Source organism: Meriones unguiculatus, chromosome 6 (genome assembly GCF_030254825.1).
Source record: "Meriones unguiculatus strain TT.TT164.6M chromosome 6, Bangor_MerUng_6.1, whole genome shotgun sequence".
NCBI classification, from domain to species: Eukaryota; Metazoa; Chordata; class Mammalia; order Rodentia; family Muridae; genus Meriones; species Meriones unguiculatus.
Window position 1 is genome coordinate 31,307,412 of NC_083354.1, and position 69,253 is coordinate 31,376,664.

General features: G+C 54.7%; 3 protein-coding genes across 6 annotated transcripts; 1 reads left to right on the forward strand and 2 right to left on the reverse strand.

Annotated features, from left to right (window-relative positions):
* Positions 1 to 330: 330 nt before the first annotated feature.
* On the reverse strand, positions 331 to 44,901 carry Gask1a (golgi associated kinase 1A). 4 transcript variants are annotated; one of them, XM_060385020.1, is made up of 8 exons: positions 36,363 to 38,392; positions 32,296 to 34,258; positions 27,542 to 27,624; positions 25,590 to 25,716; positions 11,121 to 12,335; positions 2,361 to 2,483; positions 1,367 to 1,470; positions 331 to 787 (listed from the first exon to the last, which is right to left on the reverse strand). In XM_060385020.1, the coding sequence occupies exons 4-8, from the start codon at positions 25,647 to 25,649 to the stop codon at positions 577 to 579; spliced, it is 1,713 nt and encodes a 570-aa protein (XP_060241003.1). In that variant the 5' UTR covers positions 25,650 to 25,716; positions 27,542 to 27,624; positions 32,296 to 34,258; positions 36,363 to 38,392; the 3' UTR covers positions 331 to 576. The 4 variants fall into 4 exon arrangements, with proteins under 4 accessions (XP_060241003.1, XP_060241004.1, XP_060241002.1 ...); XM_060385021.1 differs by lacking the exons at positions 32,296 to 34,258; positions 36,363 to 38,392 and adding an exon at positions 43,082 to 44,901; XM_060385019.1 differs by having other exon boundaries at positions 32,296 to 38,392.
* Positions 44,902 to 45,119: 218 nt separating this feature from the next.
* On the forward strand, positions 45,120 to 47,206 carry LOC110554660 (7-alpha-hydroxycholest-4-en-3-one 12-alpha-hydroxylase). Its single transcript, XM_021647417.2, has one exon. It carries the CDS (start codon positions 45,265 to 45,267, stop codon positions 46,768 to 46,770), a length of 1,506 nt encoding a protein of 501 aa, XP_021503092.1. The 5' UTR covers positions 45,120 to 45,264; the 3' UTR covers positions 46,771 to 47,206.
* Positions 47,207 to 51,246: 4,040 nt separating this feature from the next.
* On the reverse strand, positions 51,247 to 53,665 carry Ackr2 (atypical chemokine receptor 2). The gene has a single exon (XM_021647424.2). It carries the CDS (start codon positions 53,663 to 53,665, stop codon positions 52,526 to 52,528), a length of 1,140 nt encoding a protein of 379 aa, XP_021503099.1. The 3' UTR covers positions 51,247 to 52,525.
* Between the last annotated feature and the right edge of the window lie 15,588 nt (positions 53,666 to 69,253).

Sequence of the window (69,253 nt, forward strand, 5' to 3'; positions counted from 1 at the left end):
CTCTGGCTGCTCTTCCAGATTCAAATCTAGCCACACGGCAGAGCACAACTGTCTGTAACTCAAGCCCCATCTTGACACATCTTCCAGATTCTGGAAACACTAGGTGTGCACATGTGCACAGATACACAGCCAGGCAAAGCACCCCTGCACATAAAAATAAAAGCTTTTTAAAGTAAGCAATGAATCTTAAAAAAGCAGATTTCACTGGTTGGGCAAGTTCAGTCGGTAGAGTGCTTGCCTAGCATGCATGAAGTTCCAGGTTCATGCATGTGCCTACGTGTCTGCACACATGCACACACAGCATGTACATGTTCAGGGAGGTTCATAGGACATTCTTGAACATATTTATTGATGCGTGAGAGTAATAACCAGAGCTGAGAACATGGACAGGGAGTGAGACTGCAGGCCCTCCGCCGTGCCCAGCAGGCGAGCCCTCCCATGGCAGTGTAAGCTCTGGCTCCTCCCACTTGTCATTGGGTGGCGGGTGGCAGCTGCTGTCAAGGCCTGGGAGCACTCACCAGCTTAGGTTTACAGGAAGTCCTCCAGCAGGCGTGCTCTGCCCAGACAGCAGTGGGCTCACGGGCCCTGCTCTCTGAACAGCGTGAGGTTGTGCGTCTGGATGTGTGTCAGCAGGACCTGTGCTCTCCTCTCCAGTGTCACAAGGATACGCTTCAGGCCCCCAGCTCCACCTTGGCTCTCCCAGAACACTGGATCCACCCGAAGCGACTTGAGCAGCAGGTTTGGAAGACACCCGGATGCAAGAACCTTCACAGCGGACTCGGGAAACCTGGATCCAAAACCCCAGAGCCCGAGTGAGAAAGGAAAGGCCCGAGTGAACTCAGGGAGCCCCCACAAAGCGTGAACCCAGACCTCGCCCAGCTGGGAACCCAGCACAGTCAGACAAGGCAGTCTCGGGCCTGTGCCCGCCAGCTCCTCATCGGAGAATTCTGTGAGCAGCTGTGTTCTGAAAGCGGAGGGCAGCGCTTGCAGCCAGCCCCCATCCCGCAGTGAAGCCTGGAGACCCAAGTCTACCTCTCTGGGCTCAGCCAGGCACACTGAGGCCTCAAAGGGCTCTGGGGAGTCTGAGCTGCCACTGGGAGTGAAAAGGGAAGGGCAGGCTAGCCCTCCCACCTGCCGGCTGAGCCAGCCTTCGGGCTGAAGCAGGGCAGCTGGTCTCTGCAGGAGCTCCGGGTAGGGGAGGCACCCACTGACTGTGGCCCATCTCAGCCTCCCCAGCTCTCTGCGGCCTCAGGCCCAGCTCTGGTCTGATAGACATTAGCCATCCCAGGGAATGAAGGCTCCACAGTGTACAGCAGGGCCAGCAGGCCTCACCCTCGAACCTCGGCCCAGCACCCCAGATGCTCACCCGTTTATGCCTTCCAGCAGCCGAAAGTCCAGCTTGTCCTCCGGATGCTGAAGCCGGGCGGCATTGTCTATGTACACCAGGTGAGAGGGATCGGTGCTCCGGACCTCAGGGAAGAAGAAGGGCAGGGCAGCTCAGGGTAAGGGCAGCGCATGACTGGTGCCACACTGCCATTTCAGGGGACCCCGTGAGCATCCTCGGCTGTCTGTGCCATGTCCCCTACTTCTCCCCACGGTCCATGGCTGGGGCCTCACCATCTCTTCGGATCCTCCCAGCAGCCTTAGGAGGCCCAAAACTGTCGAGCAATTTATACAAATCACATCAGTAATCACCAGCTGGCATCAAACGCAAACCTGGACACGCAGCCGTGAGCCATAGTCACGTGCCCAACTTCAAGCAAGGGGACTGGTTCCTGGGTCAGCAGCCTGAGTGGGGTCTGAACTGGTTCCTGGGTCAGCAGCCTGGGTGGGGTCTGAGCTAGAGGTCAAAAGGGAAAGGAGCCTGCTCCAGAGGCTCAAGGGCTGCACGCCTCCTCACACATGCTTGCCGCACACACACTTCTAATACCCGGGGTGTTTGGGAATAAGAGGCACCTCTTGCGGCCCACACTCCCAAGCACACACTCTGGGCCCTCTGTCTCCAGAGCTCCGCACTGCTTTCCACAGCCCTTCCCAGCAACCTCGGCTTGAACTATGACCTCAGGGCCTCAGGACCCAAGTGTGCCCTCTCTACCTCTTCTCCCTTCCACTGACAGCCCAGTTATCAAAGTCCACCTCTGAAAGACCTCACGGTCCCCTGCAGTCTTGGGGACACACCCACTCCACCTCAGCCCCATTCTAAATGTTGTCTGTTTTACATACTTGGCTTCTCAGCAGCATTATCTAAGACACGGTTTGCTGCCAAAGAAAAGAAAGATTGGGGAGCCCCTGGGTGTAGTCATTGAGAGTGGCCGGCCAGCGCGCACATGACAGGGGCTGCGCATGCGCAGGACACCTACCAGGATGTGGACAAGCCGCAGCTCCTCCGGGTTCCGGCACTTCTCCCGGAGGCCCTCTTCCACGCAGGGGTCTGAGGGCTCAGGCTCAAAGCCACAGCAGTAGCGGTCCAGGCGGTCGTGGACCTGCGGAGAAGAGCCGGTGTCAAGTCCGCTTGGCTGCTGGGCCCGCACCAGCCCGGGGCCTCTCTGGGACAGCCCTCGGGGCTGTGTGCCGGTCAGCTTTGTAGTGGCCCCAGCTAGGAAGGGGCCACCTGCCCTGACTCTCCGTTTAAGCCTGAAGCTCATGGCAGTATCCTGAAGATGAACCTGGGGTCACAAGACCCCTCTCTCCGCCCCTCTGCTTTCCCAGCAGTACTCCTTTAAATTGGCGTTAGGAAGGGTGGCCAAGTGTAGTCCTTTAAGGCTGCCATAGTCAGGACCCAACACTGCCCCGTTAGTGCCGGGCGGAGTGGATGGACCCAGGTTGGATCGTAGCGTGTGAAGGAGCATTACTCCTTGGCCAGCGTTGCGATCACCGCCCTTACATCACTCCTCCGCACTGCGGACGATGCTGACGCGCAGGCATAAAGGACAATCCACACACAGCTGGATTTGAAGTAATGAAGCAGAGGGCCCCGCTTGTGGACAAGGCGTGCTCTGACGGTGGTGCCCACAAAGCTGGCTCGGGTCTAATCCCCGCTGGCTGAGTAGCAACAGAGGGTAGTCCCGGTCACCACCTGAAGGCACCCTGCTTCCTGCACGGGGGCTCCTGCCCTGCTGAGGTGGCCCAGAGTCTCAGTCACACCGTGCAGAGGGACCCAGGCTGCCCAGCCACACGCTCCCCAGGTCCCTGGAGCTTCACCCTCTGTTCTCTCCCTCCCTTGCTGGATCAAGCAGAGCCTCTGTTCCCTGCAATCCCTGACTCTAAGCCTCTCCCTTACAGGTCCAAGGCGCTCAGGTGCAGAGGCCGAGTGGATCTCTTGATGCCCAGCCCGGCCTCACCTGGAAAGACCTTCACCCCACCCCCAAGTTCAGAGAGGCCTCTGGCCCCTGAGCAGACATTGCCCGCCCATGTGGCAGGCTGGAAGTGACAGAATTACTGCTCCTTTCACCAGAGGCACTGCCCAAGCACTGGCCTGTCAGGTGCCAGGCAGACACTGCCTCCTTGGCGGGCTGATGTTCCATCCCACTCAGCTCGTTAGGGCCAGCTCTCAGCTGCCCACGGCATAGCCTCCTCACAGCCACATCTTCCTGCTCTGCCTCTCTTCCCCGTTATGCAGCCACCTCTGGACCAACCACCTCCCCAAAGAACTGCTGGTTCTCAGGTCCTACTGTTTGAAGAGAAATCACAGCTGCAGTGGGGACCCCGGCCATCTCTGTTGCTGCCTAGGTGCTGTCCTGCCTCACCTCAGAACACTGACCTCCATGTGCCTCACCCAGAATAAAGAATAAGTATGATTTAAAATGTGTAAATGGGGTAGCCATCCTCCACATGGTCATGTGGAGAATCACACAGGCAGGGGATGGGTCTACAGTGGGGTGTGTGCTTTGGGCACATGATTGCAAGAGCTCCCGGGAGGGTCTGGCCAGAGGGTCCCCTCAGGAAGGATGAGCTTCCCTAGTGCAGCAGCTCAAGGCCCAGAGTACAGTATGGAGGAAGGATTTGGGTGACATCACATGCAGGCCCAGATCAGGACAGCAATGGTGCTTGTGACAGTTAGGGGTTGTTGTGGTGGTTGTTTTGCCAACACAAACTGGGGTCATTTTGGAAGAGGGAACTTCCATTGAGAAAATGCATCTGTCAGTTCAGGTAAGTCTGTGAGGCATTTTCTCCACTGATGACTGATGTAGGTGGGGCCCAGCCCACTGTGGGTGGTGCCACCCCAGGCTGAGGAAGCCACGGGGAGCAAGCCGGTGAGGAAGCCACGGGGAGCAAGCAAGCCGGTGAGGAAGCCACGGGAGCAAGCAAGCCGGTGAGGAAGCCACGGGGAGCAAGCAAGCCGGTGAGGAAGCCACGGGAAGCAAGCCGGTGAGGAAGCCACGGGAAGCAAGCCGGTGAGGAAGCCATGGGGAGCAAGCAAGCCAGTGAGGAAGCCACGGGAAGCAAGCCGGTGAGGAAGCCACGGGGAGCAAGCAAGCCGGTGAGGAAGCCACGGGGAGCAGCGCTCCTCCGTGGCCTCTGCTTCAGTTCCCGCGTCCAGGTTCCTGCCTGAGTTCCTGCCCTGGCTTCCCTTCACGATGAACTGTGAGCTGTAAGAGCAAATAAACCCTTTTCCTCCCGAGCCTTAGGTCACCCTGCTTACCACAGCGACAGAAAGCAAATTAGGACAGCAGGGCAGAAGCCCGCTGCACTGCTTTAGGCTGCGGCTCAGTGCAGACTGTGGCTCAGTGCTGAGACCATAGCACTGGGCCTTGGGGACTGCTCTGGCCATGCTCTGCCCTCTGCACACAGTCAGGCAGAGCCAGCAGAGGACCCCTGCTCCTGCCAAGCCCCCTGACCACGTTTCCAGGCTGCTCCATCCAGACTTCCAGCCACTTCCAGCAGACTTCTGCTGAGCAGGCTTCAGGGTGTGTCAGCCAGCATAACGTACCCAGCCCTGGTCTTCTGAAATCTGTGCCCTGGATGCCTGGCAGGAAGAGCGTGCCTGCTGAGGTGCCAGCTTGATTATTTTGCCACACTGTCTGCTTTGTTTTCCCATCAGGTCAAGCCACAGCCACAGCCCACATTCCTTCAGGACTTCGCCTTCCTCCACTCTGAAAAAATGAGGAGTTTCACAAAGAAATAATTCCACACAGCTCCAGTGCACTGAGCCAGCACAGTGGTGCTGCAAACTGGACCTCAGCCTTTCATTAGGGAGGCCTTGCGAAGCACAGGCTGTTTGCCCCCCCCCCCCCATGGGAGCTTTACCCAGCACTGTGCACTGGGTTCCTCCAGGCAGCCCACAGGGACACTCTTCCGACTGTGGAGAGGACAGTGAGCCATGGAGGGGGCTGACCACTGGGCTGAAGGCCACATAGTAGGAGTGGTGGTCCCTGGATCCGAAGCCAGGAAGTCTGGCTCTGACCGTGAAGACAGACATACAATTTCTGGCATTTGGATGGGAAGATAAGTTGTCGAAATAAAACAAATAGGTAAAATGAACGGTCTAACCACAGGACCCAGAATGCATTCAGCACAAGCTGACACCTAGTGAGTCTTCGGGACGCAGGAGTGGATGGAGCAGGAAGAACACCATGGGGCCCCAAGGACACGTGTGGTCGATGGAAACCTGCCCACCACCTGTGACAGGGGAGGCTGGGCTCTGTCACCTCCCAAACAGAGTATCTGGGTAGGACGTGGGACCATCTGAAGGGCTGGAAGGCCAGGGAGGGGCCAGCAGGTGCTGTAAGTGGCCGTAGGCCATGGACCAGGCTCCTAGGCCGAGCCTGGATTCCAGAAGTGATGTCTGGCATTCCTGTGGCCACACCCTTCAGCTGAGACCTCCTCACTTGGCAGCCCAAGGGTCCCGGGGCCTTCGCTGAGGGTGGGGCTCATTCTCTCCTTCATAGAAATATTACCTTTCCCAGACAGCAAATTCCTCATAGCTCAGGGCCACACACACACATGCTCATTACATATGCACATACATGTACATGTTGGACTTTGACATACACATGCACACATACACAGATTAAAGGTAAATAAGCCAACAAACCAGGCATGGTGGCACGTGCTTCTCTAGGTAGCGCTGGGGAAGTAGAGACGGGATCCCCAGGCTCAACCACCTGCCAGTTCCAGGCACCTGAGGAATGGAATGCAACTCTGACCCCAACGTGTATACACACTGTCCACCCACACTCACACACAGGAGAGGGGAGTGGGGAATAAAATGGAGTTAGCAGCTGGGAGCACCAAGATGGCCACAGGGAAATCACAACCCCTCCACAGCCAGTGAACAGCGCCCCAGACCTCTGCGGGGAGGAAGGATCCTGTCTGGTCACAGGAGATGAAACGTCACAAAATGAAGAATGACCCGGTCTTAGGTTGCTATCACTATGATGAACCACCATGACTAAAGCAAACTGGGAGGAAAGAGGAAAGGGTTTATTCGGCTTACACTTCCAGCTAACAGTCTGTCGCTGAGGGGAGTCCGGCCGCATCCTGAAGGTGGGAGCTGAAGCAGAGGCCTTGAGGGTGCTGCTCACTGGCTGCTCAGCCTTCTTATAGGACCCAGGAGCACCAGCCCGGGGGCAGCACCACCCAGAATGGGCTGGGCCCTCCTGCATCAAGGACTAATGGAGAAAATGACTGACAAGCGGTTCCCATGGAGGCATTTTCACAACTGAGGTTCTCTCCTTTCACATGACTCTAGCTTGTGTCAGGTCGACATAAACTGTCCAGGACACTGGGGCAAAGGCACAATATGCCTCCCAGAAGCATGGGCCCATGGAGAACGAGGACCCATCCCTGCCAAGTATGAAATATGTCTGTTTGGTGGTTTGGTTTGGGTTGGTTTTGAGACAGGGTTTCTCTGTGCAGCCCTGGCCATCTGGAACTTACAGTGTAGCCCAGGCTGGCCTTGACCTCAGAGACCCGCCTGCCTCTGCCTCTGCCTCCCGAGGGCTGGGATTAACTGTGTGCACCACCGTGCCCAGTGGATGGTACGTTTTAGGATGCAGCTTTGCTCTCAGTCCACCAAAATTAATTCCAGTAAAGCTCCAGAAGGATTTGGGAACAAAACAGAAGTAACTCACTGACTGTAAAATCACACAGAAACACTATTCCAGCAAATTTTGAAAATGAGCCCTGAGAAAGAGGGCGTGTGCGTGCGCACACATACACACCACACACACACACACACACACACACACACACACACTCACACACATACTTTGTAACTGAAACACTGTGACTCTGGCATCGGGAACAGAAGAGTCTAGAAACAGCCTCACAAACAAAGAAACTGGCTGTTCAGGGAAGGAATGAGTCTCCAAGAAATGACACTGAGACATTTAGGCTTAAAATATTTCCAGATGGATCCAAGATGGATAAGAAATCAGAAGAGAACTTTTAAAATAGCCGAAGTAATCACAGACTCATAAATCAGACAGCTAAGTCTGACCGCGTTACAGAGCAAGGAGAGATCACTGCACAGCACGAAGTTTACACGAAGTGCTGACAATTGCGGCTGGTGGGGCAGGGTCGCACAAGCACCCCTCTGCTCATGGTCCCGGACCAGCCCCGAGCTGTGTTCTCTTGTGAGTTTCACTGTGGGATTGGGCCCCATGCACGAATGGGTGGCCACCTTCTCTCTCACAGGGGGATCGGCTCAGTGGGCCCGTGGCACCAGACTCTGCTGCTGAGGACTGAGACAAAAGCACCAGGTTCAGCGAGGGGACGGGGCGGTACAGGCTGTGACAGAGACAAGAGACAACGGGAGCCATGGTGTTGGCACCAAGAAGAGGCAGCACCCAGGCCAGGACCCTGGAAGCTTGGGCCTCGGGGGCCATGAGCCACCTTCAAACACCAACACTGAGAACCTACGTCACAGCTCACCTGACGGACACAGTTCAGCCGTGGCTCACCAGAAGGCAGGCTCAAGTTGGAACTATCTCCAGATGTGGTGTGGCCATTACCAGGCGTGCCATCACAGGAGCCTCATAGGTGACCCTGACAGCCCTCTGCAGGGCGGGGAGCACACACCTCACAGAGCCTATGAGCCCACCCCAGGACTACAAGCAGTTAACAGTGATGGGAGCAGGGAACTGGCCACTCAAGGTGACCTCTCACCCATGTCCCCGTGAGCAGCCCCAGTGACCTCAGGTGCCTGGGACTTCGGTGCAACCTTTCCCTCCTGTCTGTCTGTCTCTCTCCTTCTCTCCCCCTCTCCCTCTCTAGTTCTCTTTTTTCCTCCTTTCCTCCCTCCATCCCTCCTCTTCCTTTTCTCCCACCCTTCCTCTTTCCCTCCTCTCTCTCTGGAGTGAATAGAAACAGACCCCCCCAAAAAAAAAAAAAAACACATGGGAAAAGAGCTCTTTGCACACAGAACCGTGGGAAGGTGCCAGAGCCCAGCACTTTCTTCCTGGCCTCTGAGGAGGAGGCCTCTGGGTCCCCCAGGTTGTGAGGGGCCGCCAGCAGGAGTGCGATGAAGGCTGCTAGCAGGCCATCCTCAGGGAGCTGCATCTGGCCGGTGGCCAGCTGCGCACCCGGTTCCTGCGCAAAGGTGCACACTCTGAGGCCCCTCCCCAGGCTTCCGGGAGGTGCTGTGAGCCAGAGAGCTGTTTTCGTGAGTGCTGTCCAGCAATGGAGGGGAAGGTGGTCTGACCACACAGCTGGCCTGGGTGTGCCCTGGCTGCAGCTGAGGGTCCGTGCTACAGCCCCAGACACGAACACAGGGCTCTGTGCAGAGCAGAAAGCAGTGAGCATGCCGCTGGTGCCGGGCTTTGCACGCGGCTGCTCTCTGGGTGTCACGGCTCCATGGCCTCCCTGCAAATGTGGCATCTGTCCCCTTCCTGGCCAGCCCAGTGGTGACTCTGTGAGAACAAGTGCACTCTGGGGCCAGGCCAGCCGGACTCTCAGTGAGCTCTCTGAGAGCCCGGCTGTGACCTTGAACTAGCAACCTCTCAGACCTCAACGGCTCAGCTTTATTTTTCACTAATGACTACTGTCTCTGTGTGTATGTTCACATGTAAGCTTGTACATACCTATGCTTATGCATACAGAAGCCAGAGGCACGCACGCGCACACACACACACACACGTTTACATGTGTGCTTGTACGTATCTGTGCAACACCTCAGGTGTGCTCCTATGCACCTTCCCCAGCTCCACAGACTGGCCCCTGTCTGACGCTCCTCCTCCCAGCACGGGGACTCCAGGCGCACACAGCCTCACTTTTCACATGGGAGCCAGGGATGGACGCAGGTCCTCACGCTTGCACAGCTGTCTCCCCAGTCAGCTCAGGCTTAGGACACGGGTAAACATGGCATCTCACCAGTAAGGTGCCACGGGGCTGTCTGGGGCTGCCCCCGAGGAGAGTTGGGTGAGGGTCCTGTTTGCCCAGCATGCTGGTATTGAGTCTATTCTAAAGGGCCCCGCACTCAGGAGCCACTGAGGCCGGGGACCTGACACAGGCAGGGCCCAGGACACTAGGACACGAATCCAACGAGGCAGTTTATTGTTTATCTAACCCAAGGCACACCAGCCCCCAAGACGGGGGCCCGAGCTGGCCTGTGATGCCGGGGCTGCCTCCACGAGGGAGGCATGTCATTGTGGGCAGAGCTCATCCCATGAGAGGGAGCCAGTCGCTACCAAATGTTCCTTTCTCTCTCTGCTCCATGTGTGGGTGTGAATGGCCGGCCCATGGCCACAGCTTAGGTTAGACCTTCCCCTTGCTGCCCACCTCTGCCTTGGCACCTTTGGGCTTTTCTTTTGCCGGCAGAGAAGCAAGAAGCTCAGTTTGCCAGTGAGTGCTCAGTGCCCAAGCCTTTACACTTTCCTTCCTCTCCCCCCTTTCTTTCTCTCCCCCTCCCCTTTAAATTGCACGGCCCTGAGGACTCTGTGCTGGTGCAGGGTTAACACCACTGGTTGCTCTTGCAGCGGGCCTGATTGGATTCCCAGCGCCTACGTGGCTGCTCACAATCATGTTCCAGGGACCTGATGCCCTCCCTCTTCTGGCCTCTGTGGCCACAGGCGCACAAGTGCTACACACCATAAACATAAAATAAAATACGGGATTCTGGGGAGGGTCCTGCTTTTGTAACTCAGGGTTAAAACAGAATTTTCGGTAATTTCGGACATAGCCCTAAACATACTCCTGCCGCTTCTGTAACAGTGTGTGTGTTCACGTGTGTGTAGGAGTGTGTTCGTGCATGTGTGGATGTGTGTGTGTGTACATGCTCATGTGGGAGCACCATGAAAGTGGGCACATGTGTGAATGTATGTCTGTCTCACTTTCTGAGCCTGGAGGCACTGAGCCCTGGCTGCCTGGCCCCTCCCCAGTCTGGGACTCCGGCCTGCACTGCTCGGCCAGGTCCTTCAGTGTCTGGGCCCCTTACACGCGGACGGCAAACGTGCTCGTGCCGGAGCCCTCTCTCCCCAGCCCCAGCACGCCTTCTTGTGCTGCTCATTTATCATCGCTGAGTTCTTGACACTGATGACTACAAAATCAATGTATCAATCAACTATGAAAAACGAGTGTTGAGGTGCCCTACATCCAGCTGTATCATGTTCTCAGCCAACACCTAACTCTTCATTCAAAAACAAATGTGCGTGTGCTGCCATTTATATACAGATCTGCATTCATCTCTGGTAAGTGGCAGGATTTTATAGATGCCTGAAATATTTCAAAAATACATTTGTTTATAATTTATTATCGGTAAATGTTTTATTTATATACCTATTTTACATTCCTATATACCCAGGGTAACATAAACATTTCTTGGGTAAAACAGGGTCCAAATGTAATTCTTTTGTTGGTAGTGGTTGGGTTTCTGTTGTTGTTTGGGTGTTTTGCCTGCTTGTTTGTCTGTGTGTGAGGCCAAAAGAGGGCGCAGATCCCCTGGGGCTACAGTTTCAGATGGCTGTGAGCCCCACGGGAATCAAGCCATTGACCTATCCAGCCCGAGTGCAAAATGTTTAAGAAGCCCTGCTCCAGGGCACTCTGGACAACAGGCAGGGAGATTACAGTTGATGGTCAAAAGTCCAGCCCTGGGGAGTAGGCATTCCTGCTGGGCAAAGCTGGCCTTCCCCTGGGACCCCTTAACTCCTCAGCCCTGCGCCCCACTGCCTAGGCACACCTACCTGCAGCAGGAAGTCAAAGAGTGCCAAACGTGCCCACTCGGCGTGCTGGACGCCCAGGCACGAGGAGCCGCAGCCCCGGGCCAGCAGGGCCTGGTACTGCAGCCAGCCCAAGGCCAGGGAGTTCTGGTCCTCCTCCGGGTCTCCCAGGTGCCGCACGTCGGGCGCCCACCAGATGACGGGCCTCGGGCTGCCATCCGTGAAGCGGTAGGGCAGCAGGGGGCTGTGGAAGCTGCGGGCTACGGCCGGCAGGCTCCGCCCGAGTCCCAGCACCCGGTCCACGTGGAAGGACAAGACCTCGTGCAGGTCCCCGGGCCTCTTGATCAGGCCGCAGAGGCCCTGGGCGCAGAGCTGGCTGAGCCGGAGAGGCGGCGTGCCCCGCCGGGCAGACAGTCCGACCTGCAGCACCTGCCCGTGCGCAGGGACCCTGGCGCTGCCCACCACCTCCCCGCGGGCCAGCAGCCCGAGAGTCCGCACGTCACGCTCGGTGAACCACGGTGGGGCCCGCCCCGAGGGCGCAGCGCTGGCCGGCCCCGCGCTCTCCGTGCGGCACCACGCGGACGTCCGCAGCTCCCCCGCGGAGCCAGGCCACCAATGAGCCACAGACTCTGAGGCGCCCCCAGCCTTCCCACCGCTCAAGGCTCTGTCCTTGGCTCCTGGCACCCGCGGCTGGGGCCTGACGCTCGGTGCAGCCGTCCCTCTCCGCGCCCGGACAGCTGCCTGGCTGCTCCCCGAGAGCCGGGCAACCTGGGGGTCGGCCTTACTCTGTGTCTCGTGGACGGGACCGTCCTGCCCAGGTGGGTCCAGGGCTGCCCCTCCTGCCTCTTTGGCCCCATCCTCCATAAGAAGCGCAGGATGCTGGGCGCTGAGCGTCCTCTCTCCCGCCACAGTGACATCTCTCCGGACCCCCAGCGGGTGTCTGTTTCTGTCCACTCGCCTTCCGTGGACTTGCTCCTCGGCACAGACCACGGTGGAATTTCTGGGCCACGCCCGGCCCCCCCAGAGCTTCCCCAGCCGCTGCCTCCAGGTCAGAGTCTGCCGAGCACCAGCGTTAGGCACGCCAGTTTCCGCCCGAGGCTCCCTGGGACCACGTCCTGGGGTGGAAGCTGGATGCTCTGGGGGAAAGTGGGTGACAGCCACTGCAGACAGGACCAGCAAGAGGCAGGACGCCAGCACCGGCCGCTTCCGGCCCCGCAGCCTTCTCCGCAGCCAAGCCGCCTGCGGACAGGGTAAAAGAGATGGCGTGAGACCTGGGCAAGTCTTCAGCTCCAAGACACAGAACAGTGGCGGCGGACAGCGCAGGAGGGACAGGCCAGCGGGCCGCCTCACCTAGCGGGCTCCCCCCGCCCCCCGCAGAGCTTGGCACGCTTCTTAGCCTTCACCGAAGCCCATCCCGGCCTCTCTGGAGACGCCACCACAGAACGCTGATGGCCGCACCTCACAACAGACCCCTCCATACACGTTCCTTTCCATTCCGTGGTCTCTACTTCCGTTTCAAACACAAACACAAATAAAGCGTCCACAGGAAGTCCAAGTCATGCTAAGAAGATCGGAGCAGAAGCCTGGCCAATGAAGCACACACTGCTCTCCCGGCGGACCAGGCTCAGTTCCCAGCACCCACCCTAGGCAGCGCACAGCTGCGCACAACCCAGCTTGCATAGCATCTGCTCTCCTCTTCCGGCCTCCATGGGTAACCCACACTCACATCGAAACATACACACACACAGAGAGACTAAAGGGGATCCTTAGAAAATAAAAAGTAAAGAGAATTTGAAAGGAAAACCTGCCGCTCCTTCCCACCGGAAGCTGTGGCCCCCATCTGAGGGTGTGCCGCCCATTCTGCTGAACAGGCAGGGTGCACATTTCTGCAGAAACCCCTGAGGTTTCTGCATCAGCTTCTCACTGCCCCTTTCCATGGTAGGGACCACACAATCCTTATTTTAAGCTGAGAGCAGGAAGATCAGGGCCAATGAGCTGGCGGGGACAGACTTCCCAACATCAGAGATGAGAGAAAAGGGTCCATGGGAACATTTGTTTGTGTTTTTCTTCTTCTAAAATGAGAGAGAGAGAGAAAGAGAGAAAGGAAGGGAGAGGGGTGTTTTCAAGTTGAATTTATGATCTGTGTTTTCAAGGGCTGGACATCCTCAGGAAAAATAAATCGCCTTCTGAGCCAGGCCAGGAGGGCGGGTGTGTGTCCTGCTGTCGGGGTTCTTTGGCTGCAGGAAACCTGGGGGAGTTGGCAGATGTGCAGAGAGAGGGGCTGAGCAGGGCCACAGTGTCCCCTGAAGGGCCACACACATGAAGATCTGGGAAAAGAAAGGCTCTGATCAAAGTGGAAAAAAAAAATCCTCTGAAGATAATACACAGCTAAGTGACGAAGCGCGTGTGGAAAGGCAGGATGGTGACGTGGCCTGGTCTGGAGAGTCTTCGGTGGAGCTTCAGCTGACCGTCGCTGCGTGCCAAGGCCTCGCTGCTGCCAGCTCTGCCTATCCAAGCACATGCAGTGTGTCTGAGCGGACGGCAGGGAGGACAGCCGCTCTGCCCTAATGCCAACCACTGCCTTCACCAGGATGCCCTCAGTCCTGGGGGAAGATGCCACGGCCACCAGCCACCTCCTCCCAGAGCTGCAGAGGAGCCAGTGAACTCCAGTCCAGGCCTGGCCCACGGCTGAGAGCCATGTGGAAGCCGCCCGCCTCTGTGTCCAATAGAACAGGACTGCTGCTCACAGAGGGCCATAGAGGACCGAGTGAATCACATTATGTAACGGGCCTGCACGCCCTTCCCATGAGTGTGGGGTCACCTCTGCGCCCTTCCCGTGAGTGTGGGACCTTTAGCAAGCCTTGACAGAGGGTCACAGGGGTAGACGGGCCTTGAGGTTTGATAGCTCATCCCCCTTCCTGTCCTTTCTCAGCCTCCTGACTGTGGGTGCCATGTGACAAGCTGCCAAGTGCTCCCTGTGGCCCAGTGCTCCCTAAGGACCTATGTTCCCTCAACCTCGTGCTCCCTGAGGCTCCATGCTCCCTAAGGATCTATGTTCCCTCAACCTCGTGCTCTCTGAGGCTCCGTGCTCCCTGAGGCCCCTTCCTGTGACTTCCCAGGGCCCCCTTCCCTATCATCCGTACAACCTCAGTGCCCCCAGGTGCTGCCGGCACTGTTACTTTGGCCATGACCATGATTCTTCAGCCACTGCAGAAACACCTCCATGGCGGCAGCTGGGCCCTCCCGCGGTGACGTGTGGCGCCTCTGCCTGCTCAGGAGAGGAGGGTGCCTGCCAGATGCCCGGCTCCAGTCTCAGCCTGCGGACAGTGCGGTTCAGTGACCGGCTGGCCCTGGGGGCCTCCTCCCCCCAGCCTCGGCTCTAGCATCATAGTGTCCCAGCTCACAAGAGCACCTGTGCGGCAACACCACGGCTGATGGAATACGGCAGACCTGTCATTAGTTAGAAATTTCCTCTGCCACATGTTTTGCTCTGCAATGCTGGGGTGGAGCTAGGGGGAAGCAGAGTCAGAACCCTCTGAACAGTAACGTGGCTGCTGCCCCAGCCTCCCAGACATTTGTCCTCTCTGGCTGCTCGGAGGCCCAGATACAGCAGTGGGGCGCGGCTGGGCTCTGTCACAGACCCCTCCTCCTCTGAGAGCATGCCCAGCAGCAGATGACCTGTTCCCAAGCCACCCTGGCCTCCGGCAGGTGGCAAGGATTTCCCCAGGCCTGCACCAGGCCTGTGAACCAGGCCCAGGCTCTGTCCTGGCCTGCAGGCCTGTTCTATTTGGCATAAAGCATTTTAAATAAATCTGAGCTGCTGTTGAGAATTCCATTAAAAAAGCATATTTTCAGCTTTCCTAGGAGGGGCAGGGGTTAGCTACTGACACACTAGAGCCCGTGTCCTCATAGCTGCAGCTCACAGGAGCTCCTCCTGACCATGACCCCATGGCCTGCCTCAGCACACACATGAGAACACGCATCATCTCCCAACACTAAGCTGCCTTTTCTGCCTTTGACATCTCATTTTCTCTACGTGTCTTCATCAGAAGGGGTCATCTAACCTTGAGAAGACAAAAGCACACAGATCTGTCCTCTCTTCAGGGCCCTCTCCCTTTCTGAGCCTGGTCCCCTGACCATCAGTGCACAACTATCAGTCCAGAGCTAATGTGAGTGCAAGAACCACTGGCCCTGCGGGGCCATCTGCACTTGAGGTCAGCAACACCAGCATTTTGGTTCCGGGTGCACTGGCCACGCGGTAAGAGCTCATTTGCCACTTCTGAGTGGTAGCTAGTGTCAGACCACAGAGGCAAGAGCGTGCATATCTCACAAAGTCCTGCCAGGCAACTCTGGGAGACACGAATATAGGATGTGAGCATCCTAACCACTTAGACAAAGCTCCAGCTGCCCCATCACTCAGGAGGCGGGGTCAGGGGGAGAGTCCAGGGCCGGCCTCAAAAAAAAAAAAAAAAAAAAAAAAAAATGAGAGAGGGGGGAGGAGGGGAGAGGAGGAATGTGTGATGGAGAGGGGTAAAGAGGAGAGGGAAGAGGAGGGGAAAAGAGGGAAAGGAGAGGAGGAGAGAAAGTTTTTGCACAAGTCCAGACCAAAAGAAAAAAGAGAGAGAGACATTTACATAGTCTGGTAGTCATCAACAGCATTTCACCAATCAAGGAGAGGATTAAATTAGGGAAATATATAATCTGAGCTTAAGCCATGTCTGACTGTAAAGAATGGCAGTTTTTCTGGAACAAGGTCTGAGGAGCTTGGTATGGGAAAAGCTGAATCTAACTGATTACGCGGGAAGAGATGGCTTGTGTATCTGATGGTTGACGATGTTGGAAAAGGTGACACTGGCTGTGGTTCCCCTTGGATCAGCAGAACTTGGCTGGTCATCAGGCTTTGTGAGTCTCTATCTACTGAGCTTTAAAATGAGCACAATCACCATAGCCTAAGCACCTAAAGGATTAAGGATTCGGTAAGATGATGAGTAGGGAATCTTGACATCTCAGTGTTTCAGCAGAATTATACATTCTGTGATGATGCAACACAGTAAAGCCCCGCACGTCTGCCCTTGCAGCGGAGGGAGTGGCCCTCCACGGCCAGCGGGTGCCTACTGCACAGGAGGAGCTTGAAGACTCTTGCTTTTGCTGTTTGTTTGGTTTTTAGGTGCACTTGTGTTTTGTGTTTTGCTTGCTTGAGACAGGCTCTTGCTATGTAACCAAGGCTGGCCTTGAACTCAGAGCAGTAGTTACTCCTCAGTCTCTGTGCTGTCTAGTTTCACGTCAACGTGACGCAGCGTAGCTCACTTGGGAGGAAGGGGGCCCGAGTGAGAGAGTGCCCTGGTGCTCTGAATTTGAATGGCCCCAGAGGCTCGTGTAGCTAGGTGCTTAGTCAGTGGGGACACAGCTATGGATAGGTTAGATAGTTGATAGGGTTAGAAAATCCAGGAAGTATGTCGCTGGGGGTGGGCTGTGAGGTTTCAAAAGCCCATGCCCAGTCTCTCTCTGTTTCTCTTTCTGTCTGTCTCCCTCTCACTGAGATAAGGATGGAGGACTCTCAGGTCCTTCTCCAGCACTGTGCCTACCTGTGTGCTGCCATGCTCCCCACCACGGTGACCATGGACTAATGTCTGAACTGTTAAATGCTTTCCTTTCTAAGAGGCGCCATGGTCATGGCGTCTCCTCACAGCAACAGGACAATGACTAGGACACTCCCCACCACACTGGCCTGTAGATAAGCCTGGGGCGCTTTTCATAATTAGTGATTGAGGAGGGCCAGGGAGAGGGCCTAGCCCACTGTGGGTGGAGCCGCCCCTGGCCGGTGCCCCTGAGAGGGATAAAAAGTGGCTGAGCCAGCCAGTGAGCAGCACCCTCCATGGCCTCTGCAGCAGCACCCTCCATGGCCTCTGCAGCAGCTCCCTCCGTGGCCTCTGCAGCAGCTCCCTCCGTGGCCTCTGCAGCAGCTCCCTCCGTGGCCTCTGCAGCAGCCCCCTCCGTGGCCTCTGCACCAGCTCCCTCCATGGCCTCTGCAGCAGCTCCCTCCGTGGCCTCTGCAGCAGCTCCCTCCGTGGCCTCTGCAGCAGCTCCCTCCGTGGCCTCTGCAGCAGCTCCCTCCGTGGCCTCTGCAGCAGCCCCCGCTCCAGGTGCTGCCCTGTTTGGAGTCACTGCCCTCACTTGCCTCACCCATGGGCGGCGGCATGGAGCTTGTAGCTAAAATCAATCCTTTCCTCCTCAAGTTGTTTACGGTCACTTGTCTCACCACAATGACGGAAACTGTGGCTGAGACCTCTCAGAAGTTGGAGTTCCAGCCATCCTGGCAGAATGTTTATCACTGATGTCCAGTGGCCCAGGGGTGGAGGGCAGTATAAGAACTCTTTTAGGCTAAGTGGCTTTTGATTCTCCCAATGACCAGATCCGACTGACAGATACAACACAGACACAGTCTAAATCTTCCTAATGCTAGAGATGATTTGGTCTGTGAAGCCATGATGAGGGATTCTTAGACAAACCAAAGATGCAGGGGTTACAAAGGCAATCAGTGACAATCAACTGTGCTGATTAAATGTGCTAATAAAACAAATGTGTCCACCGTCCCCTGTGGACATAGTACGGACAGCGAGCCAGTGGGTGTTCAGAGCTGTGCTCAGTCCCTCACAGTTTGTTTCCACTCTCCCGACAGAAAATGTCAGTGTATTCTCTTGGTGACAAAGCAACAGGTAACCACATTCATTATCAAATAAATGCTAGAGCTAGTCAGAGTTCTGTAGAAATAAAGGTGTTAACGTTTCAGCCAATCTCAGGGCTCCTGACCTCTGTGCCTGGGCCCCCATGGGCCAGCAGCCCTGAACTAAGTGTTCCTCCTAACCCTTTGGGCCTGTTCTCCCTAGTTTACCGTTATGAGGAAAGACTGCAGGGCTGATATCAAGGCAGTCCTCTCTAGTCCAAGCCCTTCTTCCTGGGAGCTTCAAGCGAAGGATTTCGATGCTTACTCCACCTGGTGCCTGGAAGAACCCATGGCAAGCCAGCCCCAGAGGCCAAATTCAGGCCTCCTTTGCTGTTAAGGACAACTTCCCTGCCCCCAACCCCTGGGTGTGGCTGTGTGCTCACAGGCAGTGAGAGGAGCGTCCCACTGTCTACGGCGCAGTGTGCTCAACCCTACCAGCAGACACTGTGACCCGAAAGGAAAACTGAGGCTAAGGGTTACTCGTTCACAGACTAGCCTCAGGCGGTGGGCAGAGTTTGAATGTAGTCTCAGTCAGAACCCACCTTCTGAGCCCTTCGTGATTTCAAACTACAGCAAGGCCGGGATTGCGAGAGTCTAAACCCATCACCACAAAGGGCAGCAAGTATGACAGAGTAGCCAGGAACTCTCCTGAGTCCCAGGGAGGTGACAGACAGGGTCTAATGCCCTCAGCCAGCCATGCCTGCGCCCAGGGGAGAGGGGGAAATTTAACCGGTGTTTCTGAAAGAAAGGACACAATAGCACCTTTGTCTAAAGTACGGTCTGGGGAGAAGTGCGCTGGCTGACCCGTGGGGCCAACTGGACCAATGCCTGCAGAAAGTCTGCTGTGCAGAGGCCAAGGGAAGCTCCGGAGATGCCCACGGAGCGGCTCTGTGGTGGCCACAGGGCCCAGGCAGCACACACTGTGGAAACAGAGCCACCCTGTCCTGGAAGCTGACTGTGCCCCACGTGGCCCCTGAGCAGTCACTGCAGCCTCCAGCCCTCAGATGGCTCACAGACTCGGCTCCCACTGGGCCCAGAATTCAGGAAGCTCCAACCACTGCCTCCCTCAGCCTGAACCCCACTCTGGCCCTCTTGCACCTTGGCATCAGGACAGCTGGCTGTGAGCTGGGCTGCCAGCCCTTCTGCGGCTGCTTTCCCGCCAATCACTGCCAGAGAGTTAGAGACCCAGAAACAGGCAGGATTCCACACAAGGGGGAATTGCTTAAAGAAGAGAAAGGTGGCAAGAGCTTTTCAAACACAGGTGGGCCTACTGCTTCATCTTCATTGTCAAGGTGACTGGGCTGGGACACAGTCACTAACAGGCACATCTCTTGGGGGTGTCTGTGGAGTTTTCAGAAATGTCTCACTGAGGAGGGAGACCCACCTGAATATGGGCAGCACTGTCCCAGGGCCCGGGGCTCTTGGATGAGGAAAAAGCAAGCAAGCAAGCTGGCCACCAGCATCGTCTCAGCAATTCTTGGCTGTGTGTGGCCTGAAGCTCCTGCCATGCTTTCCCTGCCTCGCTGGTCTGTACCCTCAAACCGTCTGTCACATAAACCTTCCTTCCTCACCTGCCTTGTTGTCAGGCATTCTATCACAGCAGCGAGAAAAGAGCTACTGCAAAGGGAAATGCCTGAAAACCAAGTCAGCAAGATTTAAAGGAGCAAGTCTGTCAGAATCGCGCCTCAACCCTACATTAAAAATGTCAACGGCGTTCTGAATCTTACAGGGAAAGCACAGACAGACAGAAGGAGAACTCCAGAAACGGCAGCCCAGGAGACAGCTGGCCCGAGGCTGTGGCCCACTCCATGCAGACCATCACAGACACGGACACGTCTCTAACAAGGACTGCCACGGAGCACACGTGTTCTGGGCTTCACGGAAACCATGCCCCTGGCTCTTGACACCGTCCCCCCCCACACACACACACTGTCTCCTGCTCCTCTCTTTCCTTTTGGCTGCTAGTTTTCCTGTGAGCTCCAGGCCAGAGTCCTTCCTCTCCTTCGGGGAGGGGAGGAGGAGGGTCCTGTGTGTCTTGGGATTCTCACTCCGGTACTGCAGCACGCAGCCTGCAGAGGCTTCTTACGCTAGTTCAGATGTCACCAAGCATGCCTAGCAACCAGGCCAACCTTTATTTCCTGCCAGAAACTTCCCCGCACGGTGTGGTGGGACAGAGTCAATCAGGTTTCTCCTGTTGACAGTCTCCTCAGCCAGGCCACAAGACTCAACCTGTACCTGTGAGGAACCCATGAACAGGACCAACCACCATTCAGCCGTCACACCAGCAGGAAGCAGCATGCTCTGGCAAGGGGCAGCGCCACTGAGAAAAGCCATCTCAGAGCTCCTGTGCCACAGCCAGAACCCCGCTCACAGCACCCTCTCAAGCAGCCAGGACACACTCCCAGGCCAGCTCACAAGGAAAGGCTCTCCTCAGAGCTAGTGTAACACATCTCCATCTCTCCCTCTCCTTGTTGCTCCCTAGCCCCAGCCCGTCCACAGTTGTTAGCCAGTTCTTGGCTGATGGCATTTCTGGAAAAATCACTCCCCAACTTGGCTCCTAAGCACAAAGCCACAAGCCTGCTGTCCCAGCCAAGACTGGAAGATTTGAATTCTCTGGATGGTACTGGAAGACGATATTTGCTCATTGCAAGCAAACACCTTCCAAAGCCAAACAAAAACTGCCCACAAGTCAACAGCGTGTGACACAGCCCCTTCCAGTGCCACTTAAGAGAAACCCAAGTCCATGGCCAGCAGCAGGGCAGTGGGCTGAAGGCTGCCATGGCTGCAGGTATCGCCCGCTCCACAGCAGGGTGGCTAGCTAGGCCTGAAGCCAGGAGCGGGGAGCCAGGTGGCTGAGCTGGCATCAGAAACCCGAGCAAGACAGCAGCAGGGACGAGTGGGTGAAGGCATTTGCCACCACACAGAGGAAGAACAAATACACTCCTAAAAGTGGCCCGCAACAGGGTGTGCCGTGACACCCTCGGACCGCACGGCCGTGGTCCAGACTTTCTGGACAGCAGGCTTGCTCCTAAACCAGAACCCCGCAGAACCTCGGCTGACACCTGCACCTGCAGCCATGCCTCCTCTCAGACTTCAGAGTCCCCGCTCTTTGGGAGCTTTGCAGAAAACGTGTGAGGCCTGAGGAGAGGCCAGGAGCAAACAGGCCTCAGGGTCCCTGACACCCAGCGCCCACTGCTCAGGCCTCCACGTCTGGCCCTCACGTCTGCACCAGAAACTGCTCCCATTTGACTACTTCCTACAAAGAATTTCTTCTGAGTCCCCGTCCATGGGTCAGCTTCCCAAGAGGCATCTCTGGGAGCTCCTACCTGCCCCCCAAAACCTGGAGAGAAAGGGATTTCTCAGCAGGGAGTCATGAAGCCAACAAAGAGACACTCCAGCTGCCCCCACACACACACATGCTCACTCACATCCTGGAACCCTGGGCTGTAGGTTTTCTAGTAGAAGCAGAGAGCATGTCAGTCTGCCCTGAGGGTTTCTAAAGTCTTGTTTTTCTCTCTTGGTGCCTGTGAGGCTGGAAAACAATCCAGTCCTCAGAGCCTGGACTCCTCAGATGCCTGGGCTCCCGGTCAGGCAGGGAGAGGGAAGGGCGGCCATCAGGACCTCTGCAGTACAGGTGATGCACGGCATCTTCTACAACGCCAATGCACCACTAAGCACAGAACACGTGGCATTCATGCATTCTGGGAGGGAGGGCATGACTTCAATGGCTCTCCTCCATCATTATCCCTGGGTGCTCAGGGGAGTCCTCTCCTCTCCTCCAGGTGTTGCGCTGAGGTGACTGCTCAGCTACCATGCGTGGGGTCCTTGACCAGACTCCTGTGTCACTACCCTCTTCCGAGGGCACTTGTTATCCCAAATTCTGGGCAGAAATGAAAGTCGCTGAGGCCCCATGAGAAGCTTGAGGGTAACCGTGGCCTGGTGTGCAGCCCCTGCACGCCTTCGAGGCCGCCTGCCCTGCTCCCCCTGGACCCACTGCCCGGTCCCACACCTGCCCTGGCTCCCGCCTGGACCCACTGCCCGGTCCCACGCCTGCCCTGGCTCCGCCTGGACCCACTGCCCGGTCCCACAGCTCCTACCATGTGCCTGCGTGTACTCCGGCAGTCCCGGGGGTCAGCCTCCGGAAGGCTCATCCCTGGAGCCTGGGTTGCCCAGGCTGTGGTCCACACCTTTCCCGCCGCCAGATCCCGGGGAAGGGGCAACACAGGAGGATGCTCCACGCCTGGGTCCCAGGCCCTGCTGCAAGCTGCCGCCAATGGCTGGGGACCTCTCCAGAGTTTGCAAAATCCCAGTCTAGTGGTGCAGCCCAGCCTCCCCAGTCCCCAGAAAGCTCGGGAGGGGGAGGCCCCTTTCACAATAAAAGCCCTACCCACTTCTGGCCAGCAGCAGCTGCCTGGAGCGAGGGCCCTGGGATTGGGAAGGAAAGAGTCCCTTGCCAGCCCTGCTGGGTTTAGCACCAGGGCTAGGCTCAGAGGCGCCCCAATCACGCCTGTAAGGTGTGAGGGTGCAGCCCATGAGGCCCAGGCCAGTCAAGGACTCCCCACACTGTCCCTCTGCTCTGTGAAACCTCAGGAAGACAAGCCTGCCACTGGCGCCTCTCCAGTTGCTTTGGGCGCAATGCCCAAAGGCGGTTTGGAAGGAAATCCATTCACCAAGGAAGGTCATTAACAACGAGCAGACCCTCCTTCAAGGGGCCGGAGTAAGGTACTAGTACTGGGCACTGCCTGGGCGCAGACAGTCCTTTGCGGCCCTGGGGCTGGTCACAACGGGGCCAGACTAGGGGGTCTGCACTGGGATTGGCATCTCGACTGCAGGTTCTTGCTGGCCTCACTGGTAACTGGAGGCTGGTGGTGGCCAAGGAGTCCCTGGACCTCTGAGAGCTCTGGCCCCTGGAAGCCTGATGCTTGGAACTCGGGGTTTTTTAAGGGGAGGTAGGCAATGGGTGGAGGTTGGGGCAGAATGGTCGGCAGGAGAGAATCCTGGAACCAAGCTGAAAATGACCTGCCAGGATTTCAACTCTCAGGGTCACCACTAGGTGCATGAGCCACCCTCAGGCCTCCCCAGGCTGCTTCAGGTTGCTGCCAATAGTGGCACAACTGAAGGAAAGCGGGGACCCTGGGGCGGCCCATGCTTCGACAGCAGCATTCATCCCTGAATGCTTCCTGTACACCGTAGCATTGGGCCACCACAACCAGTGCTAAGGGGCGCTTACAGGGAGGGGGCCTGCGGTGGGTAGCCCAGCCGCAGCGTAAAGCCTGAGCCACAGGAAGCCGCATGGCCAGGGGTGTGCACACAGCCAGAAGGGCTGGCAACTCCCGTGCTGGAGGAAGAGTGCAAAAAAGATAGGGTCCACGCAGCCATGCAGTGGTCTCTCAGTGTTTAGGGAAAGGAAGGGTTTGGGTTTGAGTCTCTGTCTATACACATTGGACAGACATATGCGCCGTGACCCTCGACAGAAACCCATGTGGATAAATTTTAGGAAACATTGCTTTGATGGTTAATGTTTTTAGGATTATGTTATTAGTGTCTGCCTACGTGTGAGTACCATACGTGTGCAGTGCCATGGAGGCCAGGTGTCAGATGCCCTGGAACTGGAGTTACGGGTGTTTTTGAACTGCTGTGTGGGTTCTGGGAATCAAACCCACATCCTCTGCAAGAAAAGCCAGTGTTCTTAAATGCGGAGCCACTCTCCAGCCCCACAGGGTTAATTTCAACTAACTTGAGGTAACTAGAACCAAGGGGTTGTCTAGACAAGGCTGGCCTGTGGGCCTGGGAAGGGCCTTCTCATGTTGAGTGAGGAAGCCCCACCCTGAGCAGACAGCACTGGTTCCCAGGCTGGAACTGTAGACTGGAGAAAATGGAGTCAGCTGGGCTTAACACACATGCTTTCACTGCTCTGCTCCTGAGTGGATGGGTGCGATCAGGTTCCGGCTGACTTGGCTTCTCCTCAGTGGTAAGCGATACCCTGGAGGGGTGAGCCAAATAAACCCTTTTCCCTTGAAGGAGCTTTTGCGGGGTGCTTCATCACAGCAACAGGAAACAAAAACAATTACTTCATGTGATGCTCCCATATACTTTTAAAGTTTATCTAGAGTATGTGTGTGCACACGTACATTCGTGTGTGTGTGTGTGTGTGTGAGAATGTGTGGATGTGAGGGTCAGAAGACAACGTGCTGGAGTCTGCTCTCTCCTTCCGCCACATATGTCCCATGTATGCAACTCAGATCATCAGGCTCGGCCAGTTACCTGCTGACCTATGACACACCCTGATGAGGTTTTATTTTATAAATATTCTTAATCGTGGTCTCATACCTTGATTTCACGGACATCTGCTAATGCATAAGGTCGGAAGAACCTGTGCTAACAAAAGCAACAGACAAGCCCAAGTGAAGGTTCCACAATTACGGGCACGCCCTGCTCTTAGAGAGGGCCCGTCCTCAGATGCGGCCTAGCACCCGAGTCTGACTGCAACCCCCTCTCCAGCAGATCTGATGCCCTCTTCTGGGCTCTGCATTCTCTCAGCTGGCCTGAGCACTGAGCTTCCGGGTTGCCTGGCAGGCTCGGATCTGTCCAGGCAGCACACAAATGCTTTTAAACAACGCTTGAGAGGGAACAGCACCCTCACGTGGCCAACGTACCTCACAAACATTGTTCTGGCTTTGACTAATGAGCCTCTCCCAGCTTCTGTACCATGCCCTGCTCTCAGAGGGGGAGAGAGAGAACTTGGGTTGAGGCAGGAGGATCTCTATGACTTCAAGGCCAGCCTGGTCTACAAAGCACCAGGACAACCACAGCTACACAGAGAAACCCTGTCTTGAAAAGAAGCAGCAAACAAAAGGACACAAGTGTCTGCTTTGTGCATCTTAACGAACAACTTTAATAAAGTAAAAAGCATTCTGTCTACAGAAATGTGCTTGGCTACAGAGAGGCCTCCACTGGACAGCAGTGACTCGGCCATGTCTTCCTGGCTTAGAGGAATGCCTTCACCCTGGACACCTCTGCCTCAATCAGCTGCGCATACTTCCTCACTTTTGAGATGTACCCTGGAGGGAAGTCACAGACTCTGTCAGCCACCTTAACCTATTTCAATATAAAGGTGATTTAAAATTTTTAATGTTGCCATAAAAAGCAAAAATAATTTCCTTGTTCTACTTGTTACTGTACAGAACCACAAATGTAGTAAGTTTGCAAAGCTGAGAGTGCAAAAGTGTGACTATACATATATAACCAGTAAAATATTTAAATTTTTATTCTAAATATCCCTCTTAATAAAAGCATTTCAACATACAAAACTCTGAAGATCCTGTATGTAACTCCAATCAAATTCATTAGGGCATACACCGAAAGTTTAAAGACATGAAGGTAGGCAGGGATGGGTTGCAAAGAGGAAGGAGATTAGATAGTAGGTGTGTGTGTGAGGGGTAACAGGACAGAAAATATGACCAAAATAACATTTACTCATGTACGAAAATGTCATAATGAAACATTGCATATGATTAAAATACATCTTAAAAGCTTTTTGTAAAAGCTGAAAAGTGACTTAAATGGAGCGTGGCTGAGGATGGAGCCCTGGGTCAGCACACACCTAACACACCTGCAAGGTCATTAAAAACTCCTGAAGGGCACCCTGTGCTACAGTGGGCAGGAAGCGGCGAGTCCCAGGGTGAGCCAGTGTCGCCACCTGGAGCTGACTCCACCGCAAGCCCCTCCACCCAAGAACCCAAGCAGACCTGCCTGGCGCAGAGCCTCACCCAGAAAAGCCAGGTGTAGGAAGTTCTCCAGCACCACCTCCTTGTACAGCGCTTTCTCATCGAGTCTCAAGCTGGCCAATTCCTGCTCCGTGAAGTACAACGGCACATCTTCACAAGCCACTGTTTCCTGGCACGACAAAGAACAGCTCTGCTAGGCCCCAGACAATCCCGGGAGTAACTGTATGCAGATCAAGTGTAAAGTACAAAACTGGGCCACGCGCCAGAGAACTGTTAACCAAATGCATTCTCCACCATCTAGCAACTTCACCCCCTCACCCACACTCACACACAACCACGCGAGAATGTGTGCCTCTGTCCATCAGACAGGGCTGCAGCTGGGGTGGTGGACTGCTCGTCCAGTGTCTTCTGTGCAAACCTGCGCTGGGAGGGGAGGGGGGAGAGGCTTTATCGGGCTTAGACTTCCACAATGCAGTCCACCCTGAAGGTCAGGACAGGAAGTCAAGCATGGCAGACACTTGGAGACAGGAGCCAATAGAGGCCTAAAGGGGTGCTGCTTACTGACTTGCTCACCATGGATTGCTCAGCCTCCATTCCCACAACCACCAGCCCAGGGGTGGCCCCACCTACAATGGGCTGGACCCTCCTCCATCAATCACTGATTAAGAGAACGCCCTGCAGGCTTGCCTACAGCCTGACTCTTGTTTTTTGTTTGTCTGTCTGTTTCAGGAGGGAGTGTATTCAGAAAGTGTTTCTCTGCAATCTTGGCTGTCCTGGACTCTGTAGACCAGGATGGCCTCGAACTCACAGAGATCCACCTGCCTCTGCCTCTTGAGTGCTGGGAATTAAATGCATGTTACAGCCTGACTTTTGAAGGCATTTTCTTAATCGAGGTTTCCTCCTCTCAAATGACTTTAGCTTGTGTCAATTTGACATAAAACTATCCAGCACACCTACAATGTGCAAAGCCCTGGATTCAATACCCAGGGCAGGGCAGGGGGATATCTTCTGACTGAAAAAAAAAAAAAAATCCATTGAGTAGACTGTTTCACAGGCACAGACACAGGACTTTAGTCCCCATCACCCACATAGAAGCTGGGCAAGGGGCAGGTCTCTGCAACTCCAGTGCTGAGGGAGGGGTGCAGTGGAAGTCTTGGTTGTGCTGTTTGGGTAAGTTTTTGTTGTGGTCCCAGGTGTGGGACGCAGGAATGCTTTGCCCATAGCTGCCAGCAGCCTCTCAATCTGTCAGCTGATAAACCACCTCCTGAGAGGGTGTATGATCCTTGTCAGCAGGAAACTGCCTCGTGCAGGGGGGATGGTATTACCAGCTGAAAAATATCCTGGTGCAGACTCTGAGAAGGTAGAAATCGGAGTGTGGGGGCGGAGGGGGGAGGAGACAGACAGAAAATGCTTTGCTCCAGAGAGAAAAGCTCCGGAGAACTCTTGGCGGCACTTCTGCTGAACTGCACTCCTGCTGCTGGTGGTCCCTGTTGCTGCTTTTGCTATGGCCGGATTGCTGGTCTGTTGGTTTGCTGGACTTCCGGATATCTTGATGACAAAGAGTGGAATCGCCCCACGGAACTCCAGCTAAAGAGGTCTACATCCCCTGTCCCTAATAACCTTCTTTCTCTTCTACCTAGGGTTGGGGGCTTAGAAAGGAGGTAGAGGCTTGAGGACCCACAAATAAAGTGGGTTTTAAAAAGTCAAAGCCTACAGAGGAGAGATCCCAAATGGCTTAGGAAAGGGCACAAAATGGAACACGTTAAAGAATTAACATAACGGATGGTTTTATGATTGTATTTCAAAACCGAGTTATACAATTAAAACATATATGTAAGTTAAACCTCAGTGATGAGTTTCTAAACTAAAGTGTACATTAATGTACATACACATGTAAGTACATTTATATATTTACATACACCAATGCATACATGCAGCACATACCATTGTACACCCACACATATATGTACAGAAACAAAGATAACCCAGCTCACCTGAGGCTCAGCTTTTATGCAGATATTTTCCATTATCAAATCTTTTAGTCTTGTAGTAAATACAGGCTTAAAACTTTCAGAACCTGAAGGTAAACAGAGAAACCATTAGTAATAATAGCTCTATTTGACTTCTGCAAACAGTCGCTGATCCATCCTGTTTGGAAGGCCCTGTGAGCATCATTCATCAGTTACTTCTTATCAGTGGCAATCCTAGTCTTAACGAGGTGTTTAGAAAGCAGGCACAGTGGAGAATGCAAAACGGAAGAACAACATCAGGGAAAGATGACGAAGTAGGAAAAACAGTGAACAGATTTTATGAACTGTTCAAAGAAAGCTTGCATTCCAGGTAACAGCCACAGAACCCAGATGCAAAAGGAATGAGTAGTATACACAAAATCCATTCTCTACTGGATGGCCTCAGAACCAGCCTCTCCATGCTGCTTTATAATAGTGTCTTTTTAGTAATACAAAGCAAACACTTTAAAGATGGGTTTATTAGGAATATTTTTATGTTGTCTAAATACAGGTTGTTGTGATCCGTAAGCAGGCATCTCCACGGACAGTGCCAAGGGACCTGACAAACGGAACATCAGGCATCTGTGAAACCACCCACGGACCACCTGAAACCACCTGCCCATGCTCTGGGTCACTTTATAAGAGAACTCACACAAACCTCCCTCTCTTGCCCTACCCAGAGACAGTCTCTGTGACCCCTTCCCCCTTCCCTTAATAAGCCTCCCATGTGGAACCAGTCGTGTGGCGTGATTTGTGAACCTGCCGTGTAACTTTGCTGCACAGTCCTAATGCTGGCGCGCCTGGCATGGAATAGGTGCTCTCAGTGGCATGGAATAGGTGCTCTCAGTGGCATGGAATAGGTGCTCTCAGTGGCATGGTGGGTACTTTCAGCGCTAGCACCCCACCGGGGCTGCTGGGAACCTATTTCATTTCAAATCCACCTGCAACCCACTTTCCAGCGACCAGATCGCTATCTGCTGCATTCAACGCTGGCTGGATTGGTGAGTTCCCTCACTGGTCAGAATAAATGTCTCTCTTGGTAGGGGAAGACTGACTGTTGAGCATCCGGCAACTTCCTACTACCTTTGAGACAGAGGAATCCCCAAACAGTCTTCACTGGCTACAGTTGACCCTTTTTGCTGACCTCCATTTTGGGCTTCCTCTTTCCCTTGGGTGAGATTTTTTTCCCCCTTCTACATGCTCGGTTTCTCTACGAAAATCCTAGTGCTAGGCAAACCGTGTCTCCTACAGGCAGCTGTGCCCTTGGTCTCTGGCCAATGCTGACGAGCTGTTGGATCAGGTAGGGCCATACTCTACTGAGTCAAACCTTGCCTTTGGGACGCCTCTGGTAGGTCACTGACTCCTACCCTCCCAATGGGAACTGCCCATTCATCCATTCCTCTAGTGTCCCCACTGGGATGTCTTCTGGAGAATTTTAAAACCCTACTCATAGAGCCTGAGTTAAGGGCCTCTAAGCTCATACGCCTCTGTAATAAAAATTGGCCTACATATTCCTTAGATAATGCTTCAAACTGGCCAATTAACGACACATTAAATCCCAATATTTCACGGGATCTTTTTAACACTGTCAGCAATCTGGTAAATGGAAGGAGGTGTCTTATGTTCAAGCTTTCTTCTCTGCTCTAAACCCCCTCTCTGCTCCTCCTGTTTTCCTACCCAACTTCTTCTAGCTATAAAGTCTCAACCTCCAGAGTTCTCTGACTTTGACCCCACCAATGAACCGCCACCTCCCCGTTCTCCACCTCCAGCTTCTTCTCAACCTCTGGCTTCCCCCTCTTCCTCTTCGGCTTCTCCAGCATTCTCACCCATCTCTCCAGCCCCTCCCCAGCAACAGGCTGTCCTAGTCATCCTACTTTGGCACCTACTTTCACCCCACCAACAGCTATTAGCCCCTCTGCTACCCGCTCTCGCTCCATAGCAAAGACCTCTTCTACTCAGCATAAACCAGCCTCAATTCTTCCCTTGCAGGTGACCAGTGTGGATGGCTTAGTTAGGGTGAATGTTCCCTTGTCATTAACTGAATTTTCTCAAATAGGAAAGAGACTAGAATACTATACCTGTAATCCTTCTACTTTCATTAAAGAATTTCAATATCTCACTCAATCTTATAGTCTCACCTTCCATGACACATATATCGTTCTTACCAATAACCTATTACCTGAGGAGCAAGTTTGAGAACACATGCAGCTGAGGTTCACCAAACAAACGCAGCACACCTGGTTGGGGCTGAGGCAGTGCCCCAGCAGGATCCACAATTATAATCTGGGGATTATAATACCCCAGAAGGCATTTCAGATAGAGATCAGTTCACAACCTGCCTCTTGGCTGGTTTCCCCAAGGCTGCCCTTAAGCCAGTTAATTATGAAAAGCTCCAGGAGGTCATTCAGGACAAGAATAAAAAAATGTTTCAACTCCTAGAGTGCCTTACAAAGGCCCTCTTACAAAATAGTAATCTAGAGCCGGAAAGTATAGAGGGTGGGCAACTTCTGATGACCTATTTTTTCTCCCGGGGTTACGCTGACATCAGGGCTAAGCTTAAATACTTGGGGAGAGCGGACCTCTGACTCCACAGGCAGAAGTCAGCGCTGGCCTTTAAGGTGTACCATGGAAGAGGTGAGAAAGCCTGCAAGCAAAAATACCAAATGCTGGCTAAGGCCATCCAACCGGCCTCAGCAACTACCCAGGCTCCCTTGCCTCCTAAGGCATGAAGACCACAGGGTCCCTGTTTCAAATGGGGTCCAGTTTTGTCCTAATCCCTGCAAGCCACTGAGGCCATGTCCAAAATGCCACCAGGAGGGACACTGGGGTGTTGACTGTCACCATTTCTCCCATGATATGGTGGCATCACTCCCAGATCGCCCTCCGACCGATATCCTACGCCTAGCTACAGACGACTGAAGGGGCCTGGGTTCACTTGACCTGACCACTGCCATCACTAGCAGTATCCACGGGTAATTATCATGGTATTGGGGCAGCCCATCTCCTGCCTTGTGGACACCGGAGCCACTTACTCAGTCCTGATGGAGTACTGGGGACCAACCTCTCCGTGTAGTTCCTCCATTGTCGGGGTAGGGGGACAGCCCTTCCAGCCTTTCCTGACTCCACCACTTAATTGTATTTCCAAGGGTGATCCCTTGACTTATTCCTTTTTAGTGATGCCAACCTGTCCAGCTCCCAGTTTCCCAGACAAATCTACAAAAGCAAAGGGAACAAGTCCAGGCCTCTAGCTCTTGGGCCTTCAAGAACCCCATATGGAAATGGATTCTGCCCTTCCTCACACCTCTTCTGCTTTTGCTTTTTGCACCCTGCTTTATTAACTTCCTCTCTACACTCCTCCAACAACAAATGCAAAAATTCTCTAACCAAACCATTAATCAGTTACTCTTAGAGGATTATCAACCTCTGCCCACAGAACCAGATGACAATGACCTTCCAATTGACCCTGATGGTGAGGACCAGCTATACTCTGGGAATGACAATGCCCCTAATCAGCAGGAAGTAGCTTGAAGAGAGCAAAGGTCTCCCCTATGCCCTCCCTACCATCACCCCTTCCTAGATCCTCACTTTTTAATAAAACAAAAAGGAAGGACTAATGGGATCTGTAAGCAGGCATCTCTATGGCCATTATCAAGGGACCTGACAAGCGGAACATCAGGCATCTGTGAAGCCACCTACGGACCACCTGTACATGCTCTGGGTCCCCTTATAAGAGAACTCGCTCCCCCTCCCATCTCTTGCCCTACCCAGAGACGGTCATTGTGACCCCTTCCCTTAATAACCTTCCCACGTTGAATCAGTTGTGTGGCATGATTTGTGAACCTGCTGTGTAACTTTGCTGCACAGTCCTAACACAGGTTGCTTGTAATATACTTGTTCAATTTTTTAACAGTGACGAGTGAGAAAGAAAACAGTATCATGTTAAAAAAAATTCTACCAACTTCACAACATGATTCCAAATATTCTAGTATTGGGACACAGAGCAGTTTCATTTCTTAGAATTTACACCCTTGGTAAATTCATCCTTTAATAACTAAGTGGATGAGCAAGATGTACATTTTGAAGACAGTATCTAACAAGCGAATGGCTGCCTGCGGCCCAAGTATCTAATTCCTAAAACCGTGAAGAGGATAATGAGGGGTATAAAGAGCTAAATCATGACATTTTTCATATAAAAACTGAAAATTCTTATACCTAGCACACATTAGGTATTTTATTAGAAGCACCTGTTGGGGAGTTAACATTATTACAGTCTAATTTAAATTTCAGGGCTCTGCGCGCGAAGGGCGCGCTCCAGACTGGTGGGGGAACGTGCGTGTGGCAGAAGTCCCCGTTGTTTGGCTGCTCGACATCGCAGTGGGCTGAACATCACAGGGGCCCGATTTCCCGAGACCACTCAGCGGACAGAAACGTCTTAAAGGCTGTCCAGCAGCTGGTCAGCAGCTGGGGTTTGAGGGCCGGAAGACACCTGCCAGACACGCCGCGGCCCCCGGCCCCCGGCCCCCCGCGCCTTGCCTGCTCCGCACGTCGGCCCCCCGCGCCTTGCCTGCTCCGCACGTCGGCCCGGCAGAGCACGCGGCCCACTTCCGGCCGGCGCGAGGCCTCCCGCTGCCCCAGGCCGCACCTTCGACGGCACTCCTGCCCTCTCCGCAGGACGCGGCCCGCCTGGCATCCACGCCGCCACACTCGCTTCTGCCTCAGCTCCCGCCACACGCACCTACCTAGCGCTGTGAAAAGCCTCGGCGGCCTCGAGGCAACCGGAAGTTGCTGCACCGTGACCCTCGGGATTTAAAGACTGCTGGTCCGGAAATACGTCATCGCACCTCGCGGCCAATCCCCGTAACTCTCTAGGTGTCTCGGAGGACCCGCCGTCTTGGCGGTGCCCGGCTTTGGCTTCCGGTGGCGCAGGCCTCAGGCAGACATGCCGCGGTGGGAGTCCTGTTCCACGAGGACCCGCGTCCGATAGGGGCTTGTTTATTCCGCAGGACGGTGGAAGTGAACTTAGGAGCAGGAGGGCCGACGCCACAGAAAGACCCTGACTGTGTCCTGCCCTGCAGGGCTTGCCCGAACAGTGCTGCTCAGCTCCTGTTAGAACCTTCGGAGCGATCAGAGGTGAGGCAGAGCTGAACAAGGCTGGATTCATTCCGGAAGTATTAACGCCTTCCGGGGAACCTTGAGGGCTGGTCAAACAAGAGTCCGGGGGTGAACTAAGTGATCTAACTGTATACCACGAAGACACTTCGCATCCAAAAAGGTGTGCAAAAGCCTTGTGTAGAACCTGGGCCCAGGGAGGCCTGTGGAGACCGATGCACCAACTGAGACCCTTGCTCAGAGGTAGCCCAGTTTCACGTGGGTTACCGAGTAAGGGGAGCAGGGCTGTCTCTGACATGGGCTCTGTTGCCTGCTCCTCAGTCACTTCCCCACAGCAGAGCTGCCTTGCCAGGTCACAGAGGAAGAGCATGCAGCCAGTCCTGATGAGACTTGATAGGCTGGCGTTTGTTGCTAAGGGAGGACGGGGGAGAGGGAGAAGGAGGGAGGGCGGGACCGCGAGGAGACAAGGTGGGGGCCTACAATCGGATGTAAAGTGAATAAATAAACAAACAAATAACTAGAGAGTCTTCTGTAGGAAGAGCAGCAGTGCGGGAAGGAGGCGCCTGTACAGTCTTTTTGAAATCTTTAGACTGTCCTTCCCGGCGAGGACTCCAGCACCAGCAGACGCTTGTCTTGCTCCTGCGGCCGCTCTCCAGTCTCAGACACTTGGGCTCCAAACCCTTCTAGCTCCTACTGAACTCCTCTTTGTTAGCTTAGAGATGGGGGCAAAGGGTGAGCAACTCCACAGCGCCAGAGTCCTGGCCCACGTGTAGACCTGTGGAGAACATGAGTGCGCTCTAGACATGAGAAAGCTGCAGCTAGCTGTGAAGTCGAGCGCCATAGAGTACTTCAGCCGGCAGTGGTGGACGGTACCAGCTCCAGTGGTCGATGAGGGACAAAATGGCCTCAGTGGAGCTAATACCTTCTGCCCTCTGTTTTGTTACAAGCTGGGATGGTGGTGGACCAGACTTCATGCATAGTGTTCGGAGGGCTGCTTTGGGCTGAATCAGGGTGTTGTCATGGAGCAGGTTTTAGAATTAAAAATTTTGGAGAAGGCAGATGGTGATTGCTGTGCCTTTGGGTGTGAAGAGTTTAAGTTAGCCTGGGTGACTCCATTTTGAAATAAGGACCCATCTTGACCTGGAGCTAAACTCAGGTACCAGGAAATATCACTTGGCAGAAAACAAAGTTAACTCTCCTAGCAACAGCCTCCAGGAAATATCACAGAATAAATACTTGATAGAAAATAGAGACAATCTCCCTGGCAATAATTAATGAGAATCGGTTGGGAAAATTTTCCCGAAAGTTGCAGATGTAGTTTAGAAGAATGGCAATTGTGATTATGTAAAAGGTCACCCAATCCTGTAATGCCAAGGCATGAACCCCCCTGCCTGCTGCCATGGAAACCCCCTGCTTGCCTTTTTTCCCTTTAAAAATTCTGCTTGCTCAGAGTCACTGCTACGTCAGTGAGACTTGGGTCCCAAATTCCATCGCTCTTGTAATAAAGCTCTCTTGCAATTGCATCGAGTCGTCTCCTGGTGGTCTCTGAGGGTCTCGTGATCCTGGCATAACGGGTGGTGTCTTGAACGGTCTCTAGGAGACAAAAGGGGTCCAGTGGTTGAGATCTAACTGATTTTTATTTTATGTGTATGGGTGTTTTACCTGCACACACGTGCGTGCAGTGCCCACAGGAGAATGTTGGCTCCTCTGCAGTTACAGGTGGTTGTGAGAGGCCATGTGGGTTCTGGGAAGCGTAATCCTCTGAAGAAGCAGTGAGTGCTGTTAACTGCTGAGCCATCTCTCCAGCCCCTGCGTTAGTTTAAGACACGGGTCCAGGCGCTGGAGAGATGACTCAGTGGCCAAGAGCACTGGCTGCTCTCAAAAAGGACTAGAGTTCAATTTCCAGAAGCCCTTTCGGGCGGCCCGCAACTGCCTCGGCTCCAGTGCCCTTCTCTAGCCTCCTAGAGCACCATATCATATGTGTATACACACGCAGATTCGCCCACACATACACACAAATAAAGATAAATGTGTTTGAAAGACGGGATACAAAGGCTAACTATTAAAAACTGGATATCTGTTGGAGGGAAATCGACTCAAGGCCTGCTGAGCACACAGTCTCCCGGTGCATGGGCCCCAGCACTTCCTGGAATGTCTCCCTCCTTTGAGGTGGGTGGTGCTGCAGTGCCTTGCGGATTAGCCCTCAGTTTGTGGTCACTGTAAGTGGTCTTCAAGTGGCCAATTGCACAACGTGTTTCCCACCCTCTGGCCATCCTTCCTGCTCTGAGATTACAGAGCCTGGCTTCCCCTGTAGGGGATAGGCTACTTGGAGGGCAGGCTGTGGTTGCTCTGTCCAGCCCTCCCTCTCGCAGGTACGCATCGCACTCGGATGGGAGCTGCTTTGGGGGCGGCAGATACAACCATCTGAGGCTCATATATCCAAGGCGTGGCCCCTGGGCAGTGGAATTGTTTGGGGAGGATTGGGAGGCTCTGACATTGCAAAGCCCCAGGCCTTGTCCTCACGGATCAGATCAAGCTCTCTGTCCTGCCATGGCCCCATGCCTGCCGGCCTGCTGTCATGTTCCCTGCAGTGACTGGCAGGACTCTACTCGCCTTCTGAAACTCTAAGTCCCAATAACTTCTTCCTTTTATAAGTTGCTTTAAGGGTCATGGTGCCTGCACAGCAGTAACAGTAACTGAGACACGGTTGTAAGTTGTCCCGAGTGCACAGATAACGGGCAGACATGTTTGTCTTGCCAGGCTTCCTAGCTTCCTGCAGTAACCCTAGGCTCATGAGACTTCAATTTGCCAAGCAGTCTCAATCTCTAGTGTTTAACAAATATATGTTCTTTCACCCCGATTTTAATACTCCTATTAATGTCCGTGTGTGTGTGTGTGTGTGTGTGTGTGTGTGTGTGTGTGCATGCGCACTCGCTGCAGAAGGGTTGGGGAGACCATGAAATTCAGAGGTCTTCCTGGAGGTATAGCTGAAGATAGATACAGATGAGCCCAGTTGCCCAGTGCACAGGGCCAAGCTGGACCTCAGGGCCGAGGCAAGATGTGGACAGACGTGGACCAGCTGGTGGACAGAAGACAACTGAAGGAGGCCAGATTCCAGTGTGTAAGTACGCTGCGCGTTTTGATTCATCTGTTGATCATGGGCTCGAGTTGGCTCCACCTAGTGGCTATGGTGAGCAATGCAGTGAGCAGGAGGTGACAAATTCTAGCTCCTTTCCTTAGTCTGTCCTTAGAACCCGACAGCTAGCTCACTGCCAACGGTTTAGCCTTTTGAGCGGTCGCCTCTCTCCATTCTCATGAGCAGGACTCAGGGCTCCAGTTCACCTGCAAATTCTCCCACTCCACTTGCTTTCTGTTCCTTTCGGCTGCGGCCTGCCCACTGGGAGTAAGGTGGCCTGGGTGCCTTTTAATCATAGGAAGCTTAAAGTAGTTGCAAATGAAAGCCACAGGGCTAGCTCCCACGTGGCCGCACACACAGCTCCCACAGATCTTCCTTTCATCATGTGTCTGTCGCGTTTATTCATTTTTGTGTGTATATGCCCACAGCAGGCATGGACAGGTCGGACAGAAAGCTGTGTGCGTCAGTCCTCACCTCTGCCTTGGGGCCTCAGGGATTGAGCTTGGGCCTCAGAGCGCCTACCCCCTGCACGTCCCCCAGCCGTCCGCAGCTCTGACTTACCACCTGACTTCACTTCACTCTGAAGGACGCCCTGAACACTGCTTGCCGGGCTGGTCTAAAAGGAGGAAGAAAAAGAGACTCCCCTAAGTTTGAGACTGTCTCTCCTGTGTGTCCCTCTCCCTACCCACTTAGAATTATTGACGCGGTGGCCTTCCGGCCTCCGTGGTCTCTAGGGAAGCTGCTTGGTGGTTTTCCGAGGGTACCTCCTCCCTGGCCCTCCGTTCTGAGCGTCCCTCGCTGCCAGCCCACGTCTGGAAACCACGATGTGAGTATCTTAGTTTATCTTACTTGAATTTTAGAATCACTTGCTTGTCACATTTGGGTTTGTTGTTTTTTTTTTTTTTCAGATGTTGTTTCTTCAAAGCCTCCTTATCTCCTTTCTCTTTGTTTCCTGGGAGGCTCAGTGTCTGTGTTGGGCTTGAGCACCGCAGGCCCCCGCACCTTGTCCACCTGTTTCACTCCTTTTCTCCGTGTTTCTTTGGTTCAGTCATTTCAGTGTCCCTCTAGTCTGCTTCTTCGCCTGCCAGCCGCACTGCGACACCCCTGGTGTGCTCCTCCTCGCATTCACTCCACTTTTCGGCTCCCGCGTTCCTTCTCTGCGGAAGTTCTGCTTTCTCACTGGCGTTTATTTTTAGATTCATTTAAGAAAGTGAAAGATAGAGTACACTTCTGAAGAGCACCCGAGGCGGGTCCAGGCCCTCCTTCCCTGCTGATACTCTGTGTTCATTCACTGCCATCTTCTGTCCTGGCTGGAATCTGGAATGCCTCCTAAGAAGGCTCGTGGTTGAGGTAAGGGGCTTTGGGGAGGCGACTGAGCCATGAGGGCTCTGAACTCATCTAGATTAATCCATCGATGGATTCTTGGTTGGATGCCATTTTTGAGAGGTGGAGAGGAAGAAACGGAAGGTGTAGGTCCCGGAGGCATGCCCCAGAGAAGTAAATCTTGTCACCAGTCTCTTCTTTTTGCTTCGTGGCTGCCATAAAGTAGGTGGCTTGAATCAGGTGCTACTGTTGCTGTATCCTAACTTTTCTTAGGCCCAAAGCGACAGAACCAAAAATAACCGAAGCTATGAGTCAAACAAGCCTCTCTTCCTTTTAACTAGTTTCTCTTGGGCATCTTGTCACAGCCAACACGTCCTGCTTACATTTTCCTGCAGATCTCTGGGATCACATTGTACATTTATTTGGGGTTTGGGCTGTATCTGCAGAGGGACTTGGCTTACACAGAAGTCTGAGAGCCTCCCCTCTCAGGTCCGCACTGAACCCCAGGCTCCCCTGGCATGGCAGCCTTTTACCTATCTGCCGCCACGGTTATTTGATATAAGCAGAGCTTTTAGAAGCTGCTTCGGCAGTCTGCTTCACCGTGAACTGAAGCCACCTGCCTCTCCACCGTACACATGCTCCGGGTCTGCATCTTGTCACAGCGCAGAAGTCCAGTAGTTGGAGCACAAGGTCCTTATTGAGCAGTCTGTCCACAGCAGGCAGGCCAGACACTGGTCACACACCTGTCCTGGAGCTGGAAAGACACCACCGTGAGAAAGACTGGAATCGACCCAGGCCGCGAAACTCGGGTCGCACTTCCCTCAGCAGCGACTGGAATTCCAGAGTGTGCACTCAGTCCTCCTGATGTCCCCGTCCACGCGGGAGACCCGCCAGCTGTTCCATGCTGCTCTGGGGTCTGCTGTCCAGGTGCCCCGAAACATCCCCCATGGTTCCGTTCAGCTTGCCCGCAGCACACGCCTACCTGGGCCTTTCCTTTCTGCAGAAGCAAAGCCCTGTTCCCCCCGGTCTCTCTCTGTCACTGACAGTTCTGCCTTGTCCTGTCCTGGACATAAGTCACTGCTGCCGCTTTAGCCGTCCGAAGCTTGCACATCTCTGTCACAGGTCTGCAGCTGCCCCAGACTGTCATCCACCTGAGAGTCCCAGAGACCCAGCATCGTCATCGAGCCGCGTCTCCGGGGTCCTGCCAGAGCACAGTGCTCACAGGGAGGACAGTGCTGGGCGGGAGGCCCCATTAAACACGGCCAGCAGGGCAGGTCTCTTCTCTGCAGGGGCAAGTTTCCCTGGCCTCCAAGTACCCCAAGGCGTCCTGCTGCTGGAAATAGTGCCTCCTGCAGTGGGCCCAAGCAAGTATTTCACAAAGCTCGTGAGTGGGCCTGGGAGTCAATCATATTCTTCTGACTGCTTCAAGTGCTCTGAAGAGCACACAGCTCACAGCAGCCTCTGAGGCTGCAGATAACTGCCAAGGACGCCCATGCTGCCGACAGCCTGCTGAGAAAGTGGAGGCCACTCTCCCAGTGGGCAGGGCCAGACGTCCACTGATTTCTGGGCTTCAGTCAAGAAGTGCCCTGCACTAGACAGACAGGCCAGGCTTTCCCTCCACACCTCAGCAGCTCTTTTGAGGCTCTCCCTCAAATTGTTCATTGACAGCAGCATCGTCCCTTTCACAGCCTGACCCTCTGGCCCCAGAGGTCCAACTCAAATACTCATCTTCCTTAAATACCTTCCAGTGCTATTCCTTTTTCTTTTAAAATTAACGCTTTCTCTATTATTTCCTAATGGAATCACACACACCGGGCCCTGACTATTGCCCTATTTCTTGTGGGTGCCACGCCTTCACGCTCATTTAACACTTATTTATTCATTCACTCGGTGGAGGGGAATGTGGCACAACAGTGCTTGTCTGGAGGCCAGAGAAAGTTGTTTTCTCCTTATGGGGACTGAACTCAGCTCCTCGAACATGGCAGCAGGTACCTTTATTTGTTGACTATCTGGCTGGCTCATCTTGCTGACCCACTCGGCCTGCCTGACTGGACATTGCGTGATGCCAGCCACAGGGGCACTGGCAACCTATCAGCAGCCACAACCCCACGGAAAAGTGACTCCGCACCTGAAGCCATCAAGTGCAGCCGAGTCTTCGCCGGGCTGTAGGCTCATGACCCCACCCCACCCATGTGGACATATTGATGGCTGGGCACAGGTAGCTGGCAGCACTGTGGCTCACGAGTGCGCTGGCCACGGCGTCCGGAAGAAGCACTTCACAGCCCCCTCCATCCTCTGGCTCTCGAGTTCCTTCTGCCCCCTCGTGTGATGTTCCCTGGGCCTTGGGTGAGGGGTGGCGGATGCTGAGAGGGGTCCCACTTCAAGTGGATCTCGGCACTCCCAGAAGCTCAGTGCTTTGATCAGTTACGAGTCAGCCGCACCTACTACACAAAGAAACTTGGCTGGCCAAGGCTGCGCACACCAGTATCTGCGAGCAAACTCAGTCCTTTTCACCTGCACAGACGTGCCCCTGCCTGGAGTCCAGAACTCTGTTCACACTGTTTTCACGAGAGTCTGATGGAAAAGTAGTTATTTAGCCTCCTTGGTCAGCAGCCAGTCATCCTCCGCAGAATCCTGAGTGCCGGGACCAAAGGTGTGCTCCCACACTCCACCAAGAGTTCTTTTCCGGCTAGTTCCTGCTCAGGCCTCACACAGCAGCGACTCTGTCTCGTCGCTGTGCCTGAGCCTTGGGGAGCAGTCCTTGTTTCTGCCGCCTGCTCTCCATCTATAAATCTGAGTGTCTGCAGCAGCTGGAATGGTGGACTGTGGGATGACGGCTCCCTCCCTGACCGATGCTCCTAGAACGCTTGCCCTGTGTCAGGCGGAGTGCTTGAGGGTACAGTCTGGAAGCCACTGCTTCCTTTAAGGGACTTGCATCTGGCCAGGGAGAAACCACGCTCGCCTTTAATCCCAGCACCCAGGAGCCAGAGGTGGGCAGATCTCCCTGAGTTCCAGACCCCCTGCTGGGTCGCCTCATTCAGCCTCAACGTGAGAGTCTGTGCGAGTCTCTTTGCGTCTTGTTACACCTTGGCTGGTTGGTATCCCCGAGAGACCTGCTCTTTTCTGAGGGGAAATGGAGGCCAGCGGGTGTGGGAGAGAGGTCAAGATGTGTTGTGTGAGAGAAAGGAAAACCACGCGCACACTGAGCTTACTCTGGCAGCGGCTCCTGGTGACTCAGTAGAGTCACTCAGCTGATGACACACTTTTCTTGCAAATCGTGCTTCAGTGAGAACAGCCAAGTTGCATCACAAATCAACAAAACAGCACAGGACTTTTGCCTCTCAATGCCAGTGATCAGGATGGGGGAAGAGTGGACAGAAACTAAGATTCGGGCTGACTTCACACCAGAGAGACCAAGATGGAGCGACAGCTTCATGAGCTTCCAGCATCACTGTGCGGAAAGCAGGAGCTTTTGATCAGGCAGGTTGCAATTCCAGCCGAAGCTTGAACTGTAAGAAGGTACTGCTCGTGCAAGGAGCTGGAAGAATAATATTCCAGACAGAAAGAACAAGTGCAAAGGGCTGAGGGTGAGTGGGTCTGAGCACGTGGGTGGTGAGAGCCTGAGCTCTGCAGCCACAGACTGCTGAGTGCACACGGGACAGTCCCAGGGTGCCAGCATATGACAGCACCGAGACCTACAAAGGCAGGCAAAGCGAGCTGTTGCCTTCTTCTGGAGCTTTGCTCTGTGTCCCAGTAAACAGTCAACAAAGGCGTTACTGTATGCCTACGAGTGTTACACAATACATCATCCTGCTCTCCTGAGGGCTGGCACTGGCGCTGGCCCAGCCGAGGGTGTAGAGGTGGGGACCTTGGGCACTGTCCCTGCAGGGCCTTTCCTGGGCGCAAGCCCAACAGACGCTCCGGTCCTGTGCACTCTGTCATGGTGGGAGAAAGCGTCAGACAGCTATTGGCGGACTCCTGCAGGCTCCCCTTACACTCTGGACGTGTGTCCTCGCTTCACATTTAAATGAAGTCTTACAATTACCTGCCAAGTCCCATAAATCCTCCGTGGGAATCTCTGAAAGGGCAGCCTTGGAGAACCTCCACACAGACTGGTACAAGGACCAGATGAATAAATGCACACAAAGCATTAGCACAACCCCTAGAACATCGAAACGTCTGCAAATAGCAGGGACAACGGGCGGGAGACGGCCAAGAGCGCTGCTGCTCTGCCGAGGACTGAGTGCAGGCCCAGCAGCCATGTTTGCCAGCTCAGGGCCACCTAACTCCAGCGCCAGGAGACCTGACTTCTCTTCTGACCTCCAGGGACACTGTCCTCAGATACAGAAGTACACACTTGTGCAAGCGCGCGCACGCACGCACGCACGCACATACACACTACCATAAAACAGGATGGCCATTGTATTTGTTCTGCTTCTGTTGCTGTGAGGAAGCGCTGCAAGCAAAAGCAACTGGCGAGAGAAAGTGATTTCGACTTGCAGTTCAGAGGGATGACAACGAAGGACAGGAACAGGAGCAGGAGCCTGAGAGCGCATAACTTCAATGAAAGCACAAAGCATAAAGAGTGAGGAGGCAGAGCAAGCCTGTGAACTCTCCAATCCCCAGCACCCCGCTTCCTCCAGCAGGCTGCACCCACTGACCCTCCCGATGTGTCCAGACCCTGAGCCCTCGGAGGGCGCCTCCCGTTCAAGCCAGCACAGCGATGGGATGAGGGGGGACCACACGCAGAGCAGGGACTTAGTGTGGGTCGTGTTAGCTTCCCCTGGGCCCTCCAACGTCTCCAAAGCATGCCCTGAGTTATCTTGGCCTCTTTCTGAAATGAACACTCTGGCCCCTTCATAACGGTATCTCATTGCTTACAAGGAAGACAAAGGAAGCCTCCTGGTGTGAGGCCCAAAGATGTTGAATGGTCTAGTCTCAGTCTTGTCATATGTAGGTGACAGCTTTGCCCAGCTTTGCCTTTTTATGTCCTGTAGTGGCGTCACTGTCTCTTGGCATATGTGACATAGGCTAGGAGGAAGCACAGTCCTTTGGGAGTCTGCAAGCAGAACCCTCGTCTCCACTAACCCAAAAGCTAAAACTGTCTGAAAGCACCTGATCCTACAGCACGGCCTGCTCCTCTGCAGCCTTCTCCTCCTCCTCCTCCTCCTCCTCCTCCTCCTCCTCCTCCTCCTCCTCCTCCTCCTCCTCCTCCTCCTCCTCCTCCTCCTCCTCAGCATCTGATCCCATAGCACAGCCTGCTCCTCTGCAGCCTCCTCCTCCTCCTCCTCCCCCTCCTCCTCCTCCTCCTCCTCCTCCTCAGCATCTGATCCCATAGCACAGCCTGCCCCTTTGCAGCCTCCTTCCTTAGCAATGTTTTCACCAAGGTATTTGAAAAGTCTCTAGGGACATGACCTTTGCTATAAAAACTCTACAAAACCAGGACTACATTGAAATATTTTAAGGCAATCCAAATCTGTGTTCCAGGACCAAGGTCACTCATTTGGCCCCAGAATAAAGTCTGTCGTCCTCTGTGTGTCTTGCGCTGACCCCTGAGCTGAGCCAACGGCTTCTACCTTTAGCGCCCTTTAAAGCAGTGTGGCTTTGTCCTCCGGTCTCCGCTCAGTCACAGGACCAGCGTGGCTCCCGGCACGCACCTCCTCCCACACTCTGTCTGCAGTGTTTAGCAGGGCTGCGCTGTGTGTCTGGGCCTCGGGCTGATCTCTCTCCCCTTCGCCAGATGGTAAAGTCCACAGCTGTGGAGTCTGACTGGCCCTGCCTCAGACCCAGTTACTGGCTTCCCCAGTGATGCAGTCTGACCTGGAGGATGAAACAAACGCTTTTCACCCCAAGTCGCTTTAGTCATGCTGTTTTATTGCAGCTATAGAAATCCTAACACACGCACATACATGCCCCTGCACACGCACACACGTACATGCACGCACACACGTACTCACGCATTTTGACTGGCTAAGTGAGGCCACTCCAGGGGAGAGGGTGCTCCGTGCGCTAAAGCTTCAGGACAAACTGCAGCTTGATGTGTTTGACGTATACTCAGCCCTAAAGCCGGGAGACAGGATAGTCTTAAGTACATTCCATAATTGCAATCATGGAGGACTTCCTGGAGGCAGAACGTGGTGGTTCCTGCCCCTTGCCTGGGAGAACTCCTCCAGGCAGAGGAAGCACAGTCCACACGGCATGAATAGTTTAGGCGTTTCCAGGCAGAGAGAGCCACGTTAACAACAGGAAGTCCGTGTTCTGTAGAACTGGCTGGTTAGACCGTCAGTGGGCTTGGAGGACAGGAGCGTTGCAGGACCACAGCTCCCGTGGACTTGGTTGGCCCTAGGTGGCTGTTGGTGGCCTCCAGTCCTGTCAGGCCCCCGAGCGTCAGCATCTGAGACCAGCTAGAGGACCCCACTAACCCTGCCTGCTGCTTCGTTCAAAACGAGCGTTCTCTGCTCTTTCCCAGAAAGACGACACTAAATGTTACAAGTTGAAGCACAGCGTTTGCGGGCATCCTGAAGCTGTGTTCCCGGGCCCTGGTCCCTCCTATTTCACTCCGGAGCAGAGGCTGGTATTTCTTTTGAAATAAGAGCTGTTTCTACAGCCCGCAGGAGCGATAATGTACCAGCTTTGCCGGGTCTGGGCCGCACGTGTGTTCCCCGAGCCCAAGGCAGGAGGATGCAGCGCCTGCTGCCGCTGGCCCCGCCAAGCTGAGTGTGTGTCCTCTCCCTACAGCCACGCCCGGCTGCAAGCTGCCCACGGGCTGGTGCTCAAGTGCCGCCTGCACCGACAGGGTCAGATCGGGCTGCTGGCCACTGTGAGCCCCTGGCCGGTGAGGCCACGCGGAGGCGGCCGCCGGACCACGCTGCTGGTCATGGTGGCCAGGCTGCGGGGGGGGGGAGGTGGTGCTCGCAGAGCTAGAAGCAAACGTGACCCAGCAAGAGCATCTTTAAAAACCACAGGGAAAGAAATGCCCAGACAAGGACACACAGTTGCCATGGGGCCAGGGGAGGGACCACAGCACACACTGAGAAAGGAGAAGGCTAAGAAAGTTATGGAGAGCGCTAAGCTAAGCCAGACGCTGTCCTGAGTGCTCCTGTGAGCTCTCTCTTCTGCCCCCAAAAGCACCAATAGGACTGTGTTAGTGTGAATAGAGATGCCCCCCCCAGACCCATGTGTTTGAACGCTTGGCCCGTAGGGAGTCGCGCTATCAGGAGGTGTGGCCTTGTTAGAAGGCATGTCCCGTGGTGGCAGGATCTGAGGTTTCCCATGCTCAAGCTAGGCTCATTGGTGTGTTCCCGCAGTCCCCAGCAATGGAGAGGCCAAGACAGAAGGACCCTGGGAGCCCAGTGTCCAGCCAGTGAAGGCAGTCGCTGGCTCCAAGTTCAGGGAGAGTTCCTGCCTCAAATAAATATACAAATAAATTAAGTCACAGGGGCTGGAGAGGGGCCTCACCACTTAAGAGCTTTGACGGAGAACCCAAACTCAGTCCCCAGTGCCCACACCAGGTGGCTCCTGAGCAGGACATCCCGTACCCTCTTTTGGCCACAGGCGTGCCTGAGGTGCACATACATTAAGCAGGCATGTGCATGTAGATAAAATCATCTTAAAGGGGAGAAAGAGGTACATTTTAAAAGTCTTAAAATAGGTGAAGATTTAGCAGAAGATAAGGGTGTCAGGCATGTGCTCCCCCAACACACACAAATACACACTTTAAAAATCAGTTTCAAAGATGAAAGATGTGTACATTAAATTAGTGAATAGATTGATTTGTAAGTGAATAAGAGCGTGAGCAGCCGTAGAGGTGGGCTCAAGGCTAGCACAGAGACAACACGCCAGGCCTGAGTCTGAGAGGTCAGAGCAGCGTGCACACACAGCTGGCACGCACGTGACCACACGCCCAGGCTTCTCTCTTACCTGCTTTCTGGTCTGCCCCTCCTCCGCCCTGACCAGATTTGGCTGTGTCATGTGCTAAACTGGGATAACAATTTCTCTCCGTGTGCCAGCAAACTGGAGTTATTTAACATATCTGCAGCCACAGAACAAGGTCCAAGGCCACGGGTGTTTGCACTGCCGACCCTGAGGGCTACATAAAGCGATCCCAGCACTGCAGAGAGCTCAGCCTGCGGGAGTGGCCATGGTGCTGTGGGCCCCGCTGCTGGGAGCCCTGCTCCTGGGCCTTGTGGGATACCTGTGTCTGTCCATGCTCCTCAGGCGCCGCAGGCCAAGGGAGCCGCCTCTGGACAGGGGTCTTGTGCCCTGGCTGGGCCATGCTCTGGCTTTCCGGAAGGACATGTTTGAGTTCCTGAAGGGCATGCGAGCCAAGCACGGGGACGTGTTCACTGTGCAGCTGGGCGGCCAGTTCTTCACCTTCGTCCTGGACCCCCTCTCCTTCGGCCCCATCATTAAGAACACACAGAAAACTCTAGACTTCGTGAAGTATGCAGAAGTTCTGGTGCTAAAGGTGTTCGGATACCAGGCCTCTAGCCAGGACCACCACATGATTCACTCGGCCAGTACCAAGCACCTGATGGGGCAAGGCTTGGAGAGCCTCAACAAGGCGATGCTGGACAGCCTGTCCTTGGTGATGCTCGGGCCCACAGGCCCGAGTCTTCACGCCCACTGCTGGCATGAAGACGGCCTCTTTCGCTTCTGCTATAGTGTCTTGTTCAAGGCTGGCTTCCTGAGCCTGTTTGGCTACAGTGCGGACAAGCAGCAGGATTTGCGTGAGGCCGATGAGCTGTTCATGAAGTTCAGAAGGTTTGACCTTCTTTTCCCCAGGTTTACCTACTCCCTGCTGGGGCCCCGGGAGTGGAAAGAAGTTGACCAACTGCAACATTTTTTCCACCAGAGACTCTCTGTGGAACAGAACCTGGAGAAGGACGGTGTGAGTAAGTGGCTAGGCTCCATGCTTCAGTTTCTGAGGGAGCAAGGAACAGCTGCCTCCATGCAGAACAAATTCAACTTCATGATGCTCTGGGCCTCCCAGGGGAACACGGGGCCAACCTGTTTCTGGGTGCTCATGTTCCTGTTGAAGCATCAGGATGCCATGAGGGCTGTCCAAGAGGAAGCAGCCCGGGTCCTGGGCGAGGCCAGGCTGGAAGCCAAGCAGTCCTTCACCTTCAAGCTGGATGCCCTGAAGTGCACCCCAGTGCTGGACAGTGTGATGGAAGAGGCCCTGCGCCTGCGAGCCAGCCCCACACTCCTCAGAGAGGTGCAAAAGGACTACGTGCTAGAGACAGCCAGCGGGCAGGAGTACGAGATCCGGCGTGGGGACAAGGTGGCTCTCTTCCCCTACTTGTCAGTGCACATGGACCCTGACATCCACCCCGAGCCCACGGCCTTCATGTACGACCGCTTCCTCAACCCCAATGGCACCCGGAAAGTGGACTTCTACAAGTCAGGCAAGAAGATCCACTACTACTCCATGCCCTGGGGCTCAGGCGTATCCATCTGTCCTGGCAGGTTCTTCGCCCTCAGTGAGATGAAAATCTTTATCCTGCTCATGCTGATGTACTTTGACTTTGAGCTAGTGGACCCTGACACACCTGTGCCCCCCGTTGACCCCAGGCGCTGGGGCTTCGGCACCACGCAGCCCAGCCACGAGGTAGGCTTCCGCTACCGCCTGAAGCCCACGCAGTGAGCTCGGGCCTGACCCGGCGCTGCAGGCCAGAGCAGCACTGAACACCCATCCCTCCGGCTCTGGGACGCTCCTCCGACTCCCTGGCATCCCTGCTCCCTTGCCCTAGATGTCTCATAGGCTTGTCATGCTCCTTGTAAGACGCCCTCCCTCCAGTGGTTTCTGCGTGACCGCCCTCTGGGGATGAGCACCCAGGTGCCAGCTGAGTTTGCGCTGGCACTGCCCCGGGCTCCACTCTTCCTGGAGGACAGCCTGGTTCCCAGGATCAAACAGCACCCTGTGAATTTTGCCTCCTGCCCACTTCACTCAAAGCCCTTACCCCACACGGTGTGAGTTCAGACTCTGGAGATGGTGCTCAGTGGAGTCAAGCCATGCTAGCAACTGTTAACCCCTAGTGTGCCAAAAGCAAAGGATTAAAGTTGAGGCTTGTTCTGTGGTATGTTTCCCTTAGCCCAGAGTTTCCTGACAACTCACACATCAACAATTCCAGAGAGTCTCAGCAGGGGCTTTGCATTCTTGTGGCGCTGGCATCAGACTCTGCGGGGGTTTTGAGTGGTCTAAGCCAGAGTCTGCTGGTTCAGGAGCCAGGCCTGGAGAACTGGCACACTTCTGGAAGCCATCTCAAGGTGCCTCCTCCTGCATCTTTTCCTCACGGTTCCTAGGAAGAGCCCTGGGGTGGTTTTCTCCACCCCCATGCCTTCCATCTCCCTGTGGGATCACCCAGACCCTCAGGTATGCTTGGTCCGTGAAAAACTCAGCATCTGTCCCATACTCAGGGCTTCCTTCCTGACCCCTGTCTCTTGGCTCGGGAACCCTCTTCACTCCTGACCCAGAGCAGACACCAAAACCTCCCTTTCTCCCTCACAATCAGGCCGGGTTCTGTGCACTCAGGCTCCACAAGGCCTCTGAATGGTTGCTTCCTGCTCTCCTCTGCTGCCTGTGGCCTCTGCTGCCTGTTTCCACACACCAGGCCTGACAGCTTCACCCTCTGTTCACAAAGCACCCACTGCCCTTTCCAAAGCATGCCTTTGGCTGCCACCATTCTTCTTGCTGACCCACAGTCACACACCTGTCATTTGAGTGGCTTCATCTCTCCCTGTTTTCGGCCGTGGAGCTGTCCCTAGAGCAGAGGCCCGAGTGCTCAGGGCCAGCTATTCCCAGAAGCCCTCTCTGACTTACATCTTCCCATCTGAGACGAGCGGGGGGGGGGGGCTCCACAGCTTCCCATACATTGTCTATGCACCCTAAGGTATCGTTGCTGTCTTTGCTCTTCCTGCTCCAGGCCCAGACTCAAGCCCTTTGGGGCTCTTGCTTTGGAGGTTCTGAGGGGGGATGGAGGTAAGAGAGGCAGGAATGAAGAAAGGGACACAGCACTTCTGGGCTAGGCCAGTGTGCCCAGCTGTACCCTTGAGTCTCCATCAGAGTATGATGACCTGTCCCCTCCCTCTGCCTGCCAACTCTCTAAATGTGCATCACACGGTAGAAGCTTGGCCACCAGCCTTGACAGGTTTACTCTGCCCTCCCTGACCTCAGCGTCCTGGTACAGGAAACACAGGGGTCCTGGCTGGGAGGATGGGCCGCCTGGTGGTATGCCTGGCTGGCGCTAAGACAGGTTGGGAACAAGTGTGGGGAAGGTGTGATAGGGTCAGGCTTGTGCGTGGTGGACCCAGATGCCGGGTTCTGTGCCCCAACATCAGGAGGCAGCCTGGACACGGGCCCTGTGTTGACTAATATGCTGTAAAGAGTACTCCCCAAAGATCCCTGATTGGTTAATAAAAGGCTGGAGCCTACGACTGAGCAGAGAGGGGTGGAGTGAGGTGTCTCAGCAGGGACCATGAAGGGAAGAAGGAAGATGGGAAGAAGTGGGTAGACAAGATGGACCACGAGCACTTGGCAAACAGAGGTTGTGCTATGGCTGTTAGTGTTGGTCTGACAGAGTGTAGACAGCTTGCACACACGTGTGACGGAGTTTGTGGATAGACCGGCCCTCACTGTGGGCTGATGGACAGGGGTAGGAAGGAATAAAGTGAGGAGTGAGCTGAGCAGCCGTGTCCATGTCTCTGCTTCCTGATGACAGATGCGGTGTGACCAGCACCTCACGCTCTCCCGCCATGATGGCCTGTACCCTAAAGCTAGCAGCCGCTTCTTCTCTAAGTGGTCTCAGCGAGAAAATTAGCTCACACACACACACTCACACACCTCACCCCCCCCTCCAAGTGCTCAGTGAGCCTCTGCTCCACTCCAAGCACCAGCAGCAGCATGGAGATGTCCCATGTGGCCATCTCTGCTCTCCGGGAACTGGGCATCCACCACCCCACTTCACTTAGCTAAAGTCTCCTTTCCTGTGTGCCATGCTTTGTACCTCATTGTGCAAGACAAGGGCTGTGAGGTCTGAGCAGGCTGAGAGGGTCTGTGAGCTTCAGAAGCTCAGGGGAAACACAAGCCTTGGGCCCGAGGCTCCCTGGAGAAGGCTCTCTGTAGACGGTCTGAAAGGCCGGGAAGATGGCAGTGTGTGCTGGTCGGCAGGGAGCACCTACGGGGCAGGGACCTCGCCCACTGGGTAAGGGGGTGCTGCAGGGCATCAGGTCCCGCCCACTGGGTAAGAGGGGGGTGCTGCAGGGCGTCAGGTCTCGCCCACTGGGTAAGGGGGTGCTGCTGGGCGTCAGGTCCTGCCCACTGGGCAAGAGGGGGGGCTGCTGGGCGTCAGGCTCAAGCCACCCTGGGGAGAGGACTGGGATGAGCACCAGCTGAGCCTCAGTGGCAGGGATCACCCATCGCCCACCGTCCGCTCACTCACCCCTCCTTCCCCGTCTCACTTGCCTCACACCCTCTCCTTGCTATTGTCATGCCTCTATCCCAACACTTTCCAGACACTTCAGCCCACTGGCTGCCTGGGTCATGTGTCCATCTCAAAATGAGTCACTGTGGCCTTGAAAACATCAGATTGTGCTTCAGCACATGCATTAATCAGCTTCATCACAACAAATCACCGAGGCCATTAATGTTAAATAGGAAAGGGTTATCTTGCCTCAGGTTTGGGAGCCTGCAGCCCAAGACATGCTGCTCTGAGTTGCTGGTGGTTGTGCTGGGTGGCCGTGGCGGGGAGGGAGCACACTCATAAGCCACTAAGGGAGAGAATGGAGAAGGAAAAGAGGCTGAAGTCCCATCGTCCCCTTTAAGGGCACACTCCAGTGACCTAACGGCCTGCTGTGGTGGGTCCAGCGCCACCCAGCAGCAACACCCGGGACCCGAGGGCACTGACCCGACCCTCGCAGTCTAGGAATGTGTTGTGCTCAGCCCCCGTCCAGAGCACAGGGCAGGCCACTAACAGGAACGGCTCCTGAGATGAGTGAGGACACGCCAGCGCAGAACTAAGCTGTATTCCAGGGGCAGCGGGACAGCCCCGAGGGTGGGGGGTGCAGAGAGCCTCAAGAAGTGCTGGGTATTGGGAAAGTGTCCACCGAGGGCTGAGGGTTCTCAGTCAGTGAAGCACATGCCACACAAAACCCAGGACCCCAGGGAGGAGGACCCCAGGGAAGAGCAGGAAATGGGCCACAGGCAGGTGTGATCTCAGTGCTGAGTGGGAGACAGGACCGCCAGCCTCGGCTGCTCCATGAGGTCAAAGCCAGGAGAGACCTCTCTCAAAAACAAAGGCGGTGACACCTTGGAAACGGCACCTGCGCCTGTGCTCTGATTTCTACACACTGGTATGTGGGTACATACACACTCACAAACATCTGCGCACATGCACGCGCGCACACACATGCAAATGTGGACACCTACACAAAGGCCTGGACTCTGTGCCAAACACAGCTTACTGTTGTGTCTGTGATCTCATCCTGTGGAGACTGACAAGCGTCTCTGTGACTGGTTACACAATGCTTGGGCCAAACCCACCTGTGGTGCCCTCCTCTCCCTGCCCCCTCCCCTCTCTCCTTTTCCCTCTCCCCTCTCCCTCCGCCTCCCCTCTTCCTTCTCCCCCCTCCTCTCCCCTCCCCCCTCTTCTCCCTCCCCTCTTCCCCCTCCCTTCTCCCCCTCCTTTCTTCCTCCTCCCTTCTCCCCCTCCCCTCTCCCCCTTTCCTCCCTATTCCCCTCTCCAGCTTTCAAGTGTGCTCTCTTTTGTCTTAGTTTCCACAAATCAGAGGAGACAGGAGGTACCACCTAAGTCTGACTCACTGGCTTCAGTGACCCAGAACTCAAGCCACTTCCCAGACCCTCCTTTCTCTCCTCCTCCTCTCCGTCGAGGCTGTGTCACTCTGGTGCGTATGGCGTGTGAGGCACACTGTTCATCAGCTGATGGACGGCTGTGCCCTTCCTGGCTGGTGGTGATGACACATAGTGTGGTCGCTGGAGCTTCTGGCTCTGCTGCTCTCGTTGCTTCTTTGGGGACTGCTTTGGTCTGCTGGGGCGAAACCATTTGCGCTTCCGTGACAGACATGAGCGCGGTGTTTTCCTGTATTTACTGAGCATCTCTTCTGCTTTTGAAATGTTGGTTCCCTTTACCCACCCGTTTTTGTTTTTTTTTTTTTTTAATTGGATATTTGAGTTTATCAACCTTTTGTTCCCTGTTCAGACCAGATATTGGCCCTGTTAGGTGCCAGCTGCCCGGATGGTCTGCAGGCTGTCTCCTTGCCATGAATACTGTCCCTGTGCCACGGAGCATGCCACTTCGTGCAGTCCCCGTCTCCCCAGGGCTATTGGCGCTCTGCTCACACAGTCTCTGCCTCTGCGGTGCCTTTAGCTGTTTCCGGAGTGTTCTTCCCTCGTGGATTCAGAGCTCTGGGTCATGCATTAGTCTCTGAGCCATTGTTAGCTGCTCTTTGTACCGATGGCAGACAGAGATCTTCTACATGTGGCTACCCAGTGTTCCCAGCAGAATGCGTTCAGGGGTTGCCTTCCCCACAGAATGTGTTTTACAACGTTTAGGGAAAACTTGAACCTGACGGCCAGACCCCAGGAAAGACTGGAGGTCGCAAGGTTAGAGCCGCACTGGGCTGCCCTGCCTTCCTGCCGCTGTGCCCTTCTGGGCTGCCTGTCAGCTGCAGCGCCTCCGGTGCCTTCAGACCACAGACTCTGGACTGCTGTCCAGGGCAGGGAGGTGGACTCCCCCTGAGCTACAGAGAAAGGGGCCCTGGTGGGTGGACAGAACTCGGCACGCACAGGCACTGAAAGCCTTGCTCTGCAGCTCCCCTGTGTGGACCAGACTTAGGCAGCCACCAGGGAGTGTGACAGACAGAAACCTTGCACTGAGTGAAGGCGGTAAGTGTAGACGGTCATCGATTGTGTGGACAGGGCAGTGAGCAGGGTGGGCGTGGGGCCCCTCCCTCACCAGCAGGGTGAGACGGGAACCAAGACCCCCAGAAGTGAAGGAATGAGCCAAAGTCTTCACAAGGGCAGGTCTTGAGAAGGAAGATGCCCAGGGAGATGACAGCACTGAGCTCCTCCTAGGAATGAACATGAAGAGCTCCAGAAACACAAGAAGCCAGTGTGCCCTGAACCCAGGGGCCAGGAGGGGGGCAAAGGAGATGAGGTCACAGACTGACCAAATGGCCCCTACAGGGATGAAAATCAAGAGTGGGATGACCTCACTGGCTGCTGGGGCCCAGGAAGCCGCAGACGCACAGGTGATGGAAGCAGATGGAGGGGGAGGCAGTGGTGAGCAGGGATGGCAGGCACCGAGAACCACAGGCCAGGCAGCACGGCCATGCTCCATCAGAGAGCATGGTGCCAGTCCCAGACTGTGGCACGGACACTTGGCCTAACTGTTGCCCACACCGGCCTTTCTAAGGGACTCATCAGCCTGCCTTTCCCCAAGATCACTCATGCTGACCATGTCTTCCTGGGCAGTGACCCTGCTGCTCTCAGAACAGCTAGACGGAGGGGCCTGGGCAGTGCCGGGTTCCCGGTGCCATCTCAGCACCGCGGCCAGGAGAGCTTTCAGACGCTGGCGGAAGCGACGGCTGCAGAGGCAGTACAGGCCGGGGGTGAAGCAGCAGTGGAGGAAGGCCAGGCTTTCCGTCACCTGCAGTGTGTAGTCCAGGCGGTGGCTGACCTCGCAGCTCCCGAAGAGATGCAAGTCCATGAGCGAGTGCAGAAACATGGTGAGATTGTATGGGAACCACAGCAGGAAGAATGCCACCACCAGAGCTGCGGACGTCCTCAGAGCCCGGCCCTGGCCTGGCGGCCTCAGCCTGACCAGGACACAACCAATGCGGCTGTAAAAGAAGACCATGGCCAGGAGCGGGAGGAGGAAGCCCAGAAGGTTCTGCTGGAAGCGCATGTAGAGCTTCCAAACGGTTGCATGCCCACCAAAATCCGCGTAGCAGTGCCACACACCGTCCGTGGTCTGGTGGACCTGCACGAAGACCGCTTCAGGAACAGAGATGGCCAGGGCCACGGTCCATACTGCGGCAATGAGAAGCAGGTTCCTGACCCGGGTCTGCGGTCTGCGGAGGGGCTGCACGTGGACAATATCCAAGTATTTGTCCAGGCTCATGCAGGTGATGAAGAAGATTCCACAGTAAAAATTAATAGTGTAGATGATGCTCACCACCTTGCACAAAAAACTGCCAAAAACCCAGTGCCAGACCACAGAGATGGCCCAGAAGGGCATTGTCACTACAAACAGGAGGTTGGAGATGGCCAGGTTCAGCAGGTAAAGCTCAGTTGCCCGTCTTCGGGGCCCCCAGTGGAGCAACAGCCCCAGAAGAAGGAGGTTCCCAGCCAGGCCCAGCACAAACAGCAGGCTGTAGACGGCAGGCAGGAAGACTCTGGCAAAGGCCACGACCTCGTCCTTCCTGCACACCAATATGGTCCCATCGTCCGAGTAGTCATAGTCGTAGACGGAGCTGCTATTCTCAGATGTGGAGAGAGGCAGCGGGGAGCCGGCCGTGGGCATGTCTGAAGCTCTGCAGAGGACCAAAGCCACAGTGAGGGCCTGCAAGGTGGGCAGAGCCGCGTGCCAGCATCCCCAGTACCCACACAAAGCTAGAAGCATCAGGCACATCCATAACCCAGAACTCCTCCAAGGCAGAGGCAGAGACCAAAACACCAGCAGCTCCCAAGTCAGCTGGCCTGTGCCAGCAAAGAAGAGACTGAGGCATGAGCTTGTCCTCTGACATCCACACGTATGTTCCCATGCTCTCTCACACACATGCAAACACACACGTAAACACACACACACACACCAATTAAAGAAAGAGACCTAAACCATGAAAGAGCCAAAACAACTCCTCCATCCTTAAGCTGAGACCTTTCTTGACGCTGTGACTGAACCCCTGAAGAGCCTGAGGTAATGTCCTCAGTGCACACAGTACAAGCTGAGGTAACGGGCAGATAGATTCCACATCCTTGCAGGAGCAAGGTCTGACCTGGGCTGTCACCTCTCCAGGATTTTTAGCATGTGGACTCACGTTTGCCAACATGTAGTCATGGAATATGGGTTTCAGTGGCCTGTAGGCTGGCACAGCTGGCATGTATCTAGCCTGGAAGTTTCTAGTACATGTGCCCAGGAGCATAGCTAATGTCCAAGCCAAATCTATTCCCATGATGCCTCTGATAGAGAGCAGGCCGGATCCCACCCAGGAAGTGACAGCCTTTAGTTTTATTCAACAAGTTTCCATGCGCAATAACTGAGCAATGTTGGTCTATATTAGTCTTCTAAGCTAACGTGGCTACCTCCCAGCCAACCCTCAAGATACTTGCATTTTAGGGCTTTCTTGTTCTGGCTGTTTTCTTATGTTGTCTCATGAACCTCTCCTCGAGGCTGAATGCTTCTTTATCCCTCCCCTTGCCGGAAACAGAAGTGCAGCTCTATTCTCTCTTCTGCTCGGTTTCTGGATGGTCAGCTTTATTGACAAAGCAGAGAATAAATGGAGAGCAATGTTTCCACAAACCTGAGACAGGAGATTCTGAGAATAAGCATTACCATGCCATGTCCAGATTGCAACCAGATATGGGGGCAGAGAAATCAGCATTTGACTAATACAAGGGTAATTACATTACGCCAGCAGCCACATTCTCAGTGAGATGCTGAGCTCAGAACTAGAACAGAATCAAGTCAGTCCAGCGCCTTCAGGCTTGGCCCCCAGAAACCATCTGTCTCCTCTGGACCAAAGAAATGAATGGCATGAGGCAGAGGCAGGCAGAAGCAGCAAGTTCAAAGCAAGTCTGGCCTATACAGGTCAGTTCCAGGATGCCCAGGGCCACACAGGGTTTGGTTTAAAAACAAAAACATTTTCAAAATATTGGCAGTATCTGCCAACTGACTGCTGTTTTCTCTGCTCCCCTCTCTACTGTGACAGGGCAAGACAGAGCAGGCGGTTCCTCCATCTTGTACTCTTGCTGAAGCCATTTCAGGTTTGACTAGAATTTGATTTCCTTGAAGGAGAATCTCATGGAAAATTATCCAACCTTCTTCTAAAAGCCTGGGGTCAACATACCCAGCTAGCTTGTTAAATTTTTGCTTATGCAGAAGCTCCTTCCCCTCCCAAGCCAATCGCTTATCTCAGCTTCTGCTAAACTGCTTGCTTGCATGAAGCCCCTCTCCCCGACCCTGCCCCTGCAGCTACCAAGTGGGAAGCCAGAATGTGGGTTTTGCTTTCATAAACCCCTTGTTCTGGGCATCCAGTGCTACACTTATGTCCCGGATGCCTGAGTGTGGTCCCAGCCAGCTGAAACAGACTTTCGATTAGCTATAAACTGAATCTGAGTGCTCTTATCTGGAGGGACCCTTACACCATCGCAGAGCGAGCCCCCAATTATGCAACTCCTCAGCAGACTTGCATCTTTGCATCACTCTCCCCCACACGTGGCGTCTTGAATGACATCTCCCGACCAATGAGTGCAATTGGATGCCCATGGGGACCCTGATCTGTGGCTGTCCTGGGCTCGTTAGTTTCCAGGCCCAAGAGCCTTCAGAGCTGTAGCTGGGATTCCCTCTTTGCATGCCTAGAAATGCAGGTGTCATCTTTGATCAAATCCCCTGAGGGTAATGGTATTTAAAGCTTGGAAAGAGTGTGGATTTCTCGACTGTGGTGTTTGTGGGGTAGCCATTAGCCTCTGGCCTTGGTTGCACTCTGACTGTTAATTGCAAATTTGTTTGTCATTTTCTCTGCTCCCTTTCCAGTTCTCTTGCTGTTTTGACTTTCCTTTCTTTTCAGAATTCTTTCTCCTTATTGCCCTGAATCCTCTCTTGTGGGAAGGGTGCTTCTCCCTGCTTTGATGAGAATCTGTCCTCAAGCTTTTAAAAATATACAAAGCCCGCACACTCACCTACAGTCTCTGCACCGTGCTATAGCCCTGGCTCCTCCTCTGCACTGCTTCCTCGCCCCATCCATCAGCCTCTCCCACACCCTCTGCAGCTGCTCATCTCTCAGCCCGCGTGAGACCTGCATTTTAGGGTGCCCATGCACAGGCATCTAGTGGTTCTGCTCTCATTTTTAGAATGTGCGTGCTGCTTGCCACGGTAGCGGGCTAAGCTCAAAGTGTCGGTGGCTACATGCCTTTACGCCCCTCAAGCAGAGCATGGGCGCCTTCTTCTGTGCATCCCGACCAATGGGGGTTTGCTGTTGTTGTCTTCGTTTAGTTTGGTTTGGTTTTGAAACCAATCCTCAGCTGGGTAGCCCTGGCTGGCCTAGAGCTCGCTCTGTAGACCAGGCTTGCTTTGAACCCGCTCTTGTCCCTCCTTTTTGTCTGTTTGATGTTAGCACTTCTTACTGGAGGGGAGCGATTCCACATGGCGGTGGGATTTGCATCTCCCTGGCTGCTGAGGCTAACTCTGGGGGCATGGTAGGGTTATTGTTGACTGCTGTGTCAGCATCTTTGCCCTCTTGTTTTTGCTTGTTTTGCTCCCTGTGCTCTGATTATTCTGACTTTGAACTTGCTGTGTGGCGGAGGGTGACCAGGTCCCCCGCCTGCATTCCCAAGCACTGAGACTGCAGACATGTGCTATTATGCCCAGCTAATCATTTACTCGTTTTAAAATCAGATGGCTTGGTGGGGTAATGGCTTAGGGTCCTTATATACTCCTGGTATTAACCCCCTGTCAGATGAATAATACCCTGGGGGATCCCTGGAGGATTCTGATGAGTCTCCCCTCTGCCATGGTTGGTTCATACAATCCTATCCCGCCTGTGCTTTTGATGTCTTATCTAGAAAGCCTGCACCCATACCTATGCACTGCCATGTACTGAAGCATGGAAATAGCATGAACCATAGCACGGATGAGGGAACTTAAAAGTGTGCTCAATCCTATACTGAGTCACAGAGAGAGAGAAAGAGAGAGACAGAGAGAGAAAGAGAGAGACAGAGAGACAGAGAAAGAAAGGAGAGAGAGACAGAGACAGAGACAGCAAGAGAGAGAAGAGAGAGAAAGAAGGGGGCAGGGAGACAGAAGAGGGGAGATGAGAGGGTGATGTGCCTGACATCTGTGAGCATCGCTGGTCACTGGCTGGTGCGTCCTGGCTGGCTAAGTGTGCGTCGGTTTCCTACTGCCTGCCCCATGTTGTCTCTCAGAGCTGCTCCTTTAGCCAAAGAGGACGCCCTTCTCTTCGGTCAGAGCTGTAGGACTAATGCCACTCCCCCGTTGGAACGCGAGACTAGGGGCCTTTATGTGCAGCACATTGTGCTGTTCCCCAGAGGGGAGGAGAGAGCAACCAGTGGGGAGGGGCTGTGGTGCTAATAGGCCAGAAGATGCAAAATACACACCTGCTCCACCTGAGCATCGGCCTCCTGGTTCTCCAGCTAGTCCAGTTCGCACTCATGTTTGTTTATGGCCTAGTCTCTCCTGCCTCACCTCCAGGACTGGATTGCCACCATGTGCTGCTGTGATTCTGCTTTGTAAGGGGCTGTGTAGCATGGTTTTTCCTTTTCACATTCGTTGATTGCTTTCCCTAGTTCTTTCCAGCAGAAGGATTGTTTTCATCCTCTAAGAAGAATTGTGAAGGAGCTGCTGGCTTACGAGGCCCACAGAGGGCTTTGAGCATATACGAGGCTGGATAAAATAAAATGGTCCAGGAGCGTCACCCCTTCCACGGGGCCTGGAGAACTCAGCCTCGGCCTCTGCCCTGCCTTAGGGCTCCTGTCTAATAGTATGGGGACCAGATGTTGGGAAGTCATACACAAATCCGGGAAATTCTCTCTAGGACCCAGCTCCTCTCAGGCCAGCCTTGCTGGGTCCCTGCTCCGGTCCTGTGCACATGGCCTCTCCTGACCCCAGGCACCTCCCATTCCCGGGCTGGTGTCAGGAGCTGAGCTGAGGAGGGGTCCAGGTGAGGGAACCCTGCTGAGGCTCAGGGCTTGTCAGAGAGCAGATAACTGCATCCAGCTGCTCTCTGCACCTCCAGCCCTGGCCTTGATCTTGACCTGATTTCTCAAAGTCCCTGACTTTTGCTTTAGCAAATATGCAACCTCACAGATGCTTAGATCAAAGTTAGGGTCAGAAGCTTCAGTCTGGTCCAAGCCACTTCTGAAGGTCTCCCTTCCCCCACACTCTGGGATGTTCTCCAGGGCTCTGAAGCAACCGGCCTTGAAACACTTTGATCAACAGGACCCAGATGACTCTGCAACTATGTTTCTGTGCACACGGATGGATGGCACATACCTGCCTGGCCGTGGGGCAGTCCTGGAACTGGTGAGGGGGCTGTAAGCTCCTGCCATTTTCACTTTCCTTGCGTTCATTTGACTTTTCTGTTAAAACCTTGAGAGGAATGAGCTGTGCACACCTTAGTGTGAGTTTGCAGGTGGTGAAGATGGCTCTGCAGGGGAGCTTTTGGGGACCCAGAGGGCTGCCAAGGTCAACCTCAGCTGAGCTTCCCTCTCCCAAGCCTAGGCTGTGGTGGTGCCCGTCTCCAGTCCCTGAACTCGGGTGTTTAAATAGGAGGGTCAGAAGTTTAGGATCATCTTCAGTTACACAGCAAGTTCAAGATGAGATGAGGGTACATTAGAACCCATCACAAATAAAGTAAAGTAGAATAAAATAAAACCTAAGAAGACCAAAATTAATCAAACAAGCAACACCCATAGTTCTATCCCTGTGGCACGTGGCCTTGTGGGCATTGCCACGTGAGCGTACTGTCAGGGAAACGTGGCTTTGTGGGCCATGCCATGTGACCTGAGCTCGCCTGGAACTACCCCACTGGATGCTCAAAGGCGTTTACGGAGACTTCCATGTTCCAGATGGCGAAGAAGGCATGATGAGTTAACACCCAGTTCCTGTAGCCTTGGAGGAGCTGGATGGAGTGAAAACTCCAGGGCAAAATGCTGTCCCTCGGCCCGAGGTTCCCTTCCACCACCTTAAATCTGAAAGACCTGGCTCCCATGGCAGAGCTTCTGCCTGAGCAGCTTAGGCCAGAGAAGGCTGAGGAGCCTGGATCGGGCCCCGTGGGTGTGCAGCTGGCACATGAACTTGGCAGGCAGTCTGTGAGCTTTTGTGCAGTGACCAAAACTGCAGTCCGTGACAAGAGACACCAAGCATGTGGCAGAGGCCACAGTGGGCACTTCCCCACACTTGGAGACCCCCACACTCAACTCAAATTGTCTGTTGGACCTTCATCCCCATCACAGGCTCAAATCCCAGTGCTGCTGACGGGCGCCCCTCCTTCGCCCACTGCCCCCAGCCAAGAGCTCCTAAGGACGAGGTCAGGCAGGTAGGTCTCCCAAGAGGCTGACCTCTGTCCATCCTAGCAGCGAGTCCTGCAGGTTATGCAAGCCATGAATGTGCAAACTGTTCAAACAAACCAGATGAACCTGACCTTGCAGCTTCTGAACTGCAGAGGCCGCTGAGCTGCCCAGTGCCTCTGCTGCCTCGCCCAGGACCAGCAAACCAAGCCATGACATAAGCACCACAAGGCCACCCCTCCCTGCAGCACCCCTGCCTGGCCCCTGGCACTCACACAGGGTATCCTGGCGGCCTTCCTTTACCCTCTGGACACAGAGCTGGCTCCCCCTTAGTCTGGGGGCTCCAAGGGTGACAGCCGTGTCCCCAGGACTCTTCCGTGCATCAGGATAGTGCTGGCAGAATGATGGCATCTGAACGGTGCGGCTGCCTCTCTCCTCCCTCTCTCCACTCAGCTTTTCCTTTCTGATGTTGTTTCCTCCCAGGCACAGCTGGGGCCAGCTCTGCCCCCGCAGCCTCCGGGAGCCTGTAACCCAGAGCATGGCCAGCCCAGAGCCTCAACCTGTTCCACCCTTCCCTAGGAGGCCCCTGATCGCGTTGGGGATCCACTTGCTCGGCTTCAGATGGCCCCTCTAGCCCTCAGCCCTGACGTGCTGATATCGTTCCTGGCCCAGCTGTAGCTGGAGATGGTGGGACAGCCCCAGCAACTAGCTGCAGAGCATCCTTTGGCCTCAAAAGAGCTGCACACAGATAGGCATGCCAGGCACCAAAAGCCTGTCTCTAGGGAGTTGGGGGCAGCATTGGGCTCTCTCCTTCCCTCCATCAAGGACTTAAGCCATCAGTTATTAAATGCTATCTGACATGTTACAACACCCAGCAATTACACAGCACTCACTACAGGCCAGGGCCCTGAAGTCTCATGACTTCTCAGCTTCTCATTCATTCCATCTCTGAAACATTACTGAGGCAAGTACACTTTCATCTCCGTGAGGGACCAGACAGAGAGGCCAAGGAACTGGCCAAAGTCACTCAGCTGGAGCCACCTGGGCTGAGACCCACCCCTGGAGTCCAGGCTGGCCCCTGAGAGGACAAAGCAGGGGCGGGCCTGGAGGTAGTGAGCAGCCGATGTTAGCCTGCTCCTGCTTAGCTGGCCTCACCGGGTGAGGGCTGGTGCATCCAGGCAGAACAAGCCCAGCACCCGTGGGGCACAGGAAGGGCAACCACTGCCTCTGACCGTTAGGGAGGGGCCCAGAATGACCCACGCGGGGGCAGGACCACTGGGGGAGTGCTGTGGGAGCCTCCGGCCCAGCCAGCCTGCAGACAAAAGCCAGGCTCCACAGGCGAATGCCCTCCACCAGTCAGTCTCCCCGTCCAAGCTAGCTGGCTGTGCTCAGCAAAGGACTGGTTCAGCCTGCCGGCACCCTCTCAGCCAGGCCTGGGCCCTGACAGAGGCCGGAAAGGAACTGAGCTGCGTTAGCCTTCATCTTTGCCCCCGTCTGGGTGCGGCCTCTGATTCACACCAGAGGCACAAGGATCTGAGGAGACTGCAGAAGTGCCTCCAAGGAACTGAACCAAGACGGAAAGTGACAGTCCCAAGCACGCTGCGTCCAGGCCGCAGCCTCCTCCTCTCCCAGACAACACAGGCTCCAGCTGAGGCGCTGTCTGTGAGTCCCTCGCTGAAGGACTTGCAGGTGCCAGGACCTCTCACCCCGGGAGTGAGTTCACACCAAGGGGACCACACACCCTGCCTCCGGCCCCTTCCCTGCCACGTGCCAACCTCCCCATCCTCAGAAGGTCTAAGAGGAGATCCCACTTCAGGAACAGGGTTCTGATCTCCTCTCCTCACAGCCATGCTGTTGTCTGTCTGTCTGCTGAGTTGTTGACTCCTCTAATAGCCTCGTTAGCCCCCACAATCCACCTCAGTGTTCCCTTTGCCTGGTCCACACTTACAGACTTAACAGTCTGTCTGGTACCGGTAACCCTTGTTGACATTTCCACAGGGCTGGGTGCTCCCTGGGGCCCTCCGCGCCCTGTCCTGTCTGTCCTTTGAGGTTCCTTTCAGGGGAGCAGCAGGCGTTGCTCTGGTTTCCCAGGATGTGCAGGGCCATGGGGCACAACAGAAGGTGCCGCTCGGCTGCCCGAAGCGCTGGCCTTCCTCCTCTTGCTCTGTTCCCTTCACGTTGATTGTTGAGACGAAGTCTCACAGCGTGAGCTGGCCTCACGCTCATTGATCTCCTACCCCCGCTTCCCGAGCACGAGCTTTGCAGACATGGGTCCAGCACGCTGTCCTCTTTAGCATGTTTTTCTTTCTCCAGCATGCTGTCCTCTTTAGCATGTTTTTCTTTCTCCAGCACGCTGTCCTCTTTAGCATGTTGTTTTTCTTTCTCCCTCTTTTTTTTTAATTTTACTTTATTATGTAAATATTTTGCCTGGCTGGATGGGTGTGCCTGGTGCCCACGGAGGCCAGAACAGGGTGTCAGAACCCCTGGGACTGGGATTACAGGCAGTGGTGAGCTAGCACTTGGGTTCTGGGAACCAAACCTGGGACATCTGGAAATGCCTCTAGACCCTGAATCATCTCTCCAGCCCCAAAATGTTATCTTTCTTGATGACTAACAGGGAGGGGTGCTTCAGTCTCTAAACTGTTTACCTTGCAAGCTAGAGGACCAGAGTCAGGGCCCAGAACCCATGTAAAAAGCTCAGCTTGATAGCATGCCTGTAATTCCAGTTGTGAGGACTCAGAGACTGGTCAACCCTGGGACTCACTGGCCAGCCAGTCTACCCTAATCAGTGGGTTCTAGACGAGTGAAAGACGTTGCCTCAAAAACAAAAGATCAGGCAGATGGTCACTAAAGGCTGACACCAAGGTTGGGCTCTGGCCTCCAAAGGCACAGGCACACACAAATAAATACAAGTAAAATGATTAACGCAAAATGTGCTGTATAAACAAGAGAGAAGTTAGAATGATGCCAAATCTCTCCACATCCTTCCTGGGCAGATATGGCTATCAGGACAGTTCAGCATGTCTGTCTGTCTGTCTGTCTTGCCCTGAACCCTGCCTGCCTCCACAGCTGGTCTAGGAAGCACCCATGCTCCCTGAGCCTGTATTCCTGAGGGTTTCCTGGCTTTATTGGGATGTCTGTGGTGCTCACGCTACCAGGGGAAAACAGACCAGCCCTTGGCGCTGGAAAAGCAGGCACACTCAGGATTTTCCAGCCTCCTCCCTGACTTTTTTTTTTCTTTTTAACCTGTTTGGTTTGTTGTTTGTTTTCACACACACACACACACACACACACACACACACACACCCTGTTGTTTTGTTGAATTTAAGATGAATCACCTCTACCATCCCTAGAGACAGAAAACAGATCAATGTACCATCCAAAGAAAGACTAGGGGATCCCAGAATGGCCTCTGATCCACTCTGAGCCACAGGTTCCTTGCCTGGGACTGCTGAGCTGTGCAAGCCTCTCACCTTCTGTTTAAGCCTAAGCTTCATGGCAGGACCCCAAAGATGAGCTGGGGGACCCCTTTATTATCCCTCTTCCAGTGCAGCCACATTGAATAAATCTGTGTCTCACCGGCATGCTGGGAACTAGTGGCTGAACCTGGCTTAGCAGGAGACTCAGGGCCCAGACTGATTCTAACTCCAGGAAGAAGACAGAGTGGACCCCAGAGGGCAGATCTCCACCTTGGGAGGGAAGCCCTGAGCACTGACCCTCAGACTCCACAACGCAGGGCCACAAGCAAGAGGGAGAGAGCTCTCCCCTGGTGAGAACTGCTCCCACTCCCTCGCCCAGGCCCAGGCTGAGACCTCTGCAGCCTACAGTCCACCCCCACCTACCGGAGCCAGGCCTGCTTGCCTTCGACATCCACCGGGGTCTGACAGGGCCCAGTGCCTGCTGCCTCTTCCTCAGGGGCGTGCGGAGTGAGCGTGACTCTCAGGACACACATCCTGGTTTCCCGGGATTCGGGAAGCATACTGCTCCCTCCTGAGTCCTCCCATCCGCTGCAGTGAGCCAAGCCCCTGCGACGCAGTCCTCAACTGCCCCAGTAGCTGAGCCAAGCAACCAACTCAGTGTGGCAGCTTGGGTTCAACCCCACGTGCACCTGCTGGTCTCCCCAGCTCCACGCAGTGGTCAGCTGTGTCCATCCAGGCCCCCTAGAGGGACCCCGCTTGCTGGGTCTGTGCACCAGGTCAGCTCCCAGGCTTCCCACCATCTTTCTCTCCCTTCTCCCTCCGACTCATGGTGGCTGTGCTAGCAGTCTGTCAGCCAGCTGGGAACTCGCCTGTGATGAATGAACCCGACGAGTGAGTGAATAGATGAGTGTGAGCGTGCAATGTGCTGCTGCTGTGCCCCGAGCAGTGTGTGGCTGGCTCCTCTGTCCTGCCGTCCCGGACGATGGCCCAGCACGGTCTCCTTCAGGCCGCGAGCTCGGTGCTGGCAGCGCTGTCTGTTAAGTGCTTTGTACCCAGGAGCTATGACACACAGTGACTTCCCTGCTGCTTTCTCGGAGCTGGCCTGGGCCCACACTCACCTGGAGGTGATGTCTCGGTCGACTGACTTCTGAGACCGCCTCACACAGCCAAAGCCGCCTCCTGCTTCTAACGCGCCAGCTTCTGCAGCGCCACCGCAATCTTTTACATTGTTTTGGCGACGGGGTCTCCTTCTGTAGTCCAGGTGACCTCAGACATGCCACCTAGCTCATGCTGCCTTTGATTCACCATCTGCCTCTCTGGGGTTACGGGCCTGTGCCAGCACTGTGCTGAGGGTGGGGTTGGTCCTTCAGACATGAGAAGTAAGCATGACCTTCGGTACTGCCCGTCTCTGTGTCCTCAGACCGCCAGACCGGAAGGCAAGATCCGACGGGCTTCTCTCAGAGGACCAAACCCTCCTTGAGGCTAGCCAGCAGTTCTCCGAGGAGCAGGAGTGATGCCGGAGGAGCAAGGCCTGCTACTGCGCTGAAGGCTCCCGATAGGCCGACCTGATGTCTGCCAAAGGGCCCAGAGACCAATGGCAGCATGTCGGGGGATGGAGCACAAGCCAATGAAGAGCCCCGGCCAGAGCGAGCGGCCGGGGCCACTGGGACACAGGCAAGGGTGTGAAGCTCTGCCATACTTCCTCAAGCATCAGTCTGCCTTTGCCGCTTGCCCGTGTCCTGGAGGCTGTGCTGTTGATGTCACTCCTTCTCACCCTGGCCCCCAGGGTCCAGAGTTGGGCTCAAGCAACAGAATAAGACCCAGGGAGTGTCCAACGAGCGCCCAGAGCCTGCTTCCCTCCTGGAGAAGAGCTAAATTTCTAGGGCCTGGGCTCTCTCTTCGCCCACCCGGCTCTTTCCTTATTTTAAAACGATTTTTAGCAACCGTGTTCCCGCAGTTCGTCAGTTAGCTTTTCCCAGGTAACCACAGCGGAGAGATCTAACGATGGCAAGTGAGCAGTGAGCCGCACTGCCAGCTCACGCGCAGATGCCACAGTCTGAACAGCTCCAAACACTTACACTCTGCGAAGGAGCGGGCCTCAAGGGACCGGCCTCGGGGAGGCGGAGATCTCGAGGATCGGGGGTTGGCGGGCTGTTAGTAAGTGAGCTCAGTTCCGGCTGCTGCTCTTACTCGTGTCTGACCACGTGATGTGTTTCCAGAACTGTAATGCCATCTGCCTTGAGGCTTCTCACCAGAGTGGGGCAGAGGCTGTCCCCACCCTTGACCCTCCAGAACACAAGCTAAGCCAACTTCTCTTTAAAAGTAATATATATGTATATATGTGCATATATGTATGTAATGTGTCATACATGTGTATATGGTGTATGTGTGTGTGCGCACACATAGGTAAGCATCCTTAGCCACTGAGCTATCTCACTGGTCCTCAACCTCTTTCTTGACCAAGTGTTAGCTGCTGGGATTTTGTTAGAACAGCAGGAGATGGGCTGAGGCACTCAGTGATTCCAGTCTTACCATCTGTCCTGCTGACGGCTGAGGACAGCACGTGGCGCTTCTTGAGTCTCGCTAGTTCCTCCACCCGGAACAGCACTGTGGCCTTGCTTTGTCTTGTCCAGCCTTGGTGGTTTTAGAGAACCAGCTCATGTGTAGAACTGTATGTGCCCACAATGACTTCACTATTTTTTTTTCTTTATAATTCGCAAGTGCCTGTGGCCTGCCGCTTAGAGAGCAGGCAGATAGCTTGTTTCTCCTCGCCGACTTTAGCTCCACTGACTGTTCATACACACTGCCGACATCCAGGGATGGCTGTGGTGTTGGCCAACTGCTGGCTTCTGTGGCCAGTGGTCTCTCTGCCTGTGTCCTCTGGAAATTTACTACAGATGCGTAGAAAGCTCCTCTCTCTCTCTCTTCAGATCCTTATAGACAGGCTTGTTTCTTTGCTTCTGTGACTGACCCACTTTACCTTGCTGGCCCACCTGTCCCCTCCCCTGCTTAAATCAACACACCTGCATCCTGCCCAGCTGAGATGGGGCAGAGGCTGTCATCTGGCTGTGTGTCACTCCCCAGCTGCAGTACCTCAAATGACACACTCTCTGGAGTGCGGGAAAAACTGAGGAAGTCCTCAGCTCTGCAAGGGCAGCCAGGCTTCCACCGAACTCACCAAAACGACTCCCCAGCAAGGCCGGCCTTTCCCTGAAACAGGTGGATTGCAGGAAACTGTCAGGACCCCAGAGACGAGGAGCAAGAGCTGCCCGGCCCTGACAGAGCGGCAGTGGAGGCCCATGAGGGACTAGATGGAGAAACCTCTGTCCTGGCTGGTGCCTCCCACTCCAGCTGGTCAGCAACCTGGCTGGAAGGCTCAGGAAGGAGAGCTTACATCTCCGAAGGCAGATGTACCCTCAGCAATGCTACAAAGGTGCAAACAGCAGTGAGTCTTTCAATGCCATGCTAGGCCTCTTCTCCCCAGGACCTCCCTCCCTAGCTGTCCCTACTAGCTGAGCCTCATGAGGTATGAGGCTCACCTGGGTCTGCCCACCTTCATGAAGTGCCAACTTTAGGACGTCTTTGTTCCAGCTCTTTCTTTCTGATGCTGGCCAGAGCCTACGTGCGCTTTTTGCGGAGCACTGGGTCGTCCACACCCTTTCTCCGAGTTCCCTCCCTGCCGCGTGCCTGACCCCTGCGCTGGCCTAACGCAGATGGCGAGCCTTAACACAAAGACGAGACCTTTTCCCTTCTTCCCCTTCAGGCGGCTGCTGAATTACAGCTCACCTGCCCTGGGCAGCTTCTTTTAAACATTAATAAAGCCGTCCTTGGGCTTCTATCTGAGTTGCTCTTAGATTCTAACAACCCCAAGAGAAAGCTGCAAATGTCCCCCTATCAGTAACATGGCCCAGGACCTTCCTTTGCCCACATTTAGCTCCCAGTGCCACCAAGCTCAGACTCTGAGTCCTTTCGCTTCCATCAGCCTTGTGCCAGGCCTCTGGAGTCATGACCAAGAAGCCCAAGTGCACAGCTGGCAGCATTTGCCCAAATTCCTGCAGCACTGAGAGGAGCTGTTCCCCACCCCAGGGCTGGTTCCCAGCTGGGTTACAGCAGCCGCAGGCAGCCAGGGAGTCAGAGATGGAGAAATGGAGTCAGAGAGGAGGGGTTGGGAGGGGGCTCCGTTCGAGGGTCGTTCGGGAAACCCTGCTTCCCTGTTCTGCAGGGCAGTGTAAACACAGAAACCCTTGTCTGTGGGTGGCCTTCACCATCCAGCTCTAGCCTGCCCAGCCCCTCAACTCTCCAGCTGTTTCTGAAACACTGTTCTGACTCTTCTCAGGTCTGGGAGGGATGAGCTGTTATTTGCGTGAAGATATGGCTCCCTACTAGGCCACAAGTGGCTTATAGTCAGGTCCTTGTACCTCTGCACAGCATGCCTGGCCCTGTCCCCACATGGGGCAATCTGTGAGCTGCCACAGCCTGCCGGCACTCAGCAGATGTGCTGACACAGGATCCCTGCTTGGGCCTGCCTCACTCTCCACTCCCCTGTATTCCAGGGGTGAGTTCAGCCTGGCCTCCCTGAGCAAAGGAGGGATCGTGTGGCCTTCTCCCAGGGTCTTGTTGCTCTGGGCTCCAAGCTGCCCTGCAGGAAAGACTGAGTCAGCTCGCTGCCTTCCTCAAGCTGGGAGGTGCTGTCTGCTGGCTCCAGAGCAACTGCTCTGGCCTTCTGACTGGCGTGTCTTCAGCACACCCCGGCACCTGTGGAGCTCTGGACTACAGAAGGAGCGGGGCTGCCTCCACCGATGGGAACCCGTGCAACTGTTCCCACAGTTCCCAGCCCCTTGTCCTGGTTCACTTTTCTTTCTTTCTTTTTCTTTTTCTTTCTTTCTTTCTTTTTTTTCTTTGTTCATCAAAACATCTCCCTTGACAAGGGAGGTGGTTCAGTGGGTAAGGCTCCTGCTGTTGGAAGGACCCGGATGTTTGAGGCTGCAGCCCTCCCAGCCTGGAAGCCTTTCTGAGCTCAGGGCTAATGGAGGACCCCTTTCCCCGGCAGGGCCTCCTACGCTCTGCCTGGCCTCATCTGGAGAGTGTCTTTAGATATGGATGCCTTTAACTGGGTCTGATCTGTGGCCTTTGACACAGTTCCCTGCTGGTTCTCCTCTCCCTGCTCTGACAGGATAACTAGGTGCTGAGTTCCTGTTCACGTGACAGGAGGCAGAGAGCAAGGAGCAGCTGCCCACTGCTGTGCGACCCCAGCCTGAGGACAGCCTCTCTCGGGGCTGGCCGGCCGCCGAGCCTCTAACGGAGAAGTCTCAGGCAAATGGGAGACCCTGTCTCAAAACAAGGTGGATGATGTTCCTCCTGCACACACTCACATAAAGCCTTTAGGTGGACACCGTGCTAGCGCCTTCCAGACAGGCTGTGCTTCTCTGGAGAGTGTCAGCAGGGATCCCAGACAAAGGTCACTGTCCCCACCACACACCACACCTTCTCAGTGTCTTTGTGACTTCTGTTCCTGTGCTCCTGCTCTTCCCTCTCCTTCCAGATCGGAGTCCGCTCACTCCTCCAAGACAGAACTTCCCACTTCCTCCCTTGAAGAGCCCCCTGCATAGCCCAGCAGGAACGCACACCGGTAAACCCAGCAAGGAGGATTAGGGGCTTGGAGCCCTGCTCAGCTACACAGCATTTTGAGGCTAGCCCTGACCACATGAGACCCTGCCTCCTGGGGGCTGGAAATATGAGTCAGCAGTTACGAGGGCCTGCTGCTCTCCCAGAGGACCTGAGCTCTGTATCAGCACCCACATCAGGCGGCTCCCAAGCTCCACCTGAAGAGCAGCCAATGACCTCTCTGGGTTCCTTGGGCACTCATTAATACAGACACCCGCATATACACATAGTTAAGAATTAAAGTACAAATATTCCACAGTAAACACAAACGAAAAACAACTGCTGAACATTCCGAAGTGTGCCAGGGCGTCTGCGCCGGGAGGCAGTTCTGGGTCATGTGGTGTCTGCTCTCCAGGACTCCTCCGGGCACCATGAAACAGAGGTGGACGGTGGCCTCTGCACTCAGCAGCCGCATCCTTGTTCTGGCTCCGGGAACCTGGCCTCGGCCAGCTGTCTGCTCTCCTGCAGACTCAGACAGCGAGGGAGCCTGAAGCAGGAGGGGTACAGCCACCACCAGCTCTCACCTGCCAGTTTCTTTCCTCTGACTTGTTTTCAACACTCCCAGGGCCTCTGGGAATTGAACACACTTTTAGTGAGAATTGTGTGATTTGGTTTCTTTTAAAACACACACACATATTCTAAGAACATGTTTTTGTTTAATCCCAGGTGTGGGGATCTGGGGCCGCTTCCCAGCAGCTGGCCATGATCTGCCTTGTGCTCTAAGCAAGGCGTGGCTTTGCCAGCTGCAGGTAGTGTCTGGGACTGTGTGACATTTGGAATCCTAG

What these genes read in the sequence shown, in the direction of transcription:
- Ackr2 (XM_021647424.2), bottom strand. Translation starts at nt 53,665, where the DNA reads ATGCCCACGGCCGGCTCCCCGCTGCCTCTCTCCACATCTGAGAATAGC.
- Gask1a (XM_060385021.1), bottom strand. Translation starts at nt 25,649, where the DNA reads ATGAGAAAGCGCTGTACAAGGAGGTGGTGCTGGAGAACTTCCTACACC. An exon ending in TGCGGCTTGTCCACATCCTG is followed by an intron (nt 1,471 to 2,360) that starts GTAGGTGTCCTG and finishes TTCTTCCCTGAG; the next exon opens with GTCCGGAGCACCGATCCCTC. An exon ending in CTGCTGGAAGGCATAAACGG is followed by an intron (nt 788 to 1,366) that starts GTGAGCATCTGG and finishes TTTTGGATCCAG; the next exon opens with GTTTCCCGAGTCCGCTGTGA.
- LOC110554660 (XM_021647417.2), top strand. Translation starts at nt 45,265, where the DNA reads ATGGTGCTGTGGGCCCCGCTGCTGGGAGCCCTGCTCCTGGGCCTTGTG.